The sequence below is a fragment of the Vigna angularis genome, chromosome 7 (assembly GCF_016808095.1).
Source record: "Vigna angularis cultivar LongXiaoDou No.4 chromosome 7, ASM1680809v1, whole genome shotgun sequence".
NCBI lineage: Eukaryota > Viridiplantae > Streptophyta > Magnoliopsida > Fabales > Fabaceae > Vigna > Vigna angularis.
In genome coordinates, this window is record NC_068976.1 from 30,519,061 (window position 1) to 30,591,149 (window position 72,089).

General features: G+C 36.0%; 7 protein-coding genes and 1 long non-coding RNA gene across 10 annotated transcripts in view; 4 read left to right on the top strand and 4 right to left on the bottom strand.

Moving 5' to 3' along the window:
* The window catches only part of LOC108338401 (potassium transporter 1), a 5,231-nt gene extending 4,726 nt beyond the window's left edge, over positions 1–505 (bottom strand). The window contains exon 1 of one of the 2 annotated variants that reach the window (XM_017575251.2): positions 254–505. In XM_017575251.2, the coding sequence (XP_017430740.2) occupies positions 254–298 (45 nt within the window). In that variant the 5' untranslated portion in view covers positions 299–505. The remainder of the gene's footprint in view (positions 1–253) is intronic. The other variant, XM_017575252.2, reaches the window with a different exon arrangement.
* Positions 506–16,407: 15,902 nt separating this feature from the next.
* LOC108337469 (uncharacterized) lies at positions 16,408–27,287 on the top strand. 2 transcript variants are annotated; one of them, XR_001832912.2, is made up of 8 exons: positions 16,408–16,631; positions 16,856–17,002; positions 17,614–17,681; positions 23,539–23,673; positions 24,070–24,250; positions 26,454–26,600; positions 26,730–26,909; positions 26,980–27,287. It is a non-coding gene; the product is annotated as an uncharacterized LOC108337469 (long non-coding RNA). The 2 variants fall into 2 exon arrangements; XR_008250776.1 differs by having other exon boundaries at positions 24,070–26,600.
* A 6,733-nt stretch (positions 27,288–34,020) lies between these two features.
* On the bottom strand, positions 34,021–34,668 carry LOC108336698 (uncharacterized). The gene has a single exon (XM_017573160.1). It carries the CDS (start codon positions 34,666–34,668, stop codon positions 34,021–34,023), a length of 648 nt encoding a protein of 215 aa, XP_017428649.1.
* Positions 34,669–35,323: 655 nt separating this feature from the next.
* LOC128197882 (uncharacterized) lies at positions 35,324–37,195 on the bottom strand. The gene is made up of 2 exons (XM_052880726.1): positions 36,099–37,195; positions 35,324–35,963 (listed from the first exon to the last, which is right to left on the bottom strand). Exons 1-2 carry the CDS (start codon positions 37,193–37,195, stop codon positions 35,324–35,326), a joined length of 1,737 nt encoding a protein of 578 aa, XP_052736686.1.
* Positions 37,196–53,431: 16,236 nt separating this feature from the next.
* LOC108336699 (mitogen-activated protein kinase kinase kinase 18) lies at positions 53,432–55,105 on the bottom strand. Its single transcript, XM_017573162.2, has one exon. The coding sequence runs from the start codon at positions 54,854–54,856 to the stop codon at positions 53,513–53,515; it is 1,344 nt and encodes a 447-aa protein (XP_017428651.2). The 5' UTR covers positions 54,857–55,105; the 3' UTR covers positions 53,432–53,512.
* Positions 55,106–55,931: 826 nt separating this feature from the next.
* LOC128197883 (uncharacterized) lies at positions 55,932–57,122 on the top strand. Its single transcript, XM_052880727.1, has one exon. It carries the CDS (start codon positions 55,932–55,934, stop codon positions 57,120–57,122), a length of 1,191 nt encoding a protein of 396 aa, XP_052736687.1.
* Positions 57,123–58,770: 1,648 nt separating this feature from the next.
* Positions 58,771–60,066, top strand: LOC128197884 (uncharacterized). Its single transcript, XM_052880728.1, has one exon. The coding sequence runs from the start codon at positions 58,771–58,773 to the stop codon at positions 60,064–60,066; it is 1,296 nt and encodes a 431-aa protein (XP_052736688.1).
* Positions 60,067–65,129: 5,063 nt separating this feature from the next.
* LOC108336700 (isoprenylcysteine alpha-carbonyl methylesterase ICME-like) lies at positions 65,130–70,134 on the top strand. Its single transcript, XM_017573163.2, has 2 exons — positions 65,130–65,276; positions 69,788–70,134. The coding sequence occupies exons 1-2, from the start codon at positions 65,130–65,132 to the stop codon at positions 69,947–69,949; spliced, it is 309 nt and encodes a 102-aa protein (XP_017428652.1). The 3' UTR covers positions 69,950–70,134.
* The last annotated feature ends 1,955 nt before the right edge of the window (positions 70,135–72,089 follow it).

Consider the following 72,089-nt stretch of genomic DNA (forward strand, 5'->3'; position numbering starts at 1 on the left):
TATATCTTATGGGAACACTACGAATACAAGTAACATCTTATTAGCTTTCAACACAACAGACAAAAGTAACAAAACCCCATTTAGCTCAAAAAACAGTTTAAACTACATAGGAAAGAAAAATGAAAGCATTCACTGAATAATGACCATGTACAAATGGATCAGTTATTAAAGAAGTTTAATAGAGACCATGAAAGTATTAAAGGGTGACAGTTCCTTCAGTACATAGACTGAACAAGAATTAAGAAAAGAGCACCTGCTGAGACATTCCATGTTCCACAAATTCTTCAGATGGATTCATGGCTGAAAGAGAAGGAAAAGTGAGGATGACTCAGAAGAAAAGATGAGGTCAGTTATGATGAGACATGGAATAATATATAGAAATAAAAGATGGAGAATGCAGGAAATGAACAGTAGAAGAACTGAAGTAGTAGAAAGGCAAGTGGTGTGTGTCCAAAGAAGTTGCAAAATGCATTCAATGCTCTTTTACTCTCTCTTGTTGGACTTATTAACCAACCTAACACCTTCCCCACACCCCTCAAAATGAATGGTAAACAACTTATTTTCGGTTCAAATACAAATATGAATGGTAATTTTCACATTAAGTGAACATTAGTTTAAGTGATTGTGTAAAAGTGATTGAAGTAGATGTATGTGAATTCAGTTAAAGTTGAAGTAACTTATGGTCTTATATATTTACATAGAAAATGACCATTCTTACAGAAGTAACTATCTAGAGATTAATTTCTAATCCTAACCAACAAATATAACTCTTCTCTTCATCTTCAAACCATGAACAGAAATTCAATAGTTAGCTCTATTGTTGGGTGCTTATAGGTATTTTTTGGTACAAGATACTTGTAGGTCTTTTAATTTGGTACATGTCTTTTTCCTTGTTTCAAGTAACTGCCATTTTCATTTCATAATTGTAATCTATGATTTTCATATAAGTGGCATAGTTCCAGCCTATGTAATGTCAGTAAAATAGACTTGGGGAACGATTCTTAAAAGACATGTATAACAGACAACGATCTAACATTTTCTTTGCACATCACGGGTATTCCTTACAGTAAATAATCTTTTCTGAGAGGAAATATTCACTATATGGATTTTTTTTCTTACACAGAAACTAAAACAGAAAACTCAAGAACATAACATTTGAAGAAACCGTCCATTGGTAAGAAATTGTCAAAGGTAATTTATTATCACCAGGTTTTGTCAATTGTTTGTGCTAGCAAGATTACTTAGTCAATGTTTGGTAGTGGAGTTTTAAAGAAAAAGAGGGACCATTTTTTCAGAAATGCATTTTTACTCTTTTTCTTTTCCTCCAAAACCCAACTTTGGAACATTGAAGAGAAATTAAACTGAAGTGTTTTCTTTATGAAACTTGTGGGAATGATGAAAATATAATTATGATATGTTAGGGTAGGGATGGGAAGGGTAAATGAACCGACTTCAATTTTCCAAGTGGGGCATCTTGATAATAAACTAGGAACATGGAAGTAGATGTCTGGTCTTCATTGACCTTGTGATCACATCCAATAATAGAACTGAGAAAAAATTTCCACCAAAAACACAGCTTTTGAGGCTGCAAATTTCCACAATTGAAGTTCACTTAGAGAAAACCCTATCATTTCTAGTTAAGAACAACTTTTGGCCAACCTGAATTAGGCACCTAGGTTGTGATGTTTACAACCTACCAAAATACAGAACCACATAAGATCCTAAGAACACTTCTAAAACTTTCTTTATCTTCCAATTGTATATACTTCTCCTTTTGTGCTTCATCATCTCATTTATGCAGGTTACTTCTCTATTCACACTTCAAAACATGTATATATTTATAGGTATTGTGAATCACAATATATAATTAAGGAATTAATGAAACTAATATATTAGCAATATGTAGAAGAAAATCATAAAGGAATCTTTAAAACTCTTGTTATGCGGAATACTAACTCAATTATATTATAAAATCATCGCTTATAATTTAATGATTTCGTAAATGAAATTGTTTTATTTTTAATTTAACAGGATCTTTTGTATACTTTCTTTATTTTAAAATATTTACGTCTCAAACATTAATTAATAATATAAAAAGAATGTAATGATAAATTTAACAAACAACCAATTTTACTATAATAAACTTGAAATGAGTCTAATGTCATTTTAAAAAATTAGATTTTAAGTTTAATTTAACTTTTAAATTTTACAAATTCGATTTGTAAGTACTTGTATACTATATAATCATCTTATATTTGATCGGGATCTCCAACGAAAACATTTAAAGATTTTTTGAAACACAGTTATAAAAAAATAACCACCATACATGTATTGGAAAAAAATGTGTGGACCTTATAATTTTCAAGAAGTATAGAATCACCCCATGTACATACATTTCTCTGACTGCACATGCAATTGAATGTTAGGTGATCCAAAATTCATTTCCATAGTTTGTAATATTTGATAATAATAACAATAATAATTTGGCTGTTTTTTTTCTTTGTTGTGGAGAGAGGTATTAATGGATGAAACATAACCTCTATCAATTATGGGCCAAAAAAATTATTATATGCTATAATTTGTAGTCTCTCCCTTTCTTTTGTTGTTGTGAGCATCTAAATGTGTGCTAGAGGAAATGAAAAGAGAATTGAAATTTCATGTATCCATTGATTTTATCATTCACCAACAATAGGGTAAGTGACCTTTCACAAGTGATTGATTGTAACAAGTCAACATATTTTGGAATCTTGGGGCAAGAACAACTTATTTATTGGCTACATAATTGAAGACAACGAAACTTTTACTATTATTTTACTATATCAACTAATTATTGGATTTCAGCATCACATAACCAAATATTGTAATAAAAATGATTTCATCATTCACTGTCCTTTTGGAAATAAGTAAAGAACTCATAAGTAAAATATTTTATTAAAAAAAACTTAAAAAATACATGTTTTCATTCCTAAAATATATGTTTAAATTTTTTCCTTTTTTCAATTTTAATCACTTTTTTTTTTCTTTTAACTCTAAACAAAATTACTTTGTATTTGATCTTTATTGTTACTAGCTATGTCAACTTGGGCACGTATCTTCCAACGAAAAATATTTATTAAAAATTAAAGAATCAAAAGAAAAAAATTAAAAATATTTCATATAAGAAAATGAATTTTTTGACAAAAGAAAATTAGAGAACAGGTAAAAAGTAAAATAACAAACATATACTAGAAAAAAGATACAAATTCGAATAAATTTCAGGAATAAAAAGGAACTATAAAGTCGATGCTGTTGTAATAAATCATGTTACCTTTAATAATTTAATTTATAAATACTTTTGTTCTAATTAAAAAATTATCAATATCAAAAGTGTTTAAGTAATATTAATGTTAACGTATCTATACTTGTACTATTATAGAAAGAGGATTTCATCTTTTTAATGTCCACATTTCCACTTTTAGTTCTATCCTTTAATAACCATCCTTTTAAATTAAAATAATCATTCATAATAAAAAATTATTTTTCAAACTACTTTTTGAAATTCTAATAGTTAATTATAAAAAAAAAATTAACTGTACAATAGAAAATTCATACAAATCATTTATTTTATAGTTATTTTTAATAAAATATTTTAGAGCTTAATAAATTTTTGCTACTAGTTAATTAATAAAACAAATTATTTATAAGCATATATAGTATAATAAGTAAACACTGTTTTACTCCAGACAAACTTATTTTCTCCAACACTATGATATTTTAACACCCAATAAATTTTTTAAGTCAATTTTTTTATTTAATTTTTTCTTGTTATTTACAAATATAAAAATTCACCTCTAATAACCATATTACTTCTAAAAAGAAGTTCCCAAGTGGTTAGTAGATATGTCAAAATATAATTTCAGTTCCTCCAAACTTAAAGTAATACCAATCTTTTTAATAATTGATTGTTCTCAACAATAAAAAAATAGGCTTTCCAATAATTCCGAAGCTAATAATTGAGAACTTTTACTTTTACATTGAAATGATGATGATAAATAAAAGTGTAACTGCAGATGAATTACATATAATTGCTGATACATTGCATGTAGGAAAAGATGGAAGAGGAAATTGAGAATGGAAGTTCTGGAAGTGTTTGGTGTGCTTTCTATATCAAATATTAATGCGTGGTCCCCACTTTCATCACTCACCTTCAAATCTCACAATAACCCTATCAAAGATGGCGCACGAATGAAGTTGACGAACCCTTCAACCTTATCCAATGCTTTCTTTCATCCAACCAATCTTACTTTATTCTCTCACTAACTATAAACATAACACCATATAAATAAACCACTATATATATCCTAGGTTAAATAATCTTCTGTTTACTCTTTCTTCAAACTCCATCATATGTTGTTGGAAATAACATAATAACATTGAGGATCACGTAATGCTATACATGGAACTAGGAGGTTGCTACTTTAAAATGATTTATATACTTTTTTAGGAAGTTTGTGTGGTTTTAGTTTTGATTTTGTTTTCCCTCAAACCAAATTAGATTATTTGTACTAAGTATAATACGACTATCGATGAAAAAAATTATGAAATATTGACATTTTCTTCGAAGTAATCATTTCAAGATATGAACTTATTTAACTATATAAGTTGAAATATTAATGGATGTCCTTTTAAATTAAATTTTAACCATTATTTTTTTTTATTTGGCAAGATGTAATTAGAAAAGTTTGAAATTGGCTTTGATCTCTCGTTGATGTAGTTGTCCTTGATGGTGCTATGTTTGGAGTTAGAAGAATTTCATTTTGGGATGTTATTTCTAATAATACAATGGCGTGAGAGTTACTCTAGGGGTTTTTTTTGGCATATGACAATATCATTAGTTTAAGGGTTAATTATCATTGACTGTAATTTTATTCATATTATCCAGATTTAATAGTATTTTTTTTTCTCTGTTTGTAATAGCATATTTATTTTAGACTTAATATAGTCATGTATTATTAGTATTTGAGTTAAATTAGTGCTTCATTCTTCTCAATTCACTTTTAGATTAAATAATAAAAATATAAAATATAGGTTATTGTATTAATAGACGTCATCTTTACATCTCTAAGGCTTTGTTCACATGAGATGATTTGTGGGAGATGATTTGAGGGAGAGTGATTGAATGGATTTGAGGGTAATTTTTTTGTTGTTTGTTTGAGTGAATTTGGAGGTAATTGAGAATGGATTTGGAAGTAAAATAAAGTTTGTGAGAATTAGTGTAGGATTTGATTGATGTAACAGATTTAAAAAATTTGTTTAATTGATGTAAATTAAAGATTACCAAAATGCCCCTAGTTATAAAAGTAGTATAAAATGATAATTGTTGATGTTATATTTAATTGTAAAAATATTTATAAAGAGAAAAAAAATTAAAATTATTATTAAAAATCATTTATAAAATGTAAAAAATTATAATTTAGTAAATTGAATTAATCTTTTTGAAAATAAATTTTTTTAATATAATTTCTTCTAACTTTTACGATGTTCAACCTCTAAAATAATTAGTCAAAAAATGTTTATTATATTGAAAATTGAAAAGATTAGAAATGAAATTCCATGTGCAAACATTAAAACAAACATGTTACATGTATCTTTTGATAAAACCTAATAGAATGAACAAAAGGATTTTTTTTCAACTCGTATTGGCTTAGGTTGTAAATTCTTAATTTGTATAACTTTTATATGGAAAAATAGAACAGAGAAATCCATTTTCCTCCCGTTGCAACTCTCAAAATCGAAACCAAAAGCCACGTGGGCTTCACGTTGCATATCTCCCTCGACATCGTCGATATCTTCTGTCACCGGTTACCGTGAAGCGAGATCAAGTCCCCGCTAGTGCAAAGAAACACTGCCTCATCACACCACTGTCCCCTAACGTCCTCTTTCACTTCGTCCCAAGGCCAGCATCGAATGCCTCTGCCCTCCATTAACACACATCCAAGTTCTGCACTGTTACAGTAGTTGTGCCTTGCTCATGCGCACCTGCTCATACCCACATCGAGTAGAAGAAGCGATTCTTGCCCAAGAGGTCGACCACGAGGTTCCAGGAATAACGAGTGTGGTTGTCGTGGAACCGAGTGCAGCGTTGTTGGGAACCGAATACGAGTGGTTCTGCATAATGGGGAATTGAATAAAACTTAATTGTAACCGAATACAAGCTCTATGTAAACCTTGGCATGCATGGAACCGAATACCGCTGGAATGGAATCGAATACACCTCCCTCCAATTTCATTTCAAGCACTGTTTTTCATCTTTTTCAGCTTCAAACATGCGTATTCATCTTCAACCACTTTGTTCTTCATGCCATCAACTTCATCTACCATACACAAGGCTGTTTTTGTCCTCATCTACAACCCTGCAACTCAAGCACAACAACAAAATTGCCAAAGAACGATACGGTCTCAAACTCAGCTAAGGAAGGTTAGAAATTATATAATAGGTTGAGGACAAATAAGACTTTTTACTATAAATCCCACTGGATCTCTCTACTTTTGAGGGTGATCAAAAAGCTCTCTATCCTGCAAATCCGTCTTCGTCCTTCCTTTCTTTTCTTCTCAAACGAACATATAAAAATCTCATTTCATCGCTCTCAAACACCTCCGAACAGTAATTTTCGCTCAAACGAACATAACATAAATTATGATAACCTTAAAGAATCATAAATTGAGTTAATAATAAATAAAATTAAATAATTACTATGAGGAAAAAAATACTATTAAACCTACTATGAATAAAATATTTAAGTTATTTTGAAAATGTTTAATATTTTTAAAATTTAAAAATTCAACTTAGAAACAGGTGAAGGTCAATTATTAGTTAAATAACATAACAACTTCTTATATTTTTATGAAAAAATAAATTTTAGTCGCTTACCATAAGCATAAAAATGTAGAAAAACATGAAAGTATTACCTTCTGAACACCACTAATGTTCGATCATTTTTCTTTCTAGATATCAACGTCACATTTAAAGTTCATTAAGAAAGCTTATTAAGGTGCCTTTCAAATTTTCTAAAATCAAAATGTCTAAAATAATGAATAATAATACACCTTCCGTTAATTATTATCTTTTAAATCTTGTAAACTTAACTCATTTTATTTGTCATTCATCCATGGCCTCCCATCAATCCAATCAAATCAAATAGGGTGATTACATACTTTATCTATCACCTCCCATTAATGATTCGGAGTGGTGGATAAACAAAACAATATACCCAATAGCAACAAAAAGCAACTAAGCACGTAACTTGTATAAAAGGGACAACTCACAATTTTCTATCATTGTGTGATTTGATTTAAAAAATTAACAAAGTGTTATTTTCAATGTGTAATGTGTAAAATTTTATAAATTTTTTTCACTTGAATAAATTTGAAGAAGAGTAACTGAATAAATTTTAAAGGATTTAAATATAATTTTTTTGTGATTTATTTAAGTGAATTTGGAGTTAATTGAGAGTGAATTTGGAAGTAAATATTTTTAATCTATGACATCAATCAAATCTTACAATAATTTTCACAAACTTCACTTCTAAATTCACTCTCACTTACCTCCAAATCCACTAAAATAAACAACAACAAAATTTATCTTCAATTACTCTTCTCCAAATCCATTCAAATGAACAAAGCCTTAGGTTGTGTTTACTTGAGTGAATTTGGAGGAGAGTGATTGAGGGGATTTGAGAGGATTTCAAGGTAAATTTTTGTTGTTGTTTATTTGAGTGGATTTGAAGATAAATGAGAATGTATTTGGAACTAAAAGTAAAGTTTGTGAGAATTAGTATAGAATTTAATTGATGTAATAGATTAAAAAAATTTACTTTCAAATCGACTCTCACTTACCTCCAAATCCACTTACCTCCAAATCCACTCAAATAAACAACAAAAGAATTTACTTTCAAATTCTCTCGAATCCCCTCAGTCACTCTCTCCAAATTTGATCTAGAAAGAAGAAAGAAACGGCTAATTATTAAGAGCACTGAAAATACAATCTACACATGCATTATTTTACTCATTAGTATACGCTCATATGAGAACAAATTTATTATATTAAATAAATAGATTAAACAATTTAAAGAATATTTACTTATATTTTAAATTATTATTGGAACATGTACGTGGGTTAGAGTTTTAATAATGGAAGGTGTGTGATATAGCTGAAAGGTTTAGGTGTATTTATTTGAGAATAATAATTGTAATTAGAATTACCATATTTATTTCTAAAGGGAAAAAAAAAGCATTATATTGTAACTTTTTAGTGTTATTATTTATATATATATATATATATATATATATATATATATATATATATATATTATGAGAACAAATAATCAGGAATGTCAAATGAGATATGAATTTAATTGGCATATAAGTAAATGATATTATTCAATAAAAAACTTTGAAAAAAATAAATTTATGAAACTTTCTATTTTTATTCAATGACTTAAACTTATATTTTCATTTTTAACACTAAAAATATATGAAATTGTTTAGATTTTGTATGTTGCAATAATTGAATTATTTTTTAATAAATGATTTAAATATTTTTATGAGTTTAGCTTTTTCAAAATTTTATAAAATTATCATTGTTTTTCTTTTGTAAATAAAGTAAGAATAATTTTTTTCTTGTAAAAATAAAACTAATTTTATTTTAAAAATATAGTTTTTATTTGTAAAGTCACATGTTGTACTAAAAGGAAATGTTAATAATTTGTTTAGGAGTGTCAAAATGGATTAACCTACCAGTTTTGGACTGTCCTCTCTAGGCCTGACGAACAAAAGCGAACTAATAGTGGTAACTTTTTTTAAAATTATTCTTCTTATTTTCATAAACCTTACAAGTATATTATGCTTACTCTCAAAGTCTTGGTCAGACTACTCTGTGCCTGTTTCCTTAAGCCTAGTATACTATGTTTTACTTTCTAAAGTCTTATGGTCAAACCGTTCTCTATTTGCTTTCATAAGTCTCTTGAGTCACTCTGCTTAACTCAAGGTCTTATGGTGGGAACCAAATACACTACTCCTGATAGTAAAAACTTAAACATCATTTTATAGTTAACAATTCCTCATATTCATATAGAGTTGCACAAAATCAACGAATCATATCATCTTATTCACCTAACTCAATCATATTCATTCATTAATCATAAATTGATAATAACCTATTTTCGTCACGCAAACATATCAATACCCAAAATTTATAATAAATATATCATACATAAACCTATTGAAAAAATAAATATCATGCTCTTCTTATAATCTTAACCTATTCATAACATGTACAACCTCAACATAATTTTACAAATGGAAGGATATGGATCAATAGTCTAAGTTACTATGACGTTACATAGAAGTTTGTTTCTAGTACATCCCTCACATGAAAGATCTGAACAGGTAAATTAAATCACAATATATATAGAATCTATGGTAAAATTTTCAGTTTGATCTAACAGTAAATAAAACGAAAATATTAATTTTTGCATCGGTGGTCTAGAAAAAAAAAATTATCTTGTTTTGATATCCTAAATAAATGACATAATTTTCATAAATATCTGATCAAAAATCCGAACGGTCAAGGTGAAGCAATATGTCGTACGGACTACATATCTAAATTTTAGGTTAATCTAATTATTAATTAGATAGAAATTCAGATTTTACCTAGACAACTTGAGGATAATATTCAATTGGTTTTCAACTCTATCTAAGATGCGAAATTAATTCCTCTAAGTACATACATTCAGTTAAAAATCTGAGTGGTCAAAATATAGTACTGTATCTCAGGAATCATATATCAAATTTTAAACTTAATCTAACAGTAAATGAAGTGGAGATTGAGATTTTATCGAGGTAACTTAGAGATAGAAATAAAGCGATGGTCATTTTACTAAAAATTACAAAACTTCTTCCTCTAGGTATAAACCTCAAATTAAAAATCCTGATGGTCAAAGTGAATTACTTTGTCTTATGAACCATATATAAAATTTTTAGGTTGATGTAATTGTAGACTAAATGGGAATTAAGGTTTAACTAAGGCAACTTAGAAAATTGAAAATTAAAGAAAACATAATCCAAGAAACCTAAACTTCACAATTGGGTTGCGTATCTATTCCAACATCTTTATAGCTCACATATGTAGAATAATAATCAAATTTATTTGAAATTCACATTATTAATTATCTTTACATAAAAAAATTATTTTTCCATTTTTGAAATAAAGTGAAAGCTTGTTGAGTTGACTTCCAAGAAAGAGAGGCGTGTCTCAATGGACAGCTTAAGTACCTTGTCTTTCCTTAGTCAAAGTGTTCCCCAACTAACTTTCACAAATTTCACATTATCATCATCACAAGACATTGATCCAACAAAGAACATAAGATACTCAAAGAATTAACACCTACTTATAATATTAATATTTACACGTTCACAAATTCAATACAAAATCACAAACAATTTTCATCACCCAAAAAAAAAAGTAAGGATAGTTTCATTCACATTACAACAATATTAGACCATCAATGCTTATTACAGAGAAAGGTTAGCTTCTCTTACCTCTTTTTCAAAATTCTTTACTTGGTTGAAGATGGTTCCCACAAACCTTCTAGAATCTCCATTAAAAACTTAAATTTTATATCTTCTCTCATTTCCTTCCTAATATTCTTTCTTCTATCTTTTTTCACTTGATTTCTAAAGAACTCCCCTTGCTATTTATAGGCCATAAATGATCCCATTTTTTTTCTAGTATTTTTTTTAATTATTCATTTGACCCTTTGCCCCTTCAATCATCGAAAAGTTCTTTGTGCACTTTTGATTTTTTTTTTAACTTTTAAAATGTAGAAATATCTTCACAAGAGTTTGAACACATGTCCCTGAAATCATCAAATTACCCTACCATTTGAGTTACCATAAATTCTTGTTTAACTTGGCACATTTTCTTTTTCATAAACTCATAAATTACGTTTCCTACTCATAAAACTTATTGAAAAAATTATTACTATTTATTAAGGTGAATATTTTTCATGGGTTTTACAATAACTACATGAGGCAAGTCGGTTTCTACATGAAAAGATCCATTTTCGGGTTGAACTCTTTATATAAAACTAGTGAAATATGATCAATGTGTTTAAGCATATAGAAAGTAATGACAAATAACAATCTTATAAATAAGAGGTTACAATGGCTATATGATTTGAATGTTCATTATTGGACAAAATTGTCGAGCTTTAACGGTACTGATGAATCAATATTTTCTCCTATTCACTTAACTTCTTGTACTAGATTTAATTAGGAAATTATGTTTAATTTGACCAATCTTTCCTAATTTTAATATTTGGACTTAATTTGATAAGTAATTCATATTTTAATTAATTTAATTATTTGAGCTTATTTATTTCCATTATCATTTTCAGTGCGAACTTTGGAATCATATTTTGGGATATTAAGAGAGCTACCACGTCATTCTCCACTCTCCACATCAGCATTTTAGTTTAAATTAAATTGTAATTTGGTTTTTATGACTTTTGGGTCAGATTTGGAAACAATGGACCATTTTTGGTAAATTAAGAAAGGCCCAAAAAGGGGCTGACCTAGGTTATTGAACCCATGTTGCAGCCACTACTCTTCCCATCTCCTTCATTCATTCTAGTTTTCATTTTTTAGCTTAGAGCTGCTAGTCCAGAGCTTCCATGGAGGTTCTCATTTTCGTTTTACTTCTCTTTTGTATTGAACTCACTTTTTATTAAATTGCAATCCCATTTTGAAGCTCATTTTTTGTTCTCTTGCTCATTTTCGATCTTCATTTCTTCTACTGTTCTTAGAATTTCATTTGACACTTGAATCAATTGATGCTGCTTCACTGAATTTGGTTTTCATTTTCACCTTGCAATTTTGCTTTTCTTTGTTGTTCCAGTTTCGTAATTCATTTTCTCTTTTGAATTTGTATTCTTGTATGAATTGTGTTTTCTGCCCTTCCATTTACATTCCAGTTATGTCTTATTGTCAAATTGGATTGTAAATTGTGTTCCAGATTCAATTTAGTGTTAGTTTTCATTTTTGTTTGCATTTTCTCTGCTTATGTTTTGTAATTCGTTTTGTAATGAAAGCTTAATTGTGTTGGGTTGGTGATTGGTGAAACTGCAATGTTTCCATGAGATAATTATGCTATTATTGTGATTCTGTGAATTTTTGTCTTGAATCGTATAATATGTTTTGCGCTTGCCGTTAGGTACACGCTTAGTTGCCTATTTTGTATTTAATTTTCGCTTAGTAGATTAGAACCGCATATACTTAATTTGTGGTAGAGCAAACCAATTAAATGTGTGCATTATGAAAACTGTATTTAGTCTTCGCTTAGTAGGCTAATCAATGTTGGATTAGGGTGAAGTAAGTGTATAATTATTGGTAATCGGGGATTGGAAGCATTGTAGGAGAGCCAATAACCAACATGTCCTTAATCAGTATTTTAATTCGTGTCTTTGTTAGTAAAACTGTCAAAATCATCCCTCCACCACATGTATGACCTATTGCCTAAACCACATTTGGTCTTTGAGAAACGACCTAGGAGTCAAATTAGTATGCATTAGTATATACTAGGAAGTGACAATCTTCCTTGCCCGACTTTATAGTTCAACAATCATGCTCATCTTCTCTTTCTCCACCTTACCAAGCTTGTTAGACATTTTTTCTTTCCCAACCAAGCAGTTATTGAAGTATTGCATGATCGCCATGTAGTGAGCTATTATCACTTTCGTGGATTCGATATAACCTTTAGGACCCACCATCTTCATCAACTCGATGTCATATTAAGTTGGAAAGTTTACCCCATGTTGGTGAATATGATCGCCATGCATTCGGAGATGCTACGATAAAAGGGCTTCAGGGATCAATGTTGATACATGATCCACAAGATTAAGGGAACCACCACCCGTGGTTTTGAGCTTGGGAAATGCCTTGGAGGAGGAGGATGACGAAAAGGCACAAGAATTTGGCTCTTTTGTTGGGTGAACACAAATTGAACCAAACCACCTTGAGGGCAACCCACAACGAAAGTTTGGACAATGCTTTTAGGTGGCAATAGCCCCTCAGTAGTAGAAACGCCGTTGTTAGTAATGATGATGGTGTCACGGGGAAAGTCGGTGGCTTTCAAATCCACCATAGGTGGCACAATAACAAAAGGAACATTTGTTTCAGTGACAAGGGCAATTGACGATGACCCAACATGGATATTTTGCTTTTTAGAAGGAGGACGAGTAGTCAGTCCAACGGTAGAATGAAAGGCCTTGTACTCAAACATATCTGACATGATTTCTACAAATGAAAAGAAAAGTAAGGAAATTAACCATTAGGGAAACATATTAAATAAACATTGAACTTACCATCAAAACATGCCTTGGGGTCCTTAGCATCTGGGACACAAATCATTTTTTGACAACTAATTGCTCAAGGTAGCTTGTTGAGAAGCCTGACCCATTTCTTTTCCTAAACACTTAGTAAGTTTTCCCGTGCAGATGTGAAATTATGGGGGCAACCCGAGTAGAGATGAAACCCTTGTTGATGAGTACGTGGGTTTCGGAAGAAATGGAGCTTGGCCTTGGGAGTCAAGGACAACGGTTTAAAAAAACGAGATTTGAAATTCTTAAAGGATTGTGTATATACATAAAAGAGTGAACTGTATTAAGTGTTGATAGGGGAAGATATGTTAAAGCTAAACCCACATATCCCATCTGTGTTTTTGATGATGACAACAACATAAATGCTTTAATAGTTTCTTGCACACGTTGCTGCTTATATATTTGATTGTGCTTGAACTATATATTATGCATATTCGTTGTGATTATATCTGTGACTATATCTATGATATGCATACTCATTGGTTTTGAATGATAAAACTCTCTACACCCTGTATATCTGGATGAATAAATTGTTTACACAACTTATAAAATCTGTTTCAATTCATCTTATATCAGTACATTATTAAATATGGCAAACTAATAGTTTTAACCGATTACATTATGTGGATAATCGATTAAAACTCGTGTCTTTGCTTATACTTGATTACTGAGTGCATTGATGAGTTTTGAATGAAAACGTTTTCAAATTTGCTTAAGTATGGTACTTAACCGATTACATTATTTTCTTAATCGGTTAAAACACGTATGCTTTGAAAACCTGTTTTTCGATAAGTCATAACTACCATAACGATCATATTTTTAAATGATATGACTTGTATTAATTACATAATTGATTACATGCAACGCTTAATCTGTTAAATGCGTTTAATGTAATTCTGTTAAGAAAGTATTAATTGCTTAATCGATTAATTTGCGTCAATACTGTTATATCTCTAAATAGACACATAGCTCTTTGCATTAAACCATTTTTTAAGCATAACTTTCATATATGATAAAGTTTGTTGAGTTCTTAATTGCAGGAGTGTCTTTTCTCCAAGAATCAAGAAGTTCATTTGGAAAGAAATCATATCAAGGATTCTTGAAGAGTTGTTGTACTTTAAAAGTCTGATTAATCTGCGCTGTGAGGTGTTCTTTTGGAAGATCAGAGTCATTTGCAATCATTTGTGATTGTGGTTTTCTTGTTGTTGCTGGCCAGGAAGAGAACTTGTGGAGTTCTAATGACTTTGAGTGTGGTATCTCAAAGAGGTTGCAAGAAGATGATTGTTCTTTCTGTGTGTTTACTATAGTAGATTTGAAGTTAGAGAGGAAAATACATTGAGAGGGTTATCTCTATATTTCTTATTGTAGAACTCAATCTATATAGTGGAATCCTTTTAATCTCAAGTTGATTAAAATAAGACTGAATGTAGGCTTTGGCCGAACCAATATATATCTTTGTGTGAATTTCTCTATCCCTTTACTCTTGCATTGTTATTCATTCTTTATCACTTGCATTCCAAGAAAGGTTCAAAGATTTTGAAAACAGTTTTAAAATAACAATTTTTATAAAACAAAACCAATTCAACCCCCCTCTTGGTTAAGAAACTTGACTTACTATTTTATACAATTGGCACTAGAGTTGGGAATTTGAATTTTGTTCAAGTTTTAATCGATTTGATTTTCAGTAAAATCGATTACTTTGATCCTGATGGCTAATATTTCTCTGACAGTGAGTAAGAGTGAAATTAATGAGGATTTCTTGAATGCAACTATTAAAGATATGATTAGTTCTATCATTAACAATTCTTATGAGTTTTTTAAGACAAAAGTATCTTGGAAATCAATTCAAGGGAAAGAAAGAACCATCAACATCCTACGATCGGAGGATAAAGAATATGATCTGATGGCATAAAGGTTCACAAAATTCCTGTTGAACAAATGGAAAATTGACAACAATTCTGAGGAAGATCTGAAGCTTGTTAGAGACCAACATCTGCAGCAAACAAATTTAAGTATGATGGTCAAATCAAATCCTGTTGAAACGTGTGCAGAACAAGGAGAAAAGCAAGCTATGTTGTATTTGGACAGTGGATGCTCCAGACACATGACAGGAGATTCAACAAGATTCATCAGCAAATCATACAAGACAAGTGGTCACGTCGTCACATATGAAAACAATAACGAGGATAAAATCGTGGGTATCGATAAAATTCAAGCACCCTCTTCATACGTTATTGAAAATGTCTTGCTTGTTGATGGATTAAAATATAATTTGCTTAACATTAGCCAATTGTGTGACAAAGGTTTAAAAATTACATTCGAGCCTAATCATATTGTTTGATATGTCATGCTACTATCAATAACTTGCTTTGATTGACAAAAGATGTTATAACATGTCATGTTACTATTATATAAATACAATAACATTTAAGTATCATTTTATTGTTAAATAAAAAAATATTGTATATAATATTTAAATATTAAAGTGGAACTACATTAGTAATCCAACTCATTATACATGAAAAAGAAAAAAATTATCCAAGGATAGATTTACAAAGGATAATTTCTCAGCTTTATTCCTATCATAATTAAATAGAAATTTCACATTAAAAATGTAATTTTGGAAAACATTTCTAGTTTTTCCCATCAACACATTTATTAATAATTAATGTGATTGAGAACGTTCTTGAAAGTCAATTTAAAAGAGTTGAAAATACTCATGGAATAAACTTTAATCAATTGGCAAAAAATGCTCATCTCTAATCGGGAATAACAAGATAATGTGGAAAACATAATTTAGAATAATTTAAAAAATGTTTTAGACGATTTTCAAATTAAATAATCCCAAAATCACTTTTAGAAAGAGTAAAATAATCCTTTTAAAAATTATGATGATGCATTTAAAAATTATTGGGGTGCACGATGTAAAAGTCTATCCTAAGTTCATACATGATTTCTAGGCCCAAGTTTTATACCAGGCTGAGTGTTGGAATTTCGTAATCTACCCTTCCGGTTTCTCCTGTTCCGTTCATCCGTCTCACTGTATCTCACTGTTTCTCCGCGTAGCTTTCGTTGCATCATATCTCAAAGTGTAACAAATTTCTTCCTCTAAACTTCAACATTCTCTTTCTACCTAACGTCTCTGTCTCTCTCTGATGCTATTGTTCATGTACAATTGCTGCAAACGCCCCTATCACCATGAAATAGACCTTAACGGTTAGTGTCTCTGTTTTCCACTCCTACCCTCGTCTTAATTTCCCATTTCCATTTCCAAAATCAAAGTTTTTTTTTCATTTTCAGCAAATGGGTGTGGGTTGTCTCTATTTTTTTCATTCGTTAGATCTCATAGCCTCATACCGTTGTCACCATTCCATTACAGTGACCCAACTGTGAAGTTTCCACTTTTTTTGTTTTATTTTCGATTTGGTGTTCTTTTGCAGCTGGGAAGCGTCGCAATCAACCGGAAATTCATGACATTTACTCATGTGACAATGGAATCGGACGAGTACGCCAATGCAGCCTTTGAGACGGCCCATAACTGCTGATTGTGCTCTAATGAACCACAACTCGTATTCTTGCTCTGGAAGGTAACGTTGGAGGCTCTGATTTGTGTTGGTAGCTCCTAATTGTATATCATGCATGTTTTTCTCTACTTTTGTGGCTATGGAAGAATAAAAATCGATAAGTTCTGTGTACGCATCTCGTCATGGTGAATGATCACTGTGGTTTGTGTCATTGTGCTAGTTAATGATTCGGATAACTGCAGCTTGTGCACATATGGATTTTGTATGTCTCTGAATATGAGGTTCTATTTTCAGCCCAAGTTCCAGGGACTACACAGGATCATTTGCAAGTTTTTAACATTGAAACAAAAGCAAAGATGAAATTACATCGGATGAAAGGACAGGCGTAAATCTGTCAATGATTTAGAATTAGATATGGTCGAGGTTTTTAGTTATTGTTGTAGAACATTGCATGTCGGTGGCTAAAGGACCAACTGTGGTCAATGTGATCCACAATCACAACTTTATGTAGTTGTGGCGGCCACCACAGCAAGCAGATGCTGTGGCTGCATCACGTGATGTGGTTTGCAATTTAAATCCATGAATCTTACCTTATAAGAATCTATTTCGTAGAGTGTGTTGGGATGCATATGTGATTATTAATTATCATGTGTTTGATGTTTCAATTCCTTCAGGTTGTCTTTCGGAAGTGGATAACTCCAAACACGCTAGGAATTGTCACTCGGACGGCTGTATATCATTGGTCAGTTGAGTTTTCATAATTTTCTATTACTTCTCATATGTTTTAATTACCTGTTTTCCATATAGAATTCTATTTTCTAATTTGACATTTGAACATCTTATACACCAATTTCATGCTATGCACTAGAACTTTTTATCGTGTGTTTGGATAGGGCATATTAAAAAGGTAATTCATTTTTTTTTAGAGAATGTGTAATGCTTTATGACGAAATATGTTGTTTGGGTAAGGAATTTTGAAAGAAATTGAAATTCTAGAATTTCATTAGATTAAGTGGATTACTTAAAATTAAAGAATTTCAAACTCTACATGGAAAGAAAGAATTTGAAATTCTCCATATTCTCAAGTTCATATTTTGGTCTTTGTAGTTTTGATTGTCTTGCCCAGGTCAACTTGGCCTAATTAAGTTTGACTTGGTTTTGACCCGATGTCTTTGGCCAACAGAAGCCCAACCTGACTCAACTAAACTTAACCTTATTTGTCTCGGTATACCTGGGCCCAATTGACCTATACCCAACCTAGACTGGACCTAACCGAACTTGACTCGAGATGGACCTAGCCTAATTAGGCCAACTTGAATCGACTTGAGCTCAAACAAACTCAACTCAACTCAATCCGATTTGATTTGGTCTTGATCGAACTAGGACCCACCTTGGCCAAGCCCAACTAAACTAAATGTGGGTAGACCCTAACTCAAATGAATGTGGACCCATCCCAACTTGACATAGTGTGCTTTGCCCTGACTTGGCTCAATCTGGGCTACAAAAGATTATCAATATTGATATTTTTGAATTTAGAATTTTTAACAATTTTTTGATATTTAAATAATTTTTGGAATTTGGTTGTAATTGAAATACTTTACCAAACAAGAAAATTAAAATTCACTAAATTTGAATTGCCTTATCTAAACAAAACATTGAAAAATGAAACAATGTGAAATGACATTAATTCAAATGTAATGTATTTGAATGTCTTAGAAATTGTGAAATTCCTACCTAAACACAAGGTTAGGTTTTTGTATTTAATATCTTTTCCACTCTTATATTCTAGGTGATAGTGAACCAATGAAGATTTTTGGTTTTAGAAATTCCTTCTGTCAGCATATTAATGGTCTGCAAACGGTTGGCAATCTATTTGACTGGCCATTTGTAAGAATGACGTTCATTCATCCCTTAAAATGTAGGAACTAACTAGAGGGGTATCTTATCTATCTTCACTTGTTCTCCTAGGTAGACTTGTTTTACAAACATGTTATGATTATATGGTGATGAAAATCTACGAATTAACTTATACTTCACGATTTACATGTCAAAGCACTACGATTTACAAAATATTAATGTTTCTTTTGTAATTAGAAATTTGATATACATTTATCATCTACTTGGAAACCTTTAAGTGTTTTAACACCTTTAAGATATGTAAATACCTCAATTCTCCCCCTTGTGCCTAGAGTTTATGGAACTTATGCATGGAAAATGTGGGTGACCTAACAATAGATCTAAGATAGACTTTGGTAGCATTTTAAAATTTGGGTTTTGGACCTAATTCAATGTCACAAAATCAACTATTAAGGTGAGGACTACTCAAGCTTAATAAGCACTAGTTACCATTTACTATTTAGGTCATATCTCCTGGGGATGTCAGAGGCTACTGATAGGCATAGAGACAGTGATAGGAAATGGAATGTATATTTTAGGAGAAAATTTATTAATAAAAAGTAGTTAGAGGGGAGTTTGTGTCAGGGCAGGGGTGAGCCTTTATGAGAGAGTCTTTATATAGGATGAAGGGCGGTTGTGTGGGGTAGTTTTCGGAGTGTGTATAGTTCACAGGAACTTCCGTCCTGTGGGAAGGGAAGCATCGTCCATTGTAAACAAATACCTTGGTTTCTTTTTTTCTGATTCACTGTGAGAGTGATATCATGAGGAACATTTAGGAAAGGTGGTGTGTTATCTTGTTTTTTGGGTCGTGGAACATAACAATTTGATCTGACCATGGAGAATTATGGAGAATAGAATGAATGCTATAGAGAAATGGGCCAGCGAACAAGAGAGGGCTATGACAGCGGTACAAATGGATATCATGAAAGATAGTTTGCAAGAAATCAGTGCTGCTGCGTCATTCCAAGAAAGCCGATAAAAGCCTGGAAGGGGTTAAAATTCTATTAATGATGGAGGAAGGAGGGAAGAAAGATCTGTACACAATAACAGATTCGATGAGGAAGGGGAAGAAGTCCAGAGACATTGGATGAAAAGGGTGGAATTACCTACATTTGAAGGGAGTGATCAGTTAGGGTGGATTTCAAGGTAGAAAAATTCTGAGGTGCAGAATGTCACTCCAAGGGAAAAGTTAGGCTTGGCCTTCATCATTATGGAGGGGAATGCAAGTCACCGGTTTAAATTCTGGAAACAAAAAACAAGACATCCATCTTGCGAAGATATGGCAACTGCGTTGAATAGGAGATTTGGAGGCAAGGACCGCAACACAGTTTTTGAACGTTGGCAGCAATAAGGCAAAATTATAAAGTAGAGGATTACATCCAAGAGTTTGAATTGTTGGTGTCACAAATTCTGCATATTTCTGAACAATAGTTGTTGGGGTATCTCTTTGCTGGTTTACAAAATAAGATACGCAGCCAGACTAGGCCACATGATCCGAAATATTCAATTTTGGCCATGGAAATTGTTAGGTTCCTAATTTGGGAACCTAATCAAGAACTCTCTTTCTCACCAAAAGACACAAGAAAGATAGAAAAAACTGAATATTATTCACAGAAAGAATGTTCTGTACAACTGAATACAGAGGCTTAACCCTCTTCACAGGTCAATACCTGTCAACAAAGATCTCTCCAAAAAAGTCCCTTCTAACTATCCAAACAATCTATTTATACAGTTCCTCTACCTTCTATCCTAATCCCATTTCCCATTATATCCTTATATCCCCAAATACCCTATATCCTAACATTACACCCCGTTGCAGAACAAACTTGTCCTCAAGGTTGGAAACGAAAAACTTGATCTCCTGGCTCCTCTTTATAATCTTGTTATTCTAGGAAGGGAACCCACTGATTATGCCCTCCAATTCAAATCAGGAGGCTTGGGTGGTGGTCGAGATGACATACAGAATTTATTGGATGCCCTCCAATTCTAGTCAGGAGGCTTGGTGGTGGTCGAGATGAGATACAGACTTTATAGGACCCTTTTCGTGTTTGCATTATTTCCTTGAAAGTGAGGAGCTTCTTATCCTTCCCTGTAAAATAACTTCTTCTACCGTTGGGCTCTCTTCTTCCTATCTTTATACCATTCGGCTTTCTTCTCCCCATCTTTATACCGTTCGGTTTGCTTTCCCACGCTTTTCGACCGTTTGGTTTTCTTCTCCCTGTCTTTATACCGCTCGGCCTGCTTTCCCATGCTTTTCTACCGTTCGGTTTTCTTCTTCCTATCTTTATACCGCTCGACTTGCTTTCCCATGCTTCTCTACCTTTCGGTTCCTCCCCTTGACTTCAACCGTTCGGTTATCGTTCCCTTCAACTGTTCGGCTCCAATAACCTCTTCTACGTTCGACTCAATTCCCACTATCTATATACCGTTCGGCTCTCTTCCCACTATATTTATACCGTTCGGCTCTTTATCTATCGAACCGTGCAACTTCATCGCTTTTGGCTGAATAGGGCCTCCAACCAAGAGAGTGGACAACTCCGTCTGCTTCAGGTCTAATTCTATCTCAGACCGCTCGACAACCTCACCTGGGATATTGCGCTTGACCTCGGACCACTCAACAACCCTGTGTTATAGCGATCGGCCTCGCACTGTGTCCACTGACCGCTTGTTCGTCCCCAAGACGACTGGTCTTCTATGTCCTTGGACCGCTCGGCAAATCTCGATCGGCTTGAGTTATAGCGATCGGCCTCGGACTGTATGCACTGGCCGCTCGTTCCTCCCCAAGTCGACTGGTCTTCTATTTCGTCTGACCGCTCGGCAACTCTCGATCGGCCTGTGTTATAGCGATCGGCCTCGGACTTTTCGGCTAATCCCGTTCGGTCTGGTCTACAGTACTTGGCCTCGTACCGCTCGGTAACCGCTTCTCGCGTTCGTCCCCTAGATGACTCGTCTTCTATCCCGCTCCCTTTCCTTACCTTTTCGCCTCCCTGCACATACTCTTCCCCCGTCGCCATCTGTTTCGATGCCGCCAAACGCTCAACAATGGTTCCAAACCTTATCACCAGGGCCTCCTTCAAGCCATCCCAGGAACGATTCTTGGCTTTCTCCTTCCAGGCTCTGAACCAGTAGACCGCGTTGCCCTCCATGCTTATGTCCGCGAACCGCACTTTCTCCTCCTCCGCTACTCCTTGAAGCTCGAAAACCCTCTCCGCCCTATTGATCCAGTTTAACGGGTCCAGCCCTTCGAAAGCGGTTAATTCAACCCTTTTCCGCCATTGATTCTGCACCTCCTGGTGATCGCCACCGTGATTGTGGGTTTGGGTCCCACCGTAATCGCCACCCACTCTCCCTCCAATATCCTCCTCGCACCGTCGCTGGTTCCCTTTGACAGAAGCCTGTCGCTGGTTCCCGTTTACGGAAGCCTGACTTCCACCTGATTGTTCGTCGTTGTTGTGAGCCCGCGCCCCCATCATCCTCATTATTTCTTGCAAATCTTTGTGTATTACAGCATAATTTTGGCGTATTGCAGCATAATCTTGGCGTATTGCTGCATAATCTGGTCGTAGCTCCCCTGTCTGCGCCTTCATTCTATCAACCGCAATTTCCTTCACCCGCACACGATTCCGGCGGTGTCTCAATCCGGCAGGTCGGACCAATTGTTAGGTTCTTAATTTGGGAACCTAATCAAGAACTCTCTTTCTCACCAAAAGACACAAGAAAGATAGGAAAAACTGAATATTATTCACAGAAAGAATGTTCTGTACAACTGAATAGAGGCTTAACCCTCTTCACAGGTCAATACTTGTCAACAAAGATCTCTCCAAAAAAGTCCCTTCTAACTATCCAAACAATCTATTTATACAGTTCCTCTACCTTCTATCCTAATCCCATTTCCCATTATATCCTTATATCCCCAAATACCCTATATCCTAACAGAAATTGTTTGTGATGTGGAGGATTCAATGAAAGATGCTAGATGAGGGAGAGGAGTATTATACCGAAATAACAACTCCAATTTTCTGTATCAAGGAGGGACAAGAGTAGTGTCACGTACAAAAGCCTTTAAAGGAGTAGGAAGTTCGCAGGTTGCTTCCAATAATGATAGCAATGTGAGGAAAGAAAGGAATGGAACAACATATGGTTCAAATATAGGAGAAAACTCAGCAGGAGGCCTGAGGAATCGAGGATCAAGAGGATTTCCCTATCCCGAGTATTAGAAGGAGGGAGGAAGGTAGGTGTTTCCATTATGGAGGGGCTTATAGTCCAGACACCATTGCGAAGAAGTTGAGGATCATCATCTTGGTGAAGAAGAGGAGGCGGGTGAGGTAGGAGGAACAGTGGGAAAAAGGACTACATTTAAGAGTAACTGAGAGAGCTTGAGAACTCTCCTCATATGTTGTCATATTTATATTATAGGATCCTGATACAATATGTATAGGGAAGATCATAGATCAATCATAGATACTTAGATACAAAGATAGGTATGACTAGTAAGTATATAGCATTTTCCGAAGCTTGGAACAGATAAAATCAATTCAATGTTCCCTTAATGATTTTGTTAACATATATGCAAGTTGATCATTAGATCTAACAAACTTAATACAAATTTCCTTCTTCTATTTTATTTGCTGTAATCTCTATACATGACCCAATTGTTGTTATATAGTTTCTTTATTAATTATTTTAGTATTTACTATCTGTAGGTGCTGGAAATTAATCTTGTGACGTTTCCAAATGTTGCTGATGCTACATTAGCTAATGGCATGTTTAGTCATTACGATCATCCATGAATTGCTCATCTTTGTGAGAAGGCCGGCCTTTTCATTCGGGCCCTTCAGGTCCGTTGCTTCTATTCTTATGTCTGATTGTTATTTCATGACACAATGTTCCTTGAACTTGCACAAATTGGTAAAACTGAAATCTGAAGTTTACTGAGAAACTTATATCATTTGGTTTGAAGAAATGTTTTTTTGGTTGTTTCTTTTTTTACATTTGATTACAAAAATTTCACTTTATTTTCATTTACTTCCCTGATTTCAAAAGCTTATGGGAAACTGTGAAAACGTAAAATTTTGTAATAAAAACAGAAAACTGTGGAATCAAAAGTTTTAATGTTTCTTATACAAACTCTGAAACGTGATTACATTCTGTAATTAAAAATGAAAATGGAAAACACATTCTCAAACCAAACAATTCCTTAAAGTTTGAACGATTATTAACAATTTTAAGTGCAGATTGAAAAGCATGAGCTTCTTGAGATGAGGCGTGTAGCTTATATTTATAAAAAAGCTGGAAGATGGAAGCAGTTTATTGCTTTGTCAAAAAGGGAAAATCTTTACAAGGACTGCATGGAAACTTGCTCCCAATCTGGTGACCGTGAACTCTCAGGATTTGCTTGTTTACTTTATTGAGCAGGTCTATTTTCTTATTCCTTTCCTTGAAATACCACTCTGCTATTCCTTGCTATATGTATAGTTGATTCTCAGTTATAAATTTTTTCTTAGTTTTGTAGTCATGTAAATGCATTCTGATTAGGATTTCACAAAAAATTTGTTCGTCTAATATCGTATATAAATATTCATCAACTATTATCAATGTTCTATTTGTGCTGGTTAGTTTCCCTGTTGCCTTTCACTGATAAGTTTGGGTTATTTTATTTTACTTTCCATATGTGACTCACGATATGATACATGTATTAGATACGACATGTATTTAACAATATATATACATATTGAAAAGTTTACAAAAATTCTTAAAAACATGATAAATATATAATTGCTATTGTGTGAAAATAAAATCATATACATTAAATGTTGTGAAAGTTAAAAATTTTAAATTATTTGTTATAATAAAAGTACTATTAATTTATAGATTAGATACTTCATTAATAAGTATCGGTGCTCCAAATTGAAGTATCGGTGCCTCAAATTGAAGTATCGAGGCATCATAGCTTTTCATGTTATCTTTTTCGTTAGTTCCATGAGTTACAAATGGTTGGAAGTCTCACATCGATTAGGGTTAAGTCTAATTTAGTATATATAAGGAGTGCAAACATCATCTTACAAGCCGATTCTATAGGATTGAGTTAGACTTAAAGTTCACTTCCTAACATGGTATCAGAATCAGATTCTGATCCTAGGACTTGTGAGCCGAAGGTTCGTGTTGGTGACTACTGGCTTAGATGAGTCCCTATAATGAAAGTCTTCTTGATGGAGGTTAGGCAAGTGTGTCCCTTTGAGATGAACGGTAGTTCAAGTAGGGGTACTCGTGGTTAGTGAAAGTGCCAATGTGAAGGGACTTATACTTGAGGGGAAAATTGTTGGGAATCCAAGTGTGAGCTTAAGTCCTACATTGAGCAAAAGTGAGAAAGTTAAATATCATATACAGATGAAGATCCATAAACCCTTTCATAAATATTTATAAATGTTGTGAAAGTTAAAAATTATAAATTATTTGTTATAATAAAAGTACTATTAATTTATAGATTAGATACTTCATTAATAAGTATCGGTGCTCCAAATTGAAGTATCGGTGCCTTAAATTGAAGTATCTAGGCATCATAGCTTTTCGTGTTATCTTTTTTGTTAGTTCCTTGAGTTACAAATGGTTAGAAGTCTCACATCGATTAGGGTTAAGACCAATTTAGTATATATAAGGAGTGTAAACTTCACCTTACAAGTCGATTTGATAGGATTGAGTTAGACTTAAAGTTCACTTCCTAACATGGTATCAGAGTCAGGTTCTGATCCTAGGACCTGTGAGCTGAAGGTTCGTGTTGGTGACTGGCTTAGACGAGTCCCTATATTGAAAGTCTTCTTGATGGAGGGTTAGGCAAGTGTGTCCCTTTGAGATGAACGGTAGTTCAAGAAGGGGTACTCGTGGTTAGCAGAAGTGCCAATGTGAAGGGACTTATACTTGAGGGAAAAATTGTTGGGAATCCAAGTGTGAGCTTAAGTGAAAAAGTTAAATATCATATAAAGATGAAGACTCAAAATTTAGACCAATTTAGAATATATAAGTGGAATCACCTTACAAACCAATTTTATAACCAATTTTGTAAGATTGAATTAGATTTAAAATTGACCTCCTAAAACACTAATCCAAACACTTCTTCAAAATTCTGAAAGATGGTCTATGTTTGAACAGATCTCATTACATTGGTGATTGTCATGACAAAAGAAAACAATTGTAAATTGTCTCAGCACTTTTTCTTATGTGAAAAACCTTTTCCCTTTTTTTATGGTAAAACGTAACCGATATTTTAGGATGGAAGATGCCCTTTTAAAGAGTTATTTGTCAGTACAAATTAAATCATAGAAAATTACATAGGATGCACTGTTTTTATTCTATAAAAAATTGTGTTGGATAAAATAGTAAAGACTCGATTTAACCAGAACACTAAACTTCAATGTTTTAGTTCTTCACACTCTCAAATTAGGAAGGGTTAAATATGTTTTTAGTCCCTAAACTATTGGCCGTTTCTGGTTTTAGTCCATCTTTCAAAATAAGGTACAATTTGGTTTTCATTCTTTTCGAAACTTTGGTTTTAGTCCTCGAAAACTAACGCCGTTAAAAATGTGCTGATGAGTCTAACGTCTCTGTCCACGTGTTCTTACAGTTAAAATGCAAAGTTAATCCAACATTGGTAAAGTTTGGTTTATTAGTTTCATTGGAAAGTGTTGTGTAAAGGATTTGAGCAAAGACGAGGTCGAAAGAAGGTTCAAGCTTGGATATCACCTTGTTGGGCATTGGTGGAGTTGGCCACGTAAGTTCATTGTCGTCTTTGTTTTGGTTTAAAATGATGGATGGATTTAGGGATATAGGGTTTTGTTGTAGGGTTTTGTTGTAGGGTTTTGGTTTCGAACTTAAGTTTCTTTCTTAATCACTTTTGAAGGGAAATGAAAGGTGATAGAGGAGGTTGCACACCAAGGAGCATAGGTTCTGGAATGTCCCAAACATGTGGATCCTCTCACTTAGCTTCAAAAAACTGTGATTGTGGGAAAAATTGTTGTTGTTGAAGGCAACTACATTGAAGAACAAAGGGAAACTATTTTATAGATGTAGAAATTGGGCAGTAAGTGAGAATAAAAGCTTTATTTATTGTGTTGAAGATTGTATTGGTGATTTGTAATTTTCATTTGCAGAGTAATTCAAGCTGTAACTTCTTTGAATGGATTGATGAAGGAGATTTCGAAATGGAAGGAAGCTTACAAAGGAAGAGTGAAGAAGTTGAAGTGTGTATTGAAAATGTTGTGTTGAATCTAAGGAAGAAGAAGGACAAGTTGAAGAAGAAATTAGAGTAAGAGAGAAAAATTTCAAAATGATGTTGGTGTTTTTTGTATTGTCATGGGCATTAACAACTATGTTTTGTATTCTGTTTGTGTTGAAGGTAAATTGTAATTAGATAGATAATGTTGTGGATGTACTTTGAAGTTTGAAATTGAATAAAATGTGGAAGTTCAGTTCAATTGTGCCCTGATGGTTGTGTTATGTGCATTTGTGTTATATATTGATCATATTAGCAGCTTGGTCCTTTTGTCATGTTGGATTCATCTTGGATTGCTGCTGCATATAAACTGCTAAAGCAGACAGCAGAATTGTGAAAGTATAAGTATAACCTCCAACTTATGGCAATTCGAAACCAGCTTTTACAATGCAGACTGTGCTCTTGTTTGTAAACCAAGCTTTTACTACCAATTTAAGATGTAATGTGATGCAATAAACACAACAAGCACAAAATCACCAAATTCTGCAACTTATCAGAAAAAGTGTTCAAAATTTGGGGGTTTAAATGTCAATTTTGCAGAAACGAGTTTGGAATCTTAATGTGATGATTTGAGCAACTTTGTTTTACCAAATGTGACATGTACTAACTGCCAGCAGAGGGTAAAAGCTTCCAGATGAAAATATCACTGTATGAGTTGCTCTTTAACACCAAAAGTGGTGGTTTGGAATGACAAATTTGCAGAAATCAATTTAGGCACTCAAAATTATGATTGGAGCAAGTTTGTTGTACCAATCATGACTTGTTCCAGCAGCCAGTAGAGGCTAAAATTTATAAACCAGTTTAGCAGTCTGAAAAACCAGTTTAAAATTTATAAAGACACTAAAAGCAGTTACAGCATAAATAAAAGCCATGACAGAAGACTTTTGCCTACACCAGCTAAACTAGTTACAACATAAATAAAAGCAAAGCAGAAGACTTTTGCCTACACCAGCTAAACCAGTTACAGCATAAATAAAAGCAAAGCAAAGTCTGTGACAACAGCATAAATAAAGGCCACTGGAATTAAATATAATACTGCATAATGGTTCAAATAACATCAACTGCAAAAGTGGTCCATATTGATTAATAAAGAAGTTGTACAAATAGTGGTCCCAGCATACTTTAAAGGGTTACAGTCACTAGAAGACAAAAAAGTGGTCCAGCCAGTCTACTTTAAATAAGAGTTACAGCCACTACTTTAAAAAAATACTTTCTCCACTACAACTTGTCTGAAATTACATCCTTCAATTACAACTTGCTTGAGACCCTAGAATTTGTCCAGCCACTCTTGAGGATGCTCTTGTTCCCCCTTCACGCATAGTTGCAGATCCTCTAGCTTCTGATGTTGATGTAGCCCCAGCCCCTGCATCTCTGGCTGATCTCCTTCCAGCTTGTGATGCAGATGCCCCCCTTCCTGCAGATGCCCCCCTTCCTACAGATGCAGCCCTTCTTGATGCAGATCCAGGTGTTGATGTAGAAGCACCCCTTTTGTCCTATGAAAGGAGTAAAGATAGTTAGATAACACATAGTTGTAAATAAATGAACTTCTAAATAACATTACCAAGAAGATTTACCTTGCTTTTCTGGCTCTTTTTACATGTCCTTACATTGTGTCCATATGCATTGCAACTGCTACATCTTATAGCAATATTGGTCTTTGACAATTTTCCATGGCTGACATATTCATCACCTTCTCGTCTTCTTAATTTTTTTGGCCTCCCAGGAGGTGTTTTGTAAATGGGAGGTAGTAGTTGTGGAGAGTCAGATGTAGGCCAAAGTTGTTGTCCATTGATAGGACTTATAATTGGTGCATAACAAGTTCTATAGGCATGTTTCTTATAGTAAGGATGAACATAATGTTCTGGGTTTTCTGATTTGTAATGAATGGCAACAACAGCATGTCTACATGGTATTCCTACCAAATCCCACAAGTAACAAGTACATGTGTGATTACTTAAATCAACAACAAATTTGTCCATGGTAAAGCCATGAGTTACTTCAAATTGTGAACCCCCTGCCCAAACAGGAAGCCAATTCCCACTCTTTTCAACCTCCATATCCAATCTTTTCCTCGGTTTAGGTATAACATCACCAGGATATGAGTCAACTTTTTCTCTAAGGCTTGCAAACCTACTCATTATGTATGATCTATTCCATTCCATCATTGAAATTATAGGTTTGTCCCTTGCGAATAAAATAGTACTATTAAATGATTCTGACAAGTTATTGATCAACACATCACACCTAGGATAAGCACGAAAAGCATGCTTACACCAACTTTTAGTTGGTATACCCATTAACCAATTAAAGGCATCAACATTCAGATTTTTTAACTCACCCATTTTTTTCTCCCATTCCTTATAGTATGTTGCCTTCGCAGCCCCCATCATGAGGTCTCTAATGAGCAGTGTCGCAACCGGGATCGCGATGGGACGACGAGCCGAAAAACAAACGGGTTTGAGAAATAGATTTGTGGAGTCGCCACCATAATTTATTATGGAAAAACTATGGAAAATCATAAAATAAGACATGGTCTACGAAAAGAGATTTTTAGGTTCGGGAATCAGTTACGCGTAAGGAAGGTATTAGCACCCTATCGCGCCTGCCCAAAGGCAGTACCTTTAATTAAATGTATAAAGTTGACGTGGTTTTTCAAAATGTTTAAATTTCCCTAAAAAAATAAATAAAAAAAGCTATTAAGAAACAAAAAAATATTTTTTGTTTTATGAACCCGACAAGAATTGACCTTGGTTCTACGTACATCCATTTATAATGGACAATCAGGGATCACATAGTTCTTTATCTAGAAAAAGGTTTGTGAGTTTGTTTAAAAATTACTATTGATTGATTTAGATTTTTGAAAAGTGAATCCGAAAAAAGATTTGGTTTAACAAGATTGACATCTTTTTTGGTTTTGAAGATTTTGTATTTTTTTATTTATTTAAGAATGGTGGGAAAAAGAAAGAAACCGGCCATAGGCCGACACATACTTAAAAAAAACATTATTTGTGTGTAGGAAAAAAAATACCTTTAGAAAAAAACTTCAGAGTACAATAAAAAGAGAAAAAGAATGGTGTAGAGAAAAAGAATGGTTGCCAGAAAACAAATTAAATAATATTCAAAACATTGATTATCATTATTGTCAGAAAATCATATTTTCCTCTTTAAAAGCAACTGACGCAACAAATTATATTAATATACTATTTTAATTATTGTTTATAATTATTAGCATAATATTAATTCAAACTATTACCATATTAAACTAACATTTCAAAAAATATTGTGTTTGGTATTAAAGTTATTATTTTATCTCTTTTTACCCACCACTAATTATTATTCTCTTATTCTTTATTTTTAATTATTTACTTACCCGGACGAAATTGGGTGTTGACAGCTGCCCCTCTTTATTTGGATTTTGCTGGATAACATGAACCTTAGAGTTTTTGTGTTATCATAGTAAAAGCTAAATAAAGATAAGGACACTAATTTCGTTTGGGTCCAAAGAAAATGAAAGAGATTACCTCTAAGCGTACCTGGTAAAGCATGTAGCAACCTTGTGAACCTTGCTGAAGAGCCGTGACAACTGTGGAGGGTGTGTCATACCCCATGAACTTTGTTTGTAAAATTTGTTGGTGAGGCACACGAACCTCGTAATTCTTGAAGGAGAGGCGCATGAACCTCGTAAAATTTGATGGAGAGGCGCACGAATCTCGTATAACTTGATGGTGAGGAGCACAAACCTCGTAAAATTAAATGGAGAGGCGCACAAACCTCATATAACTTGATGGTGAGACGCACGAACCTCGTAAATTAAATGAAGAGGCGCACGAACCTCGTATAACTTGATGGTGAGGTGCACAAACCTTGTAAAATTAAATGGACAGGCGCACAAACCTCGTATAACTTGTTGGTGAGGCGCACGAACCTCGTAGAGGGGTTACCACCTTTGATTACGCTTAAGAGGTGTACTTGCCCTATGAATCTCGCTGTGGAGGGGGTATCACCTTTGATTTCACTTAAGAGGTGTACTTGCCCTATGAATCTCGCTGTGGACGGGGTATCACCTTTGATTTCGCTTAAGAGGTGTACTTGCCCTATGAATCTCGCTGTGGAGGGGGTATCATCTTTGATTTCGCTTAAGACGTGTACTTGCCCTATGAATCTCGCTGTGGCGGGGGTATCACCTTTGATTTCGCCTAAGAGGTGTACTTGCCCTATGAATCTCGCTGTGGAGGGGGTACCACCTTTGATTTCGCTTAAGAGGTGTACTTGCCCTATGAATCTCGCTGTGGAGGGGGTATCACCTTTGATTTCGCTTAAGAGGTGTACACTCCCTATGAATCTCGCTGTGGAGGGGGTATCACCTTTGATTTCGCTTAAGAGGTGTACTTACCCTATGAATTTCACTGTGGAGAGGGTATCACCTTTGATTTCGCTTAAGAGGTGTTCTTACCCTATGAATTTCGTTGGAGATATGTATAAACCTTTTTTTTTTGAAGAAAAAAGAGATTTGGTGCGAGGATGAAAACTCGGCTTTGATGCCAGGATGAAAACTGGGCTTTGACAAGCTCGAAACAGATGCTCTTTTTTTCTTGTTATATAGCTCTGGACTTTCTCTTTTGAATTTTGTTGATGTACCGATGTATGAGTTGAAATTTGATGGAGAGGCGCACGAACCTCGGATAACTTGATGGTGAGGAGCACGAACCTCATAAAATTAAATGGAGAGGCGCATGAACCTCGTATAACTTGATGGTGAGCCGCACGAACCTCGTAAATTAAATGGAGAGGCGCACGAACCTCGTATAACTTGATGGTGAGGTGCACAAACCTTGTAAAATTAAATGGACAAGCGCACGAACCTCGTATAACTTGTTGGTGAGGCGCACGAACCTCGTAGAGGGGTTACCACCTTTGATTACGCTTAAGAGGTGTACTTGCCCTATGAATCTCGCTGTGGAGGGGGTATCACCTTTGATTTTGCTTAAGAGCTGTACTTGCCCTATGAATCTCGCTGTGGAGGGGGTATCACCTCTGATTTCGCTTAAGAGGTGTACTTGCCCTATGAATCTCGCTGTGGAGGGGGTATCACCTTTGATTTTGCTTAAGAGGTGTACTTGCCATATGAATCTCGCTGTGGAGGGGGTATCACCTTTGATTTCGCTTAAGAGGTGTACTTGCCCTATGAATCTCGCTGTGGAGGGGGTATCACCTTTGATTTCGCTTAAGAGGTGTACTTGCCCTATGAATCTCGCTGTGGAGGGGGTATCACCTTTGATTTCGCTTAAGAGGTGTACTTGCCCTATGAATCTCGCTGTGGAGGGGGTATCACCTTTGATTTCGCTTAAAAGGTGTACTTGCCCTATTAATCTCGCTGTGGAGGGGGTATCACCTTTGATTTCGCTTAAGAGGTGTACTTGCCCTATGAATCTCGCTGTGGAGGGGGTATCACCTTTGATTGCGCTTAAGAGGTGTACTTGCCCTAGGAATCTCGCTGTGGAGGGGGTATCACCTTTGATTTCGCTTAAGAGGTGTACTTGCCCTATGAATCTCGCTGTGGAGGGGGTATCACCTATAATTTCGCTTAAGAGGTGTGCTTGCCTTATGAATCTCGCTGTGGAGGGGGTATCACCTTTGATTTCGCTTAAGAGGTGTACTTGCCCTATGAATCTCGCTGTGGAGGGGGTATCACCTTTGATTTCGCTTAAGAGGTGTACTTGCCCTATGAATCTCGCTGTGGAGGGGGTATCACCTTTGATTTCGCTTAAGAGGTGTACTTGCCCTATGAATCTCGCTATGGAGGGGGTATCACCTTTGATTTCGCTTAAGAGGTGTACTTGCCCTATGAATCTCGCTGTGGAGGGGGTATCACCTTTGATTGCGCTTAAGAGGTGTACTTGCCCTAGGAATATCGCTGTGGAGGAGGTATCACCTTTGATTTCGCTTAAGAGGTGTACTTACCCTATGAATCTCGCTGTGGAGGGGGTATAATCTATAATTTCGCTTAAGAGGTGTACTTGCCCTATGAATCTCGCTGTGGAGGGGGTACCACCTTTGATTTCGCTTAAGAGGTGTACTTGCCCTATGAATCTCGCTGTGGAGGGGGTATCACCTTTGATTTCGCTTATGAGGTGTACTTGCCCTATGAATCTCGCTGTGGAGGGGGTACCACCTTTGATTTCACTTAAGAGGTGTACACTCCCTATGAATCTCGCTGTGGAGGGGGTATCACCTTTGATTTCGCTTAAGAGGTGTACTTACCCTATGAATTTCGCTAGAGAGATGTATAAACCTTTTTTTTTTTGAAGAAAAAAGAGATTTGGTGCGAGGATGAAAACTGGGCTTTGATGCCAGGATGATAATTGGGCTTTGACAAGCTCGAAACAGATGCTCTTTTTTTCTTGTTATATAGCTCTGGACTTTCTCTTTTGAATTTTGTTGATGTACCGATGTATGAGTTGAAATTCGTGTGAGACCCTTTTTCGCCCCCTTTTTTTTCTGAAAATTCTGAACTTTTTACTGATGTACTTCTTGAATTCTCGTTGGAGTTTGCGATGCATGGTGTGCCATATTTCTCTTCTCTTTTCTTTGAACCTTTATGATGACGCATGTATGATGAGGCATCTATGATGACGCATGTATGATGACGCATGTATGATGACGCATGTATGATGATGAATGCATGATGATGCATGCATGATGATGCATGCATGATGATGCATGCATGATGATGCATGCATGATGATGCATGCATGATGATGCATGCATGATGATGCATGCATGATGATGTATGCATGATAACGCATGCATGATAACGCATGTATGAATGTATGAGTGAAAGTTCAAGTGAGACCCAAATATTTTTATTACCTTTCCCATTTCGCTTTAACTAATTCCACGACATCCTTAAAGAACAAACTCACACCCCATGAACCTGCCTGTGATGCTTATTATTTTCGGGAGGTAATTCAAAGAAAAAATAATTATTGAATAAAGCATAATACAATAATGTCAATTCCACTTTAAAAGCATTCCCTATCATGGAATCATTATGCATAGAATTTTTTACCGCGTCAGAATTAACCGGCAAAGGTAACTCCTCTCCATCCATTCTTGTGAGAATAAGTGCACCACCGCCAAAAGCCTTCTTTACCACATACAGGCCTTCATAATTTGGAGTCCACTTACCCTTGTGATCCTTTTGTATTGACAAAATCTCTTTTTTTAAGACCAATTCACTTTCTTGGAATTTCCTAGGATGTACTTTCTTGTCAAATGCCTTTTTCATTCTTTGCTGGTATAGTTGCCCATGGCATGCGACGGTTAATCTTTTCTCCTCAATGAGATTAAGTTGATCAAATCGGGTTTGAACCTTATCCGCTTCTTCTAACTGGGTTTCCGTTAACACTCGTAATGATGGGATTTCTACCTCGAAGGGTAGTACTATTTCCATTCCATATACCAAAGAAAAAGGTATTGCCCCAGTCGATATGCGTACCGATGTGCGGTAACCGAAGGTACATTCCTCTTGATATTTTTTATTAGCGGCCTTGACTGTCCCATTCATCTTTGGACGACGATGGGAAGTTTGATTGTTCAGGTTTGCGGCAATGAGAAATTGTCTTTAAATCATGATAGTTGACATGCATTTGCTCATTATAGTCCTTCTTCAACACGATACTTGCCACCTATTGGGAGTATCTTGCCCCAACTAAGAATCTCGCATCGAACTGCTTTTGTACTTCATCTTTGATTCTGAAGACATTCTGGCTTGAGTAGTAACTCGTGTTGAACTCTTTCTTCGTGCTAGTGTCAACTTTTACCTTTTTTCTCTCGCTTTCTTCTCTTACACTAAAGATTTCAACCTCTCCTTGATGGGGTTTTATTTCTTTAGAATCTTGCTTCACAAATATCATTAACTCTGGAGAGGGTTCCGGGTCAGTCATAATCATCTTCCATGTTATTGATAGGGTGTTCAAAATTAGGAAAAACAACATTATTGTTTTCAAAACATTCATTGTTAGATCCATGTTATTCGATTTTAAAAAAAAAAATATTTAAGACACGAGATGATGAAAAAAAAACAAAACAAACATGATTTAATGTTAAACCAAATGCAAAAGAAAGTGTCAACCCGTAAAACACGAACCCCAAGGCTCCGGGCAAAGTAGTGAGGTTAATTAAAAATGATTACATTTCAATAAGCATCACAGGCAAATTCTTTATCTTCCAGTTCTTGGGTTTGCAGATACTTCTTCTTCTTTATTCTCGTAGTATATTTGTAGGAAACTTCTGTCAATCAGATCTTGGAGAAAGCTCCTAAACCTGGTACACTCATTAATGATATGTTCGGCTCCTGGACAGATTCCACATGCCTCACCGAGGCCATCTCCACCCCTTAACAAACCCAATCTTATCAGCAGTTCAAAAATGACCTTTTTAGAACTACAAATTTTACTAACGTCCCGCACTAGCCTGTGTCGTCCAACCTCGATGGCATTTGTTGAGGTATTTCCATGCTCGGCAAGGGGATTGACTTCAACACTAGGTTTGTCTTCTTGGAACTTCAGCCATCCTGCATCAATTAGAGATTGTACTTTGAATTTAAGAGAGGTGCATCCTTCGGTCGAATGGCCAATGGCTCCCCCGTGAAAATCGCATCTCGCACTTGCATCAAAACTTTTAGGGTATGGAGGCTGTAAGGGTTTCATTGGACGAATAGCGGCCAAACCCTTCTTAAGGAGATGAGGTAACAAATCTGTATACATCATAGGAATGGGAGTGAAAATTTTCAATTGGTTCCTCCTGGCATTAGCACTTTGACCAACATTCTGATCTGGACCTAAACCAGCTCCAGGGCCCCTGGCATTAGCGTATTATGGTTGATAATATCCTGGTTGTCGAGGTCTCATTTGGGGACCAGACACTGTATTGTTCACATAAAGAGGATAACTCGGGCTTGGTTGATAGCTATGTGTGGGCGCATGACCTCCCCACATGGGTATTGCTGATGTTGCATGCACTCCCCCTTTTTTCTCTTTCCCTGGATTAAAAATATATTTCTTCGGAGTGGTGGCTTGAGATATAATTTTCCCACTTTTCAGTCCGATTTCGATTCTTTCGCCTATGATGATGATATCAGCGAAATTGGAAGACACGTTGTCAATCATATGCTCATAAAAAGGTGGTTGTAGTGTGCTTACAACCATTGCAACCATCTCCTTGTCATATAGAGGTGGTTCAACCTGCGCTGCCAGCTCTCTCCATCGTTGCGCGTATTCTTTAAAAGACTCCTCATCTTTCTTTGCCATATGGTGTAATTGTAACCTGTCTGGCGCGACATGCATGTTGTATTTGTACTGTCTTACAAAGGCATCCGCCAAATCTGTCCAAGAACAGATATGAGAGGATTCCAAATGCGTATACCAACTCAACGCTGCTTCAGCCAAACTATCTTGAAAGAAATGAATAAGTAGTTTATCGTCGTATGCGTAGGCAGCCATTTTTCGACAATACATGGTCAAATGGTTCTTAGGGCATGTGTTTCCCTTGTATTTCTCAAATTCTGGCACCTTAAACTTGTGTGGAATAGTCACTCCTGGAGCCAAACTCAACCTTGCCATGTCACCAAACTCGTAACTTTCAAACCCTTCTATGACTCTCAGTCTACCTTCTAGAACTTCAAGTTTATCCTTCGTTCCTTCTACGTTCGAATGCAAAGTAGCATCTTGTGCGACAATTGTGTGGGGAAGCTTGGACATTTCATTCAGCTTTGCCTCAGTTGTGTGGATAGGCCCCTGGGTACTAATGGGAAGTACATTGCTAGTTATGGGAAAAGCCAAAGAAGTATGCTCTGCCTTTGAATGATCTCCAATAGGCGGTGTGTAACCTGATGGTAAACCATACATTGGAAATGTGAATTGTGTGCCCACAGCGTCATGTACTGAAGTGTGAGCATTATCATCAGCCTTTGCAGACGAAGTCTCTCCTGCGATTTTCATGGCTTTCAACGCTTCTAAAATTTGACCGACTTGATCCTTTAGTTGACAAATATCGGCCTTTACAGTTTCACGTTCCTCTTCCCAATCTTCCATAGCTTTGGAGTTTGCTCGAGTCTTATAAGGATGTAGTGGAAGTTTCGCCGTTGTTTTTTCCTAAACTTTATACTGTTTTTATTAACTTGGATTAGATGAAAATGAATTATGCGAAAATGCAGAAATGATGCATGCTAAAAATAAACGGAAATCGCAGAAAAGTTGAAAGTGGTAAGGATTTAAAGGACACTGAATATCCACGTTGGCGTGTAATATGTGAATATGAGATACAACACACCAAAAGGATGTTGGTGTTTGGTAAAATAAGTATGGAGATATGTATCCATGAATGTCAAAGCTGCCCCAATTTTTAGGCATGGGTTTTGTTCATGATAGGGAACGGGTATGGAAAGGATTTACTGAAAAAGGATTGCCCCAAATGGTTTGATTTTCTTTTGCATGGCTAGTTAGGGAGTTCTCAAATAACACAAGCGAGAATAACATTGGCAAGACAAATATGCTCTAGTATATGGTAGCGTTATTGTTTGTTAGAGTCAATCTCTTTTCTTTTGGGGAAGGCTGGAAAATGAGTGTTTTCAAGCAATGCACACGCACATGTATCAACAGAAAATGCTATTGGTTATTTAAAATATTTGGTCGCAAAAACGTATGATAATAAATTATTCAAAATGTAATGATTTCCTTTTCGATGTTTTTTTTTTGGCGAAATGAAAATGATAAAACTTTTTGAGAAATATTTTTTTTTATATTTTCCTCTTATCACATTCGTTTGTTTTTTTTCAATAAATTGAATTTGAAGAAAACTATCAATTGGGCCCAATGGGCTTAAAAAAAAGTTCTTGTTACAGTGAAATGAAAATTAAGTTTGCCATTTTCATTTTTTCCTTGTGTTTTGAATTTTTGATTTTTTTTCAAAAAACAATTCTTTCTTAAATAACATGATGTCAACCTGACTTGTTAAAAAACATTTTTATTTTTATTTTTAAGACTCAAAATAGGTTACAAAGAATGATAATTTTTTTTTGATGAAAAAACATATCTTCCCATTAAATTATGATTGCCTTATTTTCGAAAATCTTAACTTAAATAAGTTGCTCCTGTTTTTTTTTCATTTTCAATTTTTTTTTTGCTAAAAAGATTGCTTGCGATCACTTTGAGATAATGTCCCTTATAAACTGATTTTTTTTTATGGATAAAATGGATGATAGAAAATGATGAAGAAGAAAACTATTTTCACGATTTTATGTTAATAAATGCTTCAAAAAAAATGAAAGTTTTATTAATTCATTTGACTAAAAAGTGTTTATTTTTCCTTATTAATTTATTCATTAAAGCATGATATTTTTGTTCTTGTTTTTTTATTTAAATAAAAACATGACACATTTATTGTTATGTATAAAGAAAATGAAGGAAAAAAGATGAAAATGCTGCTAACGCATATGATGTATGAACATGTCTATGCCAAAAAATAATTAAAAGACAACATGTTTTTTTTTTCTTTTAATGTAGGTCCAATGTCTTAAGGTCTAAGCATTGTGTATACAATCTCACAAGGAAAGCTTCCTAAACCTAAAATCAAGGCCACCAAAACTATGGTCCTTTTCACAGCATTTTTCACAACAGTTGAGATGCAACTAGGTGTGAAATTACATGTGAAGAGAACAAACACTGGCTGGGATTCTCACGATAGCCAAACTGGAAGTAGTCCAGACGTGACACCGCTACGCAACCCCTCTAATTCTATGTTGCACTTAGACCCGGGTATAAGGTCCCACTCATGATATGCATAATAATAATAATAATAAAAATGAATATAAATTACCAAAATAAATAAAGACAATCATATATAATAAATAAAGGGAAAATAAATAAATAAAATAAAATAAAATAAAAACCACATCAATTTTGCACATTTAATTAAGAAGACCTGATTCTCTAGCATCCCTAGTGGAGTCGCCATCTGTCGCAACCGGGATTGCGACGGGACGACGAGCCGAAAAACAAACGGGTTTGAGAAATAGATTTGTGGAGTCGCCACCATAATTTATTATGGAAAAACTATGGAAAACCATAAAATAAGACATGGTCTACGAAAAGATATTTTTAGGTTCAGGAATCGGTTATGCGTAAGGAAGGTATTAGCACCCTATCGCGCCTGCCCAAAGGCAGTACCTTTAATTAAACGTATAAAGTTGACGTGGTTTTTCAAAATGTTTAAATTTCCCTAAAAAAATAAATAAAAAAAGCTATTAAGAAACAAAAAAATATTTTTTGTTTTATGAACCCGACAAGAATTGACCTTGGTCCTACGTACATCCATTTATAATGGACAATCAGGGAAATGAATCCGAAAAAAGATTTGGTTTAACAAGATTGACATCTTTTTTGGTTTTGAAGATTTTGTATTTTTTTATTTATTTAAGAATGGTGGGAAAAAGAAAGAAACCGACCATAGGCCGACACATACTTAAAAAAAACATTATTTGTGTGTAGGAAAAAAAATACCTTTAGAAAAAAACTTCAGAGTACAATAAAAAGAGAAAAAGAATGGTGTAGAGGTAACATACCTTTTTAGCTTTCAGTACTCTCCTCTTTCTTCTTTGATGATTGCCGTTGACAGAACCCTTATGGGTGAGAACCTATTTTTTTTCTATATTCTCTTTCTATTATTTCTGCATGCCTCTCTCTATTTTTTTTTTTATTTTTCTTTTTCTATGTTAGAGTGCGTATTTATATACACACATTATAATATTATGGAAATCTTGCCTTAATTGTGAATTAATTGACAATAAAACAAAATAGGAAAAAAATGGTCTTGGTTGCCAGAAAACAAATTAAGTAATATTCAAAACATTGATTATCATTATTGTCAGAAAATCATATTTTCCTCTTTAAAAACAACTGACGCAACAAATTATATTAATATACTATTTTAATTATTGTTTATAATTATTAGCATAATATTAATTCAAACTATTACCATATTAAACTAACATTTCAAAAAATATTGTGTTTGGTATTAAAGTTATTATTTTATCCCTTTTTACCCACCATTAATTATTATTCTCTTATTCTTTATTTTTAATTATTTACTTACCCGGACGAAATTGGGTGTTGACAAGCAGGCCTCCCCCAAATTTTTTCTTGTAATTGTTGTATAAATGGCGTAAACACAGCCTGTGTTCCACTCCATTCAAGATATAATAAAAAACTGACATTAATCCCTGCAAGCATAATACACCAATAAGTATTACATAATCAAAATAAATTTCTAACTAAACTAAAAATTTTAATGTACCTTTTGCTGATCCGAAATAAAGATCTACCTTTGACAATCTATGCCTCCAATATCATCAAGCAGCTATGTCAAAAACCACATCCATGTGTCTTTGCATTTTGTTTCTACCACAGCAAAAGCTAGTGGGAAATACTGGTCATTAGGGTCTCTTCCTACTGCAACTAACAATTGACCTCCATAACTTGTCTTCAAGTGACAATCATCTACCCCAATAAATGGTCTACAACTACCTAAAAACCCCTCCTTAAAACCCTCCAAACACATGTAAAATGACCCAAACCTTGGTGGCAAGGTGGGTTCGGGTTAATTGACCTTAATCTTGAAGGTCCCAGCCTTGACTCTTAATAACTCAGCCACATAGTCATAGAGACGACCATATTGTCGTTCGTCATCACCCACTAAACAATCCATTGCAATTCTCTTAGCTCTTCCAGCCTTCCAATGAGTTATTCCAACACTATATGACTTTTGTTTTTCATCTATGATTTGTTTCACTGTCATGCCTGCAACATTGACAAATCTGGCAACCAAAACCTGTGCAATCCATTCTACACTTGCACTTTTGCTACCAAAACCCCTTCCACACTTGTGCCCAACTAGAGTTTTGACTCTAAAGGTTTGGCTACTTCCTACCTTGCTAGCCATAATAAGAAAACCACACTCCTTCTTACAAACTGCTCTTACCCTCTTCAAATCATTCTTGACAAACTTCACTTCTTTTCCATTCAAAACGCTATGCTCCTGTAAGGCACTCTTAAAATGCTTCAAACACTTAAACTCCATTCCCAATCTAAAATTGAATCCCCTAGTCATATCTTCTGCTTTATACTTTGGAAAGTGCCTTTTATTCTCCCTAACATCCTCATCACTATCTACATTTGAGGACAAGTCTTCTGTATCATAAACTTCATTTATCTCATGCTGTCCAACCTCTTCGTTAATGACAAATGCCCCTTCACTATCTTCAAATCTGCTCCTAACACTTTTATTTTTCTTTTTCATTCTCTTCCACCTATCCAAAACTGGATTAATATTTCTTCTCTCTTCCTCCACTGTCACATTGTCCATCCCAAACCCATCATCAGCATTTTCCATTCTCTCCGCTCACTGTCATCAACATTTTCCACCCCTTCGTCCTCAAGAACATTGCCCTCTTCATCTTGTTCTTCATCTTCCTCTTCATCTTGCTCTTCATCTTGCTCTTCATCTTGCTCTTCATCTTGCTCTTCATCTTGCTCTTCATCTTGCTCTTCATCTTGCTCTTCCTCTTCATCTTGCTCTTCCACCATTTGTCCCTCAACATTCCCCTCTTCCTCTTGTTCTTCCACCATTTTTCCCTCAGCATTCCCCTCTTCCTCTTGCTCTTCCACCATTTCTCCCTCAACATTCCCCTCTTCCTCTTCGTCATCTACTAGCAAGTCTTGTACTTCAACATTTCCCTCCACCCCATCAATATCTTCTTCATCCATAACAACCTCTTCCTCCATCTCCTCTACTCTTATTTCCTCTACCTCCTGACCAAATGTAAGAAAAGTAATTTCCTCTGCCTGACTGGGTTGGCCATGTTGAACATAGATTTCAACTTCCTCCTTATTTGCCTCTGCATAGGTAGCCAACAAAATGGCTTCTCTATCATCTGTTAGTGGTCTGAGGTTGTTCATTGCCTTTTCTTTCGAACCCTTCCACCAAAGTTTGAACTCTCCACAGTACTTGAATTCTCTAACAAATCCCACCGCTTCAAAGTATGACCACATGTCGGGATCGATTCCCCTAATAACATGTATCTCTCCTCCCACATATTCTAGACCCTTGTTCTTCATGAACTTCCCCATATGATACAAACACACGTCAAAAACCATTTTTCCTACATCGTCAAATGAAAACTTCCCACATTAGACTGACAATGCACAACGCAATGCCCATTACACACACAATTGCTTTTCTTGTTCAACGAATCACAGAGAAAACAAATTAAACTTAAACTAAAAAATTACCTTGCTCAACGAACCACAGAGAATCGCATTTCTTCTTCAACGAACCACCTCAACGAACCACAAAGAAATCCCTTGCTTTCACGAACCAAACGCAAAGAATGAATGTAACGTCCCGGCAACTCACAGGGACCATCGACTGCCCCCACAGATCACCACCAGGCTTTCCAGTATGCTTTGTCCTCACTCGCACACTTTCTGGGAAAACTTCCCAGAAGGTCACCCATCCTAGAATTACTCCAAGCTAAGCACGCTTAACCATGGAGTTCTTATGGGCTAGGCTACCGAAAAGCAAATGCATTTTTGGTGATATGAGTAGTCAAATCAATTCCTTTAAGCTATCCTTCAACTGTATAGTCCCATACCTACACAGTCTCCAGATCCCTCTCATTCCGGTGTATGCTCGATTCGTCCATGTACCCCTTCCACCCGAAGCTGCCAGGAGCCGCTCCTTGTCTGTGCCCCCTGCACCATGCTTCTTGCACCGGCGTCACTCCCCGCCCTCGTCTCCTTGCCCGGGTGTCACATGCCCACCAGCTTTTGCTCTGGTTCGTCCTCGAATCACACCGTACTGGGAGAGGCTAGGCTCTGATACCATCTGTAACGCCCCGGCAACTCGCAGGGACCATCGACTACCCCCACAGATCACCACCAGGCTTTCCAGTGTGCTTTGTCCTCACTCGCACACTTTCTGGGAAAACTTCCCAGAAGGTCACCCATCCCAGAATTTCTCCAAGCTAAGCACGCTTAACCATGGAGTTCTTATGGGCTAGGCTACCGAAAAGCAAATGCATTTTTGGTGATATGAGTAGTCAAATCAATTCCTTTAAGCTATCCTTCAACTGTATAGTCCCATACCTACACAGTCTCCAGATCCCTCTCATTCCGGTGCATTTGCTTTTCGGTAGCCTGACTCATAAGAACTCCATAGTTAAGCGTGCTTAGCTTGGAGTAATTCTGGGATGGGTGACCTTCTGGGAAGTTTTCCCAGAAAGTGTGCGAGTGAGGACAAAGCACACTGGAAAGCCTGGTGGTGGTCTGTGGGGGCAGTCGATGGTCCCTGCGAGTTGCCGGGACGTTACAATGAACACATGAACCACAAAAATGCACGCGCAGATGAACCACGAACCAAACCCAAAGAAAGAACAACAACACCAACATGAACCGTAACTGATTTTGAGTACCAATTTCATTCTAGATTAAAGAGGAATCAGTTCCATCCCTAGATCACTTAACACACGTCAGCAAAAAACCAATTACACGTGGACAGAGACGTTAGACACATCAGCACATTTTTAACGGTGTTAGTTTTCGAGGACTAAAACCAAAGTTTCGAAAAGAATGAGGACCAAATTGTACCTTATTTTGAAAGAGGGACTAAAACCAGAAACAACCAATAGTTTAGGGACTAAAAACATATTTAACCCAATTAGGAAATTTTCTATGTGGGTGAATAATAATATTCATTCTGTCTGTTTACATATTAAACTATCCATTGACACTTACCTGGAAAAAAGAACGGAAGAGTCCTACAAATTTAGCACACACTCACCATCACAGTTTCAATGTTTTGTTTTTACTTTTAGCGGACCAAAGGTTTTCCCGGACATTGCTTCAACTTCATTGGTAATGAGGAAGAGGAAAATGTACCCAAAATATCAACTTTCCTTGTTTTTAGCTCATTGTTATCTTTTCTTCTTCAGACATTACGTTAAAGAATATGCGTGGGAGTTATTTCAATTATTAGTTTAAAGAAAATCCCTGGTTCCTATTCAAATTTTATCTTTAGTTTGTGATCATAAACTTTAATTTTTTAAATAATTGAATTATAATGTTATTTTTACTTCATTATGATTTTAACATGTTTGTAAAAATTATAGTATAAACATCAAAATATTTTTCAATTATTTCTTATGAAAAAAATAATGGTGTAAAGAGACTAAATTTTGCCAGTATAACTTTTACCAAATATTTCGAGGTCAACAACTTTGTATAAACTAAGATTGATTTATTATAAATTTAATCCTTGAAGATTAGAATAACTAACATATTTTACTAAAGTGAAATTGATATGGCTTCGCGCAAAAAAGAAAGGTCATTTTTACTATTTTCTTCACAAATGGGACTTCGTAATTGAAAAATTCAAGCTTTAAGTAAATTTTCTTTAATGTGGTTAATCAAATCTTTTTTTACCTAATTTCAAAATTATTTTATTTATCAGTAATATAAAATATATATTTTTTAGAACAAGTCTTTTTAAACAGTAAAAATGTAAAAGTCCAAAATAAATGTTAAATAATAGTTAAAAACATTATTAATACGCTCATGTGTGTCCATTTTTACCTTATAGTAATTAAAATATAAAAATTAATTTTTTGAATTAATATTAAGATAAAAAAATATTATTAAAATTATCAAAAACATTTTTTCAAAAAATAATTATAAAAAGGTAGTTACAAAATCTGAAGGGTAAAATAATTAATAAAAAGGTTTATATTCTTGTAAAATTAGAAATGAGATGTGTAGATAAAAAACGATTATGGAGCTATACTAAAAGAAATCTCCATCAATAGTTATAGATAACAAAATGTCCAATAAATCAGTATCTTAGTTTATAAGCTTAGGAGCATTCCATTTTTTATGCACCACCATCCATTTTACAATCACTTTTTGAGTCAAAATCAAACAGGATTGCATTTTAATTATTAGAAAGCATTGGTGAATCCTTGTTTTTAGAAAGACAATGTTCTGTTTGCACTTGCATTAATTGATGTTTGATGATGTCTTTATACATATCTTTGTGCTACATGCATGAAGATAAGTTTGGCACCTGAAGTGATGGGTTATGAAGTAGCATCAGCCTCAATTCATGGTAGAAATATCAAGTTGTAAGCACTAAGCTCCAAACATGCAAATCCATTTTATTATCAATCTTCTACACTCCTTTTTCTTCCATAACATTTCGTTTTTTTCTCTCTCTCTCTCTCTCTCAACATTAACCTCAGCAATTGGATTTCCTTATCCATTTGGCACATGCCATTGTTATGGGAAAGCAAAAGGTGTTACTGCATGAGGCATGCTTGAGATCTTCTGCTGACCTTGTTCTGCCAAACATGTGGGTTGCCCAACTGTTGCTAAATTGAAGAAAGAAGTAACCCAACATCACTTCCAATTTCCATGTGCTGCTAAATCCTCCTAAGCCTTATCTCACTTCTCTTTCCTCTCATATTAGCCGCAATTCAAACAGAATACTCCTTTCATCTCTCTTTCACTCAACAACCATACCACAAAAAAGTGTCATCTTTCATTTTCATTGGTTTTTTGTGGCTCTTAATTCCTCTTCCTTTTACGCTAAATTTAGAACAAGTACGTACTAGAATTTAACTCTCATTCAATTGTATTCTAAATTAATAGGGTAAGATGAAGTTTATCTCGTTCTACTAAATATTACAATCAAACTCGATTTTTTTTTTTAGATTTGTTTGTCAAGAAATATTTATGTTCTTATCGGATTTGACTGATATGTCTCCGTGAAATGAGGTTCTTAAGAGTCAAATTGTGTCTCTTGCTGATAGAGCTTTAAGTCTCATTGAGAGAAGGGTAAGATTCACTTGCACAAGACTCTTTGACACTAAGTCAGTTAGAGTTTAAAGGATTTATATAATACATGAGTAATATTGAATGAGTAATATTGAATGAGAATTACATGATAATTTTATGTGAGAATTCAATCACCATTTCTTATTGTAGGATATTGTATTTATAGGCTTCCTAGGCTATAGGTAAACAAATATATTAAACAAATTTGATTACTTGAAAATAATCAAATATTATCTCTTAAAGATATTATATAATCAATTATTATATCAGGATATCTTGGAAATATAACAAAATATGATAATAAGTTATTATACCATAAATATTAATTGTAAATATCTTAGAGATATTTCATAATATTTTGGAAGTATGCATATAAGCTCTGAACTTGAAAGTTGAAAATAAAGTGCAGGTTGATCATAGATGGATAAACAAGTTTTATCATTCTCTATTAATTGTGGCGTGCGGGTGTCGTGTGCATCAGAGCCTAGAAGAATGTTCCTCATTAAAACCTTACTCAGCAAAAAAAACCCAATTTAGGAAAAAAGAATCTAAACTAAAGAAAAATAGTACACATCTCTTTATGATAACCCGTTACCAAATGTGTAACTTGTGGATGTGTGACAATTCGATGTAGTCCTTATATATGTTTTTATCTGGACTTATTTGTCAAGGTTAAACATTTTAAAAGTAGTTCTTAGATGAATTTCCATATGAGCTTATGCTTTGTTTTTAACATTTTGAAATTCTTAAGTTGTACTCGAATTTTTTCGCAAAGAAGAAAAGAAGAAACAATAGAGATATGTGAAAGAAGACGAAGTTCGAAAAGTGAAAAGAGTTTTCACGCTTTGTAGTGAAAAAGACATATCAGATCGGTTGTTTCTTTAACCAATCTAATTTGTACATATTAGTATGAGATCGGTTATTTCTATAACCGACCTAATATGCTATAATTGATTTAAAATGTCTTCCAGTATTCACAAAATTGCCACTATGTTTTGAATTAAATTGATTATGCTACAATCAATCTTATATCATGTTCTAATATCACAATTTTTCATTAGTGTAAACACTTATATATAGTCACATTTTTGGACACTTAAATTATTCTCATATTTTTATTAGATAGTCACGTTTTCATAAACATATACAAACATCTTTTTGGGCATTCAATTTATACTTATAATTTTCATGGTGGTCACATTTTCGGACACTTGTATTGTAATTTACAAGTTAGTCACATTTTTGGAGACTCATGGTGAGATTTTCCTAAGTTCAATGACATTTTTTGACACTTACTTATGATAAGGTTTTTCCCAATGAGTGATTTCAAAATAGATAATATAACAAAATGTAAAAGAGAAGAATTTTATAAATATTAATGTTTGATGTACCTCATTAAAACCTTGCCCAATAAAACTCAACTTAAGGATAAAATTTGGGCTAAGAAAAATAGTACATGTAGCCTCAAATGTAACATCACCTGTAGTTCTTTAAATGAGTGCATTCCATGTCTTTGATATTAGTTTGCCCCTGAGGTCTTCAAGCTTGTATGCTCCATTTTGGATGCATGATTTATGCGGTAAGAACCATTCATATTAGGTGATAGTTTTCTCTCAAGTTTATCTCTTATCACTTCTTCGAGCTTATGCCACATAAGGTTGTATTAGTGAAAAGCTCGTTCCTTTATTCACATGTACCGTCGTGCAACTCTTCGTTTCGCTACTTCAATTTGATCATTGATCTATAAATGTTCTACCGAAGAGACTTGATATTTTATACTGAGTTGCTCCAAAAATTGTTCGAAGCCTTGTTAAAGTAATTCATTATCGATGACAAGAGAGTGGGGTAAACCATGCTTGTTTACATCATTTTTCCAAATGAACTTTTACACTTGTTGGATAAAGGCTCTATCTTTATCCATTTAGTCAAATAATTTATCACCACTATTATAAATTTTACTTCCTCACATTATGTTGGATGGTGACATTGAGTGGTTGCAAAACTATTTCACCTCTTACCATCGGACCAGAATGCTCTTAGACTCATTTCTTCAAAGTGCAACCACCATTGGAACTTGCAACCCTTATTAAGGCAAGGGTTATCAAAGAAAAGGAAAACAAAATTTGTTTTGACACTATTATCCACCATTTTTTAATAAACTGTTATATTATAATAAATATTTATGTAGAAAAGAGATGGAGTGTCAAGATAACACTCCTCCAAGGCATTGCAAAGTTTTGACCATTAATGTTCATGGTAGCACAAATGAGAAGATTGTCAATAGTGGTGGACTATCTTCTCCACCCATCTTAATAATGAGTCTTCACGTCGCATAATGGTATAAAATGTGAAAGCAAGATAAAATTTTATTTGGACCACAAGGTGGATGTCAAATATTCTTACCGGATTTGACCAATATGTTTCCAAAATGGAGTATATAGCTCTTAAGAATTAGTCTATCTCTCTTGATGAGAGCTTAGAGTCTCATTGAGCAAATGAGAACATCCACTTACAAAAATACAATCTCTTACGCTCAAGTTAGTAAGAGTTTAAAAATTGTATATAATACATAAGTAATATTAAATAAGAATTGCATAAAAATTATATATGAGAATTCAATCACCACTTTATTTATAGACTTGATAAACTATTAGTAAATAAATATATTAACTAAACTCATTTACTTGAAGATAATAAGTATTATACATGAAGATATCATATAATCAATCATTGTATCAAGATATTTTATAATAAATTGGTATAGTACTTTTAATCGAATTGTGCTAATTTTTTTTATGCATGAAATGATGTTTTGGGTTGATATTTGAGTTGTTTATCTTGATACCTCCTACTTCAAATTTTAATTTAGAAAACCATTTAACACATAAAAATCAATTAAAATTATTAAATTAAAAAATTATATTTATTGGTTTTTAAAACTAGATAACTAAAATATATCAAAATTTTAAACAAAAACATATTTCAATTTTATCTTCAAGTTTAAAATTTAAAAAAATATTTAATCCTTAGTTATATTATATTTATAAGATCTTAGACACTAAAATAAACATCTATAACACGAAGAAAAAGTTTTCTTAAATATCTCTCTAAGATCTTCGAAAGATAAATTTTTAAACTATTTCTCCTAATTGATGGTGGAAGAAAGAAACAAAATTGACCAATAACAAAATTAAAGACCATAGGAATACAAGCAACTAAAAACAAATAAAGCACATTAAAATAGACCAAATCTGCGTATTTTGGTTGCAGATATAAACGAAAACCAGAAATGCATGAAGGAGCAAGCAGGAATTATGATTAGAAAAAATGGTGTATTGTTAACTGAAGCTAAAAGATATATATACAAGGTACACATTACAGCATAGAAAAAAAGACAAAAGAGGAAAACAGATAATAACACTTGATCAACATGTTCTAGAATGCAGTTATGACAAAAATAGAGGATAATTATAATTGAGGTATGCATTTCGTTTATGATGGTCACCATCGCGATTGACGAGTCTATGGGCTTCGAGCTTCAAAACCTGCTCAAGTTCCTCAACTAAGGTGATGGGAAGGTAAAATAGTATTTTCATTTTTTTTGCAAATGGATTTTTTTTACATTTGTAGCTAAATTTTAACCATAAATTACATAAATAGATAAATTTGAAAAACAATTACGAAAATAAGTAATTTGTATAGCTTCAAACGACTTTTTCATATGAAGTCGTGATTCCATTCGACAATTGTTCTCACACCGATAAAAGTCGTCTGTTCCTCCAAATACTTTGATACAATATAATCGACTTTTAATTCAAAAGTCAATTTAATGTAATTGATTATTTATGCATTGTATTTGATTACGTCACATTGAAGTCATTGAAGAGATTAACAACTTTCATATTGGAAATAATGGGAGAAATACATAACTTTTTCGTTTGAAGTCTTATAAGACTTCACAACTTGCCTATTTTTCATAATGTTTTTTAAATTTGTCTAATTTTGTAATTTATGTGTGAAATTTGCCTATATGGGTAAAAAAAACCTTACAAGTGAGTAGAAATTAATATAAATGAGAAACTTATTTCAATTTCTCGTAAATTTACTAAATAACTCTTTCAATACAAAAAAAAATATGTCAATCTTTAAATCGGCTACCCTATTTATAATCAATAGGTAAAATTCTTTAAAATTCTTGTAATTTTATCCTCTCTTTTTTGTGATGTTTAACACTGATCAACAATATGCAAAATAATTAATTTGTTTTAGTGGAAACTCTTAAACTTCTATTGTTTTTTCTTACATTAAAGTATAAATTTTTAATAATGCTTCGTAAGCATGTTAAGTGTAACGACCTAATTAGCATAATAATATTAATAATTACATAATTTTATAATTGATATTAAACATAAATAATACATAACTATATAAAATATATAACCGTTTTTTAAAAATAAGTTAAACTTTATTTATATATATATATATATATATATATATATATATATATATATATATATATATATATATATATATAACTCTATCAACTAGAAGGATATATACAATACAAAAGTTATTTACATATTTATGAATTACTCTTTTAAAAGATCATCAACAATCTCACTATCACACATCACTCTCACTTATAACAAAAATAGAAAACAAGATAAGGTAGTGAAATTTAAATACACCATAGGTTACAAATAATCATCACTCCATTACATTCATATTCAACATATATATAATCAACCTTAATTAAAACATTATGGAACCTCTCTTAACTTTCATCATCTAAACATCCTTCTCAATGACCTCATGTCAGAATCCTGAATCAATACATATAATAAAGGCTTAATATCCTATTTTATCCTCACTTTTGCTCGATTGTATCAATTAGGTCCCTGGTTTAAAAAGAGTGTCTAGTTGGTCCTTACTTATTAAATTTTGTGTCAACCTCACCCCTTCCGTTAAAAATAACAAACAGAGTTAATGGATTGATGATATGGTAGTAGCTATTGGTAACGTGTCACTTTTAAGTTGTTTGTGTGGTAACGTGGTGACATGTGCAATTCCTTTTTAAATCTTTTTTTAATTTTTGGGCCACCTACCAGGTCAGCTTTGCCTTTCCCAAACAGCTGAAACCCTAATTCCTCCACTGTCAGCCAAACCCTATCTGCCACCACCACCTTGTCGCGCCGCAACAGTGTAAAGTCGTCGTCAGGACGCCGCCACAACCATCCATCCACAACAAAACCACCATCCTACCATGCGCCGCTGACACCAACTATGTCGCCACCACCCACATCGTCAATGCCGCAAAGCCACAACGAACAGTCAGCTGTCGTGATACAACCTTCCGCCATCAACATCACCATAGATCAATGCAGAAATAAGAGGCAGAGAGAACCCAGAATCGCGTCCTCACCATGTCCGTCATCTCCTCCATTGATGCATCAACCATGGAACTCACTTCGCACCAAAGCGTCTCTCCCAGCATGATCGCGAACACAAGTGCGACCTCATCACCACCACTACCTCATGCCATCGTCACCATGAAGCATCACCACCGCTGTCGCGCTGCAAAGCCCACTTCATGCCATTGTTGCCGTAAGAATCGCGACACTCAACACGAGAACCTGCAACCACCACATATTCATCCATGATGTCATCAAACCTGCAAACCACAAGAACCAGAAATCTGCTAAAGGACCACGAGCTTAAATCGCAAACCCCTATCGCGAACCAAATGTGCGAGCTTCGTGCCGCCGTGATTATTCTCCACCTAGTACGAACCTGTGAAAAGAAATCAAAAACCCTTAAGCAGTTCAAGACCTTGATCGCGATCTAGTAGCAACGACCAACTTGTGCCTCCATCCATGGCCGAGAATCGCGAGCAACCTTCCTTCGCGACACAGGAGTAAGTAGTTTCCCCTATCCATCAAAACCCTAATTTTGGGTTGGAGCAGGGGCTGCCATGTGTAATATCCACCTCAACCTTAATTGCTTACCACGTCACCACACATACAACATAAAAATGACATGTTACCACTATGTATTGTCATATCATCAGACCATTAACTTCGTTTGTTTCTTTTTAACGGAAGAGACGATGTTGACACAATTTACTAAGTAAAGACCAACTAGACACTTTTTTAAACTAGACACCTGACATAATCGAGCAAAAGTGGAGACAAAATAAACTATTAAACTTATACTAAAACATACGTTATGACAAATCTCCTTATAAATGACCATATCCATACATATCATCCACAAATAAAATAAAATAATTTTAACCCTTGTAGTTTTTTTACAATTTTTTTATAGTCCAATGTTTAAATAATAAAATAATTAAGTGTCATCTTTTAAAAATCACCATTACTTTTAACTATTTTCAAGGTCCTTATATTCTTTCTAACATAAAAAAAAACTTTGTCGCCAAAAATTTACTTATCAGAAAAGTAATAAGTATATGATTTCCTCATATTTTCTTCTAACTTTCACATAGAATGACATGTCCTAACATCCCACAGCACATCACCTGTCCTAACATCCCACAACACCCTCATAAGACTAAATGTTTTTCCTATGAGTTGCTTGATTTGGTAGTCATTTATCATAATTAACCTAGCTCAATAATAAGATAAACACATTGTATAATCAAACATATATTTCTAAGCTGAGAGAGACGTGAAACACCCTATCTTAACTAAATGAAGAGGTAAATCAATCTCATAAGTCATTGGATCAATCATTGACAAAATCTGATATAGCTCATTGAATTTAGAAGAAAAGTTCTTAAACATGTAGAAGGCATCCTTAAAAATACATTATCCTGAATTACAAACTCCAAAAGTTTTTTTCTCTAATTAAGATGTAAGAGTTATAATCCTATTAACATTAACTTTGTATCTCGATATCAACACAAAAAGATTCTACATTTTTCCTCTCTACAGAGCTTCGCATATAATTATGTTTATACTTACATAAACTTCACCAAAAACAACATTTTATTCAATTGCGAGACCATGTTTCTCTTAACTTCTTGTTTTTAATATTTTTACTAAAACATCAACTATTGGTATTTTAAGTTTTAATAATTAAATTTTATCTAATCATTATTTAAAAATAATTTTAAACTGGATAAGATTTTGAGCTTGAAAAAAGAGAGAAGTAAAAAGTGAATAAGATTTTGAAAGATTGTACTTGGTAGTGCAAGGTCTCTCTTGTCATGTTTTAAAAGAATTAATTTATGAAATTTAGTCTGATTTGCACACTTAATCAATGGTCTGATTATATGATCATCTAATGAGCTAATTGTATTTTGCTTAGCTTAACCTTTTCTTGGTTTTCATTTGAATTTAAGATCTGAAATCCCCATCTCAGTTCAGATCTCCCATATCATTTCCATCATATGTGTCCAACTGTGACCATCATTCCCCTCTTCACAGTTCACACCACCCAACCTAATCAATTTCTTATACATTCCACCCAATTTCTTCTCTCTCTCAATTGCATTACACACTTTTCCAATAAACACAGGTAAACACCATAAATGATCCAAAACCATAATGTATTTAAATATATTAACAACAACAAATAACATCGTATCAAAGTTTTACAACTGTAAATTATCAAAATTCCCCTTTCCCAACCTCCACCTCTCTTACACTCCTCACCAAACTCTTCTATTTCCCGATTTACCCCTTCACAGTTCCAACATTCCCCACAACTCCCTACTCCCACCACATTGCTAAATTCCCAATTAACCCCTTCTTCGGTTTCACCTGTTGTTCTCGATGACCATGATTCTTCCTTCAGCTCAACTTCCCTCACCGCTTCCCAACCCTGTGTTTCCCAATTTACCCTCGATTCTGTTGCTAATTTACGAATTCTACTTTTAACTGAATTTTCATTACGGTTAAATTCTAACCACCCTCCTTCTTCTTCAAGGTCGTTATGTTCTGACTCCGCGAACTCCGAGTCAACCCAGTCCAGAACGCAACGAGGCGACGATTCAACTACGGCGTAGGGAAGCAAAAATGGATGCTGCAGCAGCTGATCGCAGCTCCACCGCTCTCTCCATTCTCTTCTCAGACACTTCTCTAGAAAATCCTTCCCTAGCTCTGACAGTTTGCTTGGAAACTCCGGCAATTCGTCCGAGTAACCGATTCGACTCAGCGTGTCCACACCGTGATCCTCCCACGGCGGTTTCCCGTTGACAATCTCGATCACCGTGCAACCCAGCGACCACACATCTGACTCCGGCCCCTGCCGCTCCCGGCGCACCACCTCCGGCGCCATCCACATCGGACTCCCGCGGGGCAAAAAATCCTGCGGGACTTCGACTTCCACTGCCGAGCCGAAGTCGGCGAGTTTCGCGGCCGCACGGTTGCCGGAGAGGAGCACGTTCCTCCCCTTGACGTCGCAGTGAACGAAGCCGCGCGCGTGGACGTCACGCAGTGCGCTCACTAGGCACCACGCGTAGCGCCTCACCAAACTCTCGTCCACGTCAGCGCGGTCCAGATCAGCGACGGTGCCACCTGGCATGTACTCAAGATGAAGGTTCCTGAACGACGCCGTTCCGCCGTGCTCGAACGTGACGTCGTCGCCGAGATAAGCGACCACGTGTGGCGACGCCACGCGTTTCAAAATCTCAATCTCGTTCTCCAACGCCTCCAGCCGACGAGGGTGCCCCAATCCACGGTCCACGGACTTCACCGCGAATACCCGACCATCAGCTCTGGAAACCGCCGCGTTGACAACTCCAAACGCGCCCTTCCCGACGCACCTGCCTCTCAGCCAAGAAGTCATAATTTAATTTTTCCCCGTCTGTTTGAGTTGGAACTCTAAAGTTGTGTAATTGACGTTTGTACGTGAATTCCCTGTGGGGGTATATATAAGCAACGCAGTGGGTTGGTGTTTGGACGTTTGTTAGTTCTATTAACACAACATAACATTCGGTGTCTGTAAAAAAAGGTTTGGTTGTTGTACAGCGTGGCATTTATGAAAGTGGATAATTAAGAAAAGCGGTGGTGACGTTGAGATGGACATCTGAAAGTTTTGGGCGGTAATGTTTTTGACGTAAAAGAAGGATTGTGGGAATGAAGCACTGGACACTGTTCTTTTCTTATGGAGATGGATTGGTTTTTTAATCCTTATCCACACCACTTCATCATTCAATTTCCATTCCACTTGTCACTCCACCACTTTTTACATTAATCTTTTTCTTCCATCTTCATCAACCACAATATAATAACACCAAAATTAATCTAAATATTTTTCCACAACATCTACTTGTACAGTATAAAATATTAACCGAGTGATTACAAACAACCAACCGGATATTCAGGTAATCTATTTATATCTTATTCTATTTATATTTTATTGGACTTATATCAGTTTAGGATCCATGAGGTAAATTATAAATACAAAGCTAGGGCCGAAAGCCAGGTACGTCCCACTCACGCATTATTCACTTTATGCTACTCTCAAATACTCAATAGTGATAACTATTTACTAAATATTCAACCAAGAGCTGAGACTCTTCAAATGACACGCCTAACTTGAGTGTCGGAGTATCTTTTGCAGGTACATCCACCCTCGTCAAGAAGGAGACCGATCGGCTTGCGCCAACACCGATCGGCCAATAGCAGGAGTTTCGAAGCGAGCGAGCGGTTCAGACTCACATCAGCAGGTTAGTCTCTCGATCCCAAAAATATCAACCGAAACATTTTGGCGCCCACCGTGGGGCCGAGCGGCAAACCCAAATGGTGACCACAAGGAGCATGGAGGAAGAACAACACACCAGAGATTTGATAGCGCAGATGCAGGCGCAAATACAGGCACAAGCCAGAACCATACAAGTCAGACGCACGCACAACAAGAGATGCAGCGAAGGCACGCAGAAGAAATTACAATGTTGAGAGCAAAGCGAGGTCGTGCCGAACGGTCAGCTCAACACTCGGAGTCCACAGCCGATCGGGGTAACAACCAACATAATGATAACGCTGGAAGTCGTAGTCAGCAGCCATCTCGGCATACTGACCCGAACGATCTGGGAAGAAGGGAACCATCCCCCTTACGAACCGATCGGCCCTCCAGTCTGCTCCCTTTCACTACGATCATCATGCAAACTCCAATGCCAGAGAAGAACCCTCCTGTATTGGATAAGTATGATGGCTCGACAGATCCCGACAATCATCTCAGGATTTTCACCAATGCAATGGTGTTCTACACGGACAGTGATCCGGTTATGTGTAGAGCCTTCTCCTTATCACTCAAGGACGAAGCATTAGAGTGGTATAACACTCTTCCCCCAAACACAGTGGATTGCTTCGCCACTGTGGAAAACCTTTTTAAAAGGCAATACGCCTCCAATCGTAATCAGGAAGTAACGCCAGCGGAATTGGTAAATATTAAACAGGAAAAGGGAGAAACTTTGAAGGCCTTTATGAAAAGATATATGGAAACTACACAACGAGTTAAAGAGGTAAGTCAATCTTTTATCATCACCAATTTGCCTTCCTGTCTAAAACCAGGGTATTTTGCTGAAAAATTGTATGCACGACCGCCAAAAACAATGGAGGAGCTCCAAGAACGGATAGCCGAATTCATCCGCATGGAGGATATGCGAATTTCACAAAGAAAGCGACAACAAGAAGCTGGGGCAAGTGGAGGTAGAAAGGACGGTAAACGACCGTTCGGCAATAATGGTAAAAGCGGGGAGTTTTCCCGAACATTTAAATTTAATCACTATACACCCCTCAACACACCTAGGGCAAAAGTTCTTGAAGAAGCTCTAAACGCTGAACTTCTCACACTCCAAACGAAACCATCTCCAAGATACGCAGATGAAAGGAAGAGTTGTCATTTCCATCAGAATCGGGGGCATACTACAGAAGAATGCATTACGCTGAAAAACGAAATAGAACGTCTCATTCGGGCTGGACACCGTAAGTACATACAAGAAGCAAGAAGAAGTCCCGAACGAGCGTTTCGGAAGAAGGAACGAAGGCGAGACAATAGTCGCAGTCCTACTCGTCATCGTGAACGATCGGTTCGCGGAGTTATAAATTGAAGATAGCAATCCAAATCTTTATTTAATATCATGTTTAAATTTTTGATTTAGACTTTTGTTATTAAACTTTCATTATGCAATGAATAAAACCGAGCAATTCACGCTCGATCATCGGTTATCAATTTCGATCAAGAATTTCAGTCAACACTAAAACCCTCTCAAAGCCGAACGGTAAAGCCCGTTCCCTTGGAAGCACTCTTAGGTCGAAGACCGAGCGGTAAATCCCTCTCGGGAGAGAGGTAAAGCCCTCTCAAAAACGAACGGTAAATCCCGTTCACTAGGAAACACTCCTAGCTCAAAGCAGAGGTAAAACCCTCTCAAAGCCGAACGGTAAAGCCCGTTCCCTAGGAAGCACTCCTAGGTTGAAGACCGACAGGTAAATTCCTCTCGGTTCCTGTTGAAGGACAAGCGGTAAATCCCACTCAGTTAATGTCGAAGGTCGAGAGGTAAAGCCCTCTCGGTTAATGTCGAAGATCGCGAGGTAAATTCTTCTCGGTTCCTGTTGAAGGACGAGCGGTAAATCCCGCTCGGTTAATGTCGAAGGTCGAGAGCTAAAGCCCTCTCGGTTAATGTCGAAGATCGCGAGGTAAATTCCTCTCGGTTCCTGTTGAAGGACGAGCGATAAATCCCGCTCAGTTAATGTTGAAGGTCGAGCGGTAAAACGCTTTCAATTCCGCAAACGCAGCCTCCCTCAAACTCATCCGTCCTATAGTTAACCACGGCTAAAGCCAAACGCTTAACTCGGACTTAGGGGGCATAGTGTACAGTATAAAATATTAACCGAGTGGTTACAAACAACCAATCGGATATTCAGGTAATCTGTTTATATCTTATTGTGTTTATATCTTATTGTGGTTACATTAATCTTTTTCTTCCATCTTCATCAACCACAATATAATAACACCAAAATTAATCTAAATAATTTCCACAACATCTACTTAATGTAAAAGGTAATTTTTTTTTACTTTTAGATGGAAGCAGAGATGAGGGCTGACATTATTGTTTTATGATTATTCTTACTATGGGCTCGCAAGCTGTCCGTTCGGTCTCGACAAAGCTTTCCGTTCGGTCTCGGTTAGTTTATCAGCCGATCGGTCTCGACAAAACTGTCCGTTCCGTCTCGACAAAGCTTTCCGCTCGGTCTCGGTTAGTTTATCAACCGATCGGTCTCGACAAAGCTTTCCGTTCGGTAAAGCTTTCCGTTCGGTCTCGAGAACAGTTAAGCAGGTGTAACGCGCAATGAATGTTGTAACGGTTGTCGTTAAGTAATTAAGGTTTGCATTGATGACCATTAAGAGGTAAATTAATGTGTCAGATTCCTTTAAACTCTATAAATAAGGGTTTAGGTGGAAGGTAAAGACAAATTTTGAACTTAGACTACAATACGCTCTATTTATTTCAATACTTAACTGTCACGAACAGTTCATAAAACCGCTCCTAACTTGAGCGTTGGAGTGCCTTTTGCAGGTACCTCCCCTCTTTTACAAAGAGGGTGACCGAGCGGCCAACATTGAAGGTGACCGATCGGTACAAACGAGTAGCAGACAAGCGGAGCGCACCAGTCGAAGGTTAGTGTCTCGGTCTCACATATCCCTACCGAAACATTTTGGCGCCCACCGTGGGGCCGAGAGCAAGCTGAAGACACCCAATGGTAACCACAAGAAATATGGAGGAGCAGAGCACCAGAGATTTAATAAGAGAGTTGCTGGCCCAAATTGAGGCACAGGCGCAGACTATACAAGCGCAGGCGCACGCTCAGCAAGAGATGCGGCGGAGGCATGAGGAGGAGATGAGGGCGCTAAGGGCCGAACAGGAACCTCCCGAGCGGTCCGCCTCGAATCGAGAAAATGCTAATGAGGCGAGCCACAATCACGTCCACCCGAACGGTCGGGCTAGAAGGGAACCAACGCCCCTGCAGACCGCTCGACCAACCAGTTTATTGCCTTTCACGACAACTATCATGCAAACGCCAATGCCAGAAAAGACTCCCCCCATATTGGATAAGTATGATGGTTCGTCTGATCCGGATAATCACTTAAGGACGTTCGGTAATGCAATGACATTCTATACGGACAACGACTCTATCAAGTGCAGAGCTTTCTCGTTGTCACTTAAGGAAGAGGCATTGGAATGGTATAACACTCTTCCTCCCAACACAGTGGATTGCTTCGCTACTGTAGAAGACCTCTTTAGGAGACAATACGCATCCAATCGGAAACAGGAGGTAACGCCGGTGGATTTAATAAACACAAAGCAGGAGAAAGGAGAAACTTTGAAGGCTTTTATGAAGAGATATACTGAAACCGCGCGACGAGTTAGAGAGGTAGATCAATCTTTTATTATCAATAATCTGCCTTCGTGTATGAGACCAGGATATTCTGCGGAAAAATTGTATGCACGACCGCCAAAAACGATGGAGGAACTCCAGGAGCGAGCAGCTGAGTTCATCCGTATGGAGGAAATGCGTTTGTCGCAAAAGAAACGACAACAAGAGGGTGATGCGGGCGGAAGTGGAAAGGACGACAAACGACCGTTCGGCAATAACGATAAGAATAGGGAGTTTCCCAGGCCATTCAAGTTTCACCATTATACAACCCTCAATGCACCTAGGGCAAAAGTTCTTGAAGAAGCCCTTAGCGCGGAACTTATCACACCCTTAAGGAAACCGTCTCCAAGAAATGCAGACGAAAGGAAAAGTTGCCGGTACCATCAAAACCATGGACATACTACAGAAGACTGCATCACGTTAAAGAATGAAATAGAAAATCTTATCCGGGCGGGACATCTACGAAGGTTTATAAAGGAAGCAAGATACGGCCTCCCCAAGGAAGGATATTCGAGAAGAAGTCCCGAGCGGGCGAGTAGGAAAGACGAGCGAGGGCAGGGCTATAGTCACAGTCCTAGTCGTCATCGGCAACAGTCGCTTCGTGGAGTTATCAACTGAAGAGAAGCATCCACAATTCTACTACTGTCATGTTTAAATTCGGTCTCATTTGATTCATGCTTTTGTTAGTTAACTTACGCTCTTATTATTGAATAAATAAAGCCCAATTCAGGCCGATCAATCGCTCCCAAAGTGGCTAAATAAAATCATATTCAATGAAGTCTCTCAGAGTTAGAAGATGAAGACCGAACGGTAAATCCCGCTCGGCCAAGAGGTAAATTCCTCTAAAGATTTGAAGACCGAGCGGTAAATCCCGCTCGGCCAAGAGGTAAATTCCTCTAAAGATTTGAAGATCGAACGGTAAATCCCGCTTGGCCAAGAGGTAAATTCCTCTAAAGATTTGAAGACCGAACGGTAAATCCCGCTCGGCCAAGAGGTAAATTCCTCTATAAAGATTTGAAGACCGAACGGTAAATCCCGCTCGGCCAAGAGGTAAATTCCTCTATAAAGATTTGAAGACCGGACGGTAAATCCCGCTCGGCCAAGAGGTAAATTCCTCTATAAAGATTTGAAGACCGAACGGTAAATCCCGCTCGGCCAAGAGGTAAATTCCTCTATAAAGATTTGAAGACCGAACGGTAAATCCCGCTCGACCAAGAGGTAAAATCCTCTAAAGATTTGAAGACCAAACGGTAAATCCCGATCGGCCAAGAGGAAAAATTCCTCTAAAGATTTGAAGACCGAATTTGAAGACCGAACGGTAAATTTCGCTCGGCGAGGAGGTAAAATCCTATAACGATGTGAAGACCGAGCGGTTAATCCCGCTCGGTGAAGAGGTAACAGGATATTGTAAATCACAACCGAGAGGTGAATCTCGCTCGTCAAAGTCGATTACCAAGATCGAGTGGTAAATTCCTCTCAACCGAACGGTTTTCACTCATCAAGCAGGAATTTCTGGTAACAAGGACTGTCGAGCGTGTGGCCGAATTAAATCCATGAAACTACTCAACGCGAACAGGATATAACAACTTGCAGCACAAAGAGCAAATTCTTTACTACAACGAGAACAACCTCCCTCAAACTCATAAGTCTTATAGTTAACCGTCCGGCTAAAGCCGAACGATTAAATCAGACTTGGGGGGCTTATGTTACTATGGGCTCGCAAGCTGTCCGTTCGGTCTCGACAAAGCTTTCCGCTCGGTCTCGGTTAGTTTATCAGCCGATCGGTCTCGACAAAGCTGTCCGTTCGGTCTCGACAAAGCTTTCCGCTCGGTCTCGGTTAGTTTATCAGCCGATCGGTCTCGACAAAGCTTTCCGTTTGGTAAAGCTTTCCGTTCGGTCTCGACAACAGTTAAGCAGGTGTAACGCGCAATGAATGTTGTAACGGCTGTCGTTAAGTAATTAAGGTTTGCATTGATGACCATTAAGAGGTAAATTAATGTGTCAGATTCCTTTAAACTCTATAAATAAGGGTTTAGGTGGAAGGGAAAGACAGATTTTGAACTTAGACTACAATACGCTCTATTTATTTCAATACTTAACTGTCACGAACAGTTCATAAAACCGCTCCTAATTTGAGCGTCGAAGTGCCTTTTGCAGGTACCGAGCGGCCAACATTGAAGGTGACCGATCGGTACAAACGAGTAGCAGACAGTCGAAGGTTAGTGTCTCGGTCTCACATATCCCTACCGAAACAATTATAATACAAGTTGGGGGTGAGAGGAGGTGTTGGGTTTTAATTGATTATTATAATTATTAGGACATGGAAGGAGTTGATTTTGTGGTTATATATTGTCGTGTTGCGTGGGAATATTAATTGGAACATGTGGTTGTGAAGGGGAATGGGAGGGTATATGGTTGAGAGGTGGTAGATGTTAAATGTTGGGAAAGGGAACAGAGCATAACATATAACACGGTGGAGGAGGTGGCGAAGAAGGTAAAATCGAAGTGGATGGGGGAAGGACCACGTGGCAGAAATGTGTTGGTCCACGGAGTTGTGGAGACAGTGCTAGAGACTCGTAAAGGAGATGAATTGGGAGATGTCTGGATGTAGATGCCTGTGTGTGGCTTTAGTCAGTGGCTGTGACGTGCATCGCTCCAATTCCATTACAATTTTTTATTTGTTTATCCGCATTTTTATTCGGATGTGTAGTTTCGGAAAATTGTTTGCATGTGGAGAGTTTGGACTCTGCTAAGGTCCCAAAATCTGATAGTATCTTTCAGAAGATGTGTTTGTGGGGGTGTGAAAAATTCATGGAAAAATTGGGCAGGCGCTTCCTTATAAGTATGTGGCACCTGGTCTCACCGTCCTACTACACCAAGCTTTCATATTATCTCAATTTTCGGTTTGCCTAAAATTACACAGAGAAAACCCACCAAACCCTCACTTAAATTCAATGCAATACTTCGCCTTAAACAACAAAGTTAGTGCTCGATTCCCCAACTCTTTTTTTTCGCGCTGGCTTACTCTTTTTCGCAAATTACAAAATGTAACAAATGTGGTTACGAATTTAATTGAACTTGACCGAATAGGGTTTAGGAATTGGACAAAACGTTACGGAAAGGAAATTGGGGAGGGTTTGTGTGTCCGCGTAAACATGACTTTTGGCATTGAAAAAATGATTTGTTTTTTTCCTCCCGACCCATAAACCGAGCGTCACTTCCAGAGACCGACTGAACGCTGAACGGTTCCCCAAAGCGACTCTCCCAAAGTTGACCGAGCGGTTCTATAAGGTCGACTCTTCCAAGGTTGACCGGGTGGCTCCCCCAGGACCGATCCCCCACGGCAGACTCCAATAAGGTCGTCCCATAACCGACCATTCATAAACCGAACAGTCTTCGCAAGGCCGCCCATTCAGGCAACAACCTTGGCCGACCACCCTACTGACCATCATTATGTTGACGGTACGGTTAAGCACTAATGACTTATTAAAGCCCCTAATGAAAATTAAGATATGATTGGGCCATCATCAGGCCCACAACAGGTAAAAGCCCATAACAACCAGTATAAATAAAGGTCCCAAGTATGATTTCGGGACAGATTGCTTACGATGCAATATATACATGCATTACAGACCGCTTGGTCATATTATTGACTTGAGCGTCAGAGTGCCTTTGACAAGTACCCGACCGCCCGGCTTGGAGAACGAGGAGAGAGAACGAATACTACAACCAGAACTTGAAGACGAGAGAGCCCGTTCGAGAGGATCGATCCGCTGAACTGGATCAATCGCGCAGAGAAATTGTTCGAGTTAAGAAGGGTATTGGAGGAGGAAAAGGTGCGCCTAGCCGATATCAGTATGGAGGGGAGCGCTGACTACTGGTTCAGAGCATGGAAGGAGAAAGCCAAGAATTGTTCCTGGGATTGCTTGAAGGAAGCCCTGGTGATAAGGTTTGGAACCATTGTTGAGCGTTTGACGGCATCGAAACAAATGAGGACGGGGGAAGAGTATGTACAGGGAGGCGAAAAGGTAAGGAAAGGGAGCGGGATAGAAGACGAGTCATCTGGGTGACGAACACGAGGAACAGTTACCGAGCGGTGGAACACCCACAGACGAACGGACAGGTTGAAGCAGCTAATAAAGTCATCGTGGCAGAGTTAAAGAAGAGGTTAGGAAGTGCTAAGAGAGCTTGGGTAGATGAGCTGCAAGAGGTTTTTTGGGGGTACCGCTGCACACCGCATGGAACAATCGAAGAAACCCCGTTCAAACTCACGTATGGAACAGATGCCATGCTACCGGTAGAGGTAGGGGAAACTACTATTAGACGAGAGGTTCAAAGTTTACAGGATAACAATGATGAACTCCGAGTGGAGTTGGACACCTTAGATGAAAGAAGAGAGGTTGCAATGACCCTCATATTCAGGGCTGTTTGACACAAAGTCAATATATCTTCTGCAATATGCTTCTTAAGAGAAAAGACGTACGAGACTCTACAAAATCGTGCCCAAGCCCACTTTTTATATTATGACTCGTTATTGATCCAGAAAAAGGACAGTAGAACTTTATTTTATGATGTTGCTGGAACTTAACTCTTCAAAATTTCAAGGAAGCAGTTGCAAAGTCAAAGACGTCCACCAGTGTATTACATGATGGATTCAAATTAATACTTCCGACAGGATGAAATAAGCACAAACTATCAAAGAATTGAAACCGAACAGGTTTTACTTACTTGGCCATCTGACGTCATAGCCAATCAAGTTAATGTCAAAATAACTTTCTGCGAACCAAGAGCTAAAGAGCCAAGCTGATTCTTAACCGAGCACCTTATCTTTTCTTTAACATCTTCCGAGTGATGTCATACAATACAATCATTTTATTTTGCAAGTCTCAAGACAATAGGGCACCTATAGCTATGACACATCCTCATATGAATACTTCAAATGTCCAATCAAAGATCGAACGGTCTAACAAAGACCGATCGGTCTAGCATATATTTTGATATTATCTTACAACCGATCGGTCTCGAGAAAGTTCATTCTACCGATCGGTCTCAATTATATCTTTGATATTATACATCTTGCGGATCATTAAAGCAATTACATCTCGACCAATCGGTCGCAATTATATCTTTGATATTATATATCTAGCAGATCACAAGACTTTAAAGCAGTTATATCTCGACCGAACGGTCTCGACTTTTGATATTATCTTACAGTGCAGGTAATCACATCTTGCATACATACTTTTGATATTATCTTACAGTGCAGGTAATCACACTGGTTATTATATTTTGTTCATAAAAATATTGGTTATCATATACTTTTTTTCTGTTCAAGGAAACTTCTGAAGGTCTCAATTGTATTCTTCTGCGGTGTATTGCCATACTATAAATAAGACCTGATCAATGTTACAACGTAAAGATTGAAAGGGTTACTTGACTTTCATGTACCTAACTTAACCCTCTTTAGATCTTGGCTTGTACTAATAACAACACAGGAAGAGTTTGATGATCTCTGGTTATCATAGAACTAAATAACTTTTATGACTTTGTGGGTTCTTCTTTCTTTTCTATGGTACTTGTGTTTTCTCTATGGATTATTAAACACAAAGATGGAATGCTATTGTTTACTAATAAATGAAACATCCACTGTGGTAATTTTCTTTGTAGACTTACAAACATTAATGTCAAAAAGTAGGTTGCCTTTGTGTGAGGGGATATTAATAAGTGATTTTTGTAGTGAACGGTTTGTTGATGCTCTAAAGAAGGCAGGGGCAAGAGCTGAGTTGATTTTGCGTGAGGGGAAAAGTCATACAGATTTGTTTCTACAGGTAAGTTAAACGTGAAGCGATTTCAAATTTTTTGGTACTAAATAAAATATAAAAGTTTATATTATGCAACATGTTTTAAGTTATCGTTTTGACTATCTTTTTAATCATAGAGCTGAAAAGGGAATCATGTGCCATATACGTAGTGCTCTAAACGTTTTGTCTTATAAACTTGAATTGATTCCTTTTCAACCTTGTTAGATGTAACAAACTTAGGCCTATCTCTTTGTATTTTCCTATTTATAAATGCATAATTGTATATGCTATATACACATTAGGGATTCAGCCTAAGCTTCTCTCTTTTATAGTAACATTCTATGAGAGGCTGGTTAATCCTTTATCTCTTTCTGGATCTATAACTTTCATTGTGATAAGGACACGTTGGAATTTTTTCACTATTTTTAGGGTTGTTTCTCTCTCTTGGTAATTATTTTCTCTCTCTACAATCATCTATGGTCTTTTTTGTTGCTCGGAAGTTTGATTCATCCATCTATACTCTTAAGAAGTGGACTTTAAGCCTTTTTCAACCTTAAAAATCGGTTAAAAAGATGAGATTTGCATCAACTTATATACTATAAATTTGTCTTATCTTTAATTAACAATGGATCGCCAACAAACCTCCTCATGTATATGGGAGTAGACATTTATAATGGTCTCATAATGAGTGGCAAAATAGGTTCAACAAACAACAAATCTTGTTAGGATAGACTTCAGGTTGCTTTGATACTATTTTAAGAAGTAAACTTTAAAACTAACTCAATCTTACAAAACTGAATTGTAAGGTGAGATTTTTCCCCACTTATATATTATAAATTTGATTTATCTTTAGTCGATGTGAAATCTCTAACATATACCAATTATCTTAATGTGCATCTATCCATTGATAAATTGGATGTAACTAATTATGATAATTGGACATCACACATTAGACTTTGGCTTAAGAGTTAAGGTTATGTTGATCATCTTAACGAGTGTGGCTACTATTACTGAAAATGAGCTTTCTTGTTGGTTAAAAAATGATGTTCAATTTTGAATTGTATTCAACTTTACTATTCATTCATCACTAAAACAAATTCTTCGTGCTTATGAGACATGTTCAAAAGTTTGGGAATTGGTGAAATTGTTATACACCAATGATACTCAATACTTTTATGGTATTTTGTCAAAATATCCTAAGTAATGTTGGTCCTAGATGTTTTGATGGTACAATGGCTGAATACTTGGGTAGCGTTCATGCTTTTCTCCATGACTTCAATGAGTTATTATCACCTGCCTTCACTCCTTCTCAAGAACTGAAGTAACAATCGAAGTTTTTTATGTTGTGGCCCATCTCTTTGTATTTTTCCTATTTATAAAAGCATAATCCTATGTGTTCAATATACATTAAGGATTCAGCCTATGTCTCTCATGTCTCTTATTTTAATAGAAACCCTGTCTTTGGTATGGTTTTTGGTGTTGTCCTTTCCCAAAATGGCCATCCCACATTGCCTTTTTCAGCAAGAAGTCGTGTGCATGTTCGCAAGTCACCTCTATCTATGCCCGTGGAATGTTGGTTATCATAGAAGTGGTCAAATAGTGGAGTCAATATTTGATAGAAACCTCGCAGTTGGTCCTTTACTTTTCTGTTGAGATTTCCAAGTTGCATGGTCTTCTGAAGTGAATCATATCATAACATGATTTGCTATTCCTCAGTAATTTTTGGAATGAGCCCTTTCACTTACAACAACTCATTTAGTATTCGCATACCATCTCCGAACGGATGACCAATCACAGGTGATTAACAAAAGTTTACCAGGTTTACCTGATTTGTTTTCCAGTGACAACCTTCACACATGTTACAATTCCTTCATCTGGCCAAATTTTGGTATAACACTTCGCACCATTTCATCATCAACATCACCCTGTTCCTAGCTTTCTATGACCGCCCGCCATTGTCCATACCAGACTATGTCAACGATACCACTACAGTCCTGTCCTTGGCCACTCCCTACAAGAACATACCAAAATGCTCTACCAACTACGACAAAACTTGAACTGCACTTGTCAACGAATGACCATTGTGGCCTCTAAAACATGCTGCCATCTTATCTTCCACCCAGGTGACAAGGCCCTCTGTCTCTGCATCATATCACCAAGGCTCGTGTTTCTCCATGTCCCTCCAACAAGCTTGCCATGAAATTGTGTACCTTTCATGGTGATCTGCCGATCGACAAAGTCACCTACAAACTAACTCTGCCTCCTTCCTCACGAATCCACCTTCATCTTTTTCATCTCTCTTCTTTGATCTTATCATGAATCCTCTCCCCCTACCTTCATACATCAGCCACCTGAACTAACCTCTCAAACCAACCCAGTAAACCTGAGACTCACTCTCTTCCCCAACTCCACACTCATTTCTTCTCTACTTCCCAAACCACTTTAATATAGAGAACACGAGGTATTGCTGCCTTTGCTATACACCCACTTTGTCCTCATCTAATCAAACCCCACACGACCCTTAATTCTGCCAAACTTATCCCCTCATATAACGCCGAACCCTTTAACCAATTCCACTCACACAACATGTTCTCCTTAAGCTCAGCAGTCTCCCAACACTAACAATTTGAACTGGCATCTACTAATCAATCATTAGTGCACCTAAAAACATTTTGAATTGTATGATTTAGAATATATTTTGAAATGTACAATTCCAAAATACATTAAGTGTACAGTTTGGAAATACATTCTATATTGTAGAATCCAAAATATTTTTTTTTCTAGACTATTGTAAAATCTCAAATTCCAAATATTTTGGGAATCTTCGAAAATTGTATGGAGGGACATTTTTTACGTTTCCAAAATCTACGGAAGATGTAAGGAGAAATCATAGAACTGCAAGAAGAAATTGGCTGATAGCAGTGTTCCTCTACATGATATGCAGTAATTGACAATGAGCCTTCTATCAATAACATGCCCCCTGGAAATATTAGAATCCTGTGATGTTTAGATTCTTGGTCATATAGGAATCCTTCCGGTAGAAAACTAGTACTCTTTTTTTTTAGAATACGATACGGATGTCATGTTTGGATTTAACTTATAATATACCTAGGTCTTTATACCATTATGGTAATAGTTAGAAATATTATATCTTTTATCTTTAAATTAGTTTGTTATTATTTATTATTTGTATTTTGGACTTAGCTCATATTTTTTCAATTATAAATAGAAAACCTATGTGTGTTTAACACAAGGGAGATTAATCCCATATATAATTTTCACTATATTTAATATGGTAGTAGAGCAGGTTTTTTGATCTCTTTCGGTGGTCTTTGCTGTTTGCCGGTGGCTGGCCGTCATGGTCACCGGCAGCCCCTAAAAATTTCATAAGATTCAATTTCTCTTCTTCTCAAATCTCAGCACCCAGAATCAAAGAAAGAAGTCTCTTGGGAACCACCGCCTCCTCTGAACCAGTCGCCGCTCAATTGATCGCCGCTCTTTGCTGCTACAGACCATACGCCTCGGCCACCGTCACAGTTTCAACGGGTGAACAGCAGATCTGGGCCGTCTCCTCAAGCGCGACCTAACCTTGGTGGTCGCTGTCTTTGTCTCGTCTGCATGCGCTATCACGCACCTCCACTCTCCGGTAGATCTCGGACGCGTGTTCATCACGCGTCGCCTTCTCGGCGTCGGTATCAAACCGCGCCGATGCCAGTCGTCTCACCGAACCTCCCTCTCTCTGTTCAGACCTTCCAGAGCAGCCATTGCTGCCATCGACGTCTGTCTTCTTCTCGCCGCATGCTTCCGCATCTTCGGACCTCCTTCTTCTTTCTGCGTTTTTTTGTGCTTCGTTTTCGTCGTTGATGCACCAGCGTCTAGTCCTATCTTTTCCGCTTTCGTCATCCTCCAGCTCTGCCGTAGAGGGTTTCGCCTCTGTGTTGCTGTTCTTGCATTGTTCTTCCTTTCTTATTGTATCTGCCGCACAGATCTGCTGTGTTTATTGCCTCCTTCTCCGTTGCTCTCCTTAATCCACTTTTGAAGTTGAAGTGTTTATTGCCTCCTTCTCCACTGCTCTCTTTCATCCACTTTTGAAGTTGAAGTTTCACAAGCTGCTGTTTGTTCATTGACATGTGATAACCCATCTCTGTTTGCCTCACACTCTTGAAAACAAATCATCTAGTTCAAAACCAAGTTCAGTTACTTTAAGCTTGGTTCATACAATTTGTATGCTCCAGCTTGAGGGGGAGTGTTAGAAATATTATATCTTTTATCTTTCAGTTAGTTTGTTATTATTTATTATTTGTATTTTGGGCTTAGCCCATATTTTTTCAATTATAAATAGAAAACCTTATATGTGTTTAACACAAAGGAGATTAATCCCATATATAATTTTCACTATATTTAACCGTGATGAAATATAGAGAAAAGTTTGTTTTGTATAAATTGTGTTTTCTTTCTTTTTCCTCTGCTGTACGTACGATCACGCATCAAGTTCCACAATGTGTATGGAATTTCTAATTCTGAACCATGCTGTGCAGGATCCACTCCGAGGAGGTATTGATTACCTATTCGAGCATGCAGTTGCCGTTATACACTCCAATGATAGTGATGCTCTTACAAAGGACGCCTTTTCACCCCGAAGAAAACGGCTTGTTCCTGAGATTTTATTAAAGTTGGCCACCAAGATAAGTCCCTTCTAAGTATAAGCTTGTGATCGTAGTGATTACAATCTTACTGTATGCTATTCGATTCCATAATTCAATAGTATTCGGCCACCTACCCATTCATGTTTTAAGATGAATCTCGTGATAGATAAATGAACGGGTCTGTAAAATTTCGTACCATCCATAAAAATCACGTAATTCAACAATTCCTTAATTTTAATTTTCACCAATACTCATGAAAAGAATTAAAATAAATTTAATTTATCAATGAAAGAATTAGAAGTGCTTTATTCTTTTCCTATTTGGTTAGTTCACTGTTTTATTTGTTAGTAACTTATTCAATACATGCATTATATATATGTATATATATGTATATATATATATATATATGTATATACAAAATTTTGCTATTTCATTGTTTCACTTTCATCTTCCTAAAATAAAGGCTTCACTGATATGTAACTAATAATTTTATTTTATAAGACTTATGGTTGGATTCTTTTATCTATGTTCAGTTTAAAATTGTTATATTTAACATTATATATCATGATATATTTGAAGTAATGTTTTATCGTGAATGAATTTTATGATTCGGATTCCAAAGTTAGTTCGTTTATTTACGATTTGATTTTTTATTGGACAATCTTGCCTGTAAGTGTAGTAATCACAAATTTCTGATGGTAATGTATGACACTATCCATGCATGAAATAACAGTCATTCATAACAAAAAAAAATTGCATTACTTGACATTTTTGTTTTAAATTTGAGTTATAAAATTCCTTCTACCTCTTCCTTAGTCACACAGCGCCTTAAAAGGTTATCTGCCCCAATTTTGAACAAGTAAGGATCATCCCAAACAAACTGTTTGACATCATGTAATTCTTTTTCTTTGTTGCCAATTGAGATCATCTGGGATTACTCCTACAACTTTGAAATTAGCCATATCCACAAACCACGACCTTTGTGGAATATACATGAGTACTCATCCGAGAAGGATTCCTAGATTTTTGCTTTCTTACTTGTAACTTCACTATTAACCAACCGAGATAAGTGATCAGCAATTAAATTTTCACTTCCTTTCTTGTCATGGATTTCCACATCAAACTCTTGTATTAGAAACACCCATCTAATTAATTGTAGCTTGGAATCTAGCTTGGTTAGCAAATACTTTATAGTTGCATGATCTGTGTAGATAATCACTTTAGACCCAATGAGATATGGTCTAAATTTCTCCAAGGCATATACAATAGCAAGAAATTCTTTTTCTGTGGTGGCATAATTCAACTGGGTTTCATTCAGAACTTTGCTTGCATAATAAATAGTGTGAAATACCTTTTCTCTTCTCTGGCCAAGAACAACTCCTATAGTATAATTACTGGCATCACTCATCAGTTCAAAATCTTGGTTCCAATCAAGAGCTACAATTACTAGAGCAAAAATCATTTATTTTTTCAAAATATCAAATGCCTGAAGGTATTTATCATTCATCACAAAGGGTGCGTCCTTGACAAGGAGGTTACTTAGTGGTTTGACAATCTTTGAAAAATCTTTGATGAATCTTCTGTAGAAACCAGCATGACTAGGAAAGCTTCTAATTTCCTTCACATTGGTTGGTGGCGGAAGCTTTTCAATAACTTCCACTTTGGCTTTGTCAACCTCAATTCCCTTGGAAGAAATTTTATGCCCAAAACAATACTTTCTATGACCATAAAGTGACATTTTTCCCAATTTAGAACAAGGTTTGATTGGGTGCATCTTTTGATTACAACATCCAGGTTAGACAAATACTCTTAAAGGAACTGCCAAATACTGAAAAATCATCCATGAAGACCTCAATGCACTTTTCTATTAAATCTGCGAAGATGGTTTGCATGCATCTCTGAGAAGTTGTTGGAGCATTACATAACTCAAACGAAATTTTTCTGTAGGCAAAAACGCCAAATGGGCATGTGAAAGCTGTCTTCTCCTGGTCTTTTGGATCCATTACAATTTGATTGTAACCTGAATATCCATCCAGAAAGCAATAAAAAGCCTGACTTGACAGTCTTTCCAGCATCTGATCCATAAAAGGAAGGGGAAAGTGATCTTTTCTAGTAGCATTGTTCAACTTCCTGTAGTCAATACACATCCTCCATCCTGTAACAGTCCTTGTGGGTATGAGCTCATTTTTTTCAT

Coding starts and splice junctions, on each gene's coding strand:
- LOC108336698 (XM_017573160.1), bottom strand. CDS start 34,668: ATGAATGGGACAGTCAAGGCCGCTAATAAAAAATATCAAGAGGAATGT.
- LOC128197882 (XM_052880726.1), bottom strand. CDS start 37,195: ATGGAAGATTGGGAAGAGGAACGTGAAACTGTAAAGGCCGATATTTGT. Junction 35,964..36,098: donor GCAACATCAGCAATACCCAT/GTGGGGAGGTCA, acceptor CGCTAATGCCAG/GGGCCCTGGAGCTGGTTTAG.
- LOC108336699 (XM_017573162.2), bottom strand. CDS start 54,856: ATGACTTCTTGGCTGAGAGGCAGGTGCGTCGGGAAGGGCGCGTTTGGA.
- LOC128197883 (XM_052880727.1), top strand. CDS start 55,932: ATGCAGCGAAGGCACGCAGAAGAAATTACAATGTTGAGAGCAAAGCGA.
- LOC128197884 (XM_052880728.1), top strand. CDS start 58,771: ATGGTAACCACAAGAAATATGGAGGAGCAGAGCACCAGAGATTTAATA.
- LOC108336700 (XM_017573163.2), top strand. CDS start 65,130: ATGTCAAAAAGTAGGTTGCCTTTGTGTGAGGGGATATTAATAAGTGAT. Junction 65,277..69,787: donor ATACAGATTTGTTTCTACAG/GTAAGTTAAACG, acceptor CATGCTGTGCAG/GATCCACTCCGAGGAGGTAT.